This window comes from Lathyrus oleraceus, chromosome 7, assembly GCF_024323335.1.
Source record: "Lathyrus oleraceus cultivar Zhongwan6 chromosome 7, CAAS_Psat_ZW6_1.0, whole genome shotgun sequence".
Classification (NCBI taxonomy): domain Eukaryota; kingdom Viridiplantae; phylum Streptophyta; class Magnoliopsida; order Fabales; family Fabaceae; genus Lathyrus; species Lathyrus oleraceus.
In genome coordinates, this window is record NC_066585.1 from 407,085,703 (window position 1) to 407,157,791 (window position 72,089).

The 72,089-nt window shown below is 38.4% G+C and overlaps 2 protein-coding genes and 1 non-coding gene across 3 annotated transcripts; 1 reads left to right on the plus strand and 2 right to left on the minus strand.

Annotated features, from left to right (window-relative positions):
- The first annotated feature begins 4,833 nt into the window (after positions 1 to 4,833).
- LOC127104058 (uncharacterized) lies at positions 4,834 to 6,609 on the plus strand. Its single transcript, XM_051041274.1, has 2 exons — positions 4,834 to 5,747; positions 6,339 to 6,609. The coding sequence occupies exons 1-2, from the start codon at positions 4,834 to 4,836 to the stop codon at positions 6,607 to 6,609; spliced, it is 1,185 nt and encodes a 394-aa protein (XP_050897231.1).
- A 6,998-nt stretch (positions 6,610 to 13,607) lies between these two features.
- LOC127106747 (transcription factor MYB13) lies at positions 13,608 to 14,735 on the minus strand. Its single transcript, XM_051044053.1, has 2 exons — positions 14,444 to 14,735; positions 13,608 to 14,357 (listed from the first exon to the last, which is right to left on the minus strand). The coding sequence occupies exons 1-2, from the start codon at positions 14,574 to 14,576 to the stop codon at positions 13,672 to 13,674; spliced, it is 819 nt and encodes a 272-aa protein (XP_050900010.1). The 5' UTR covers positions 14,577 to 14,735; the 3' UTR covers positions 13,608 to 13,671.
- A 20,219-nt stretch (positions 14,736 to 34,954) lies between these two features.
- Positions 34,955 to 35,061, minus strand: LOC127109362 (small nucleolar RNA R71). The gene has a single exon (XR_007796670.1). It is a non-coding gene; the product is annotated as a small nucleolar RNA R71 (small nucleolar RNA).
- Positions 35,062 to 72,089: the final 37,028 nt, after the last annotated feature.

Here is a 72,089-nt window from a genome sequence, read left to right on the forward strand (position 1 = left end):
AACCTGAACAGTGAGTTGGCTACCCTAAACCCCTTACCTCCTCGCACAATTAATTTAAAATTTCTGAGAGACATGAAATTTTGCCGTTCAAGGAGAGAAGGAGGTTATACACTTATGATTCATGGTGTAGCCATCCCATTTGTTATTCTACCTTGCACTAGACGTACATATATACGTGATGAGAGGAATTGGACCTACGATTTAGATGCTCCACCTGTTTTGGGTCCTCTTCCTTCTAACATTCCTGATGAGGTGGGACCAAACACTGATGATGAATATGATCGGAGAGAGAGATCTCCCGTACCACATGTGTCCCCCCATCATCCTTCACCACCACACACCGCACCATCTTCTTCTTCTGTAGGTACCACTCCTGGCTTCTATATTACAGAGGAGATGTGGCGTGACCACCTGGCTAGAGAGCAAAGGCGTGACAACCTACTCTCTACACTCCAGCAACAAATAACGGGTACTATGAACTTCATGCAAGAATCGCAGCGGAGGACAGACAGGTCCTATGACACTGTTCTACAGTCTCTGCAAGTGATCACCGATACACAAGCCCGTCAACAACAATACAACCAGAGACACATGGCACTAATTGAAGCCACCCAAGGTTCCATTATTGGTAACCTTCGAGTGGTGAGGACCGCTCAGGATGCCCTACAGGCGAGGATGGATTAGAGAGACCGTCGTCGTACCCGTTCCCGTCGTCCACCTCAAGATGGCGAGGGCACTAGTGGTCAGCAGTAGGTTGCCAGGTAACTCTTCCCTTATCTTATTTCGAAACATTGGGGAAAATGTTCGATTTAAGTGTGGGAGGAGCATTTATCGTTTTCCTTTTATTTTCAGTTTATTTGTTGTTTTTAGACTGTTTATTTCCTTTTAGTTGTTTAATTTCCCTTTCAGTTGTTTATTTTGCTTTTTAGTATAATGCATGAGTCTGACGAGTCACTAAATATAGTAGATCCTTAGTACAATCCTACCTCCCCATACCTTTAGCCCCACCAAAAATTTTTTGCAAAAAGAAAATAGTGTTATTTCGAAAGTTTTCAGGTTTTAAGGACATGTTTTGAGTAAGGATGTTATGACTTTGGAGAACTTTGCGAAACATCAGTATCTGTTTTAGCACCATAGACTTTGTAAATATAGGAATCATTCCCGAAACCCCATATACCATGGCCTTAATCATCATTTCCGTATAAGTCCTTAGTAGTTTATCTCAGCAGTCAGCTCCGGCCTACGCATCCTCTACGTAGGGGACCGATGCAAATAAGTGAATGATCCAGGAAAACAAAAAAATAAAAGAAAGCAAAAAGACAACTCCGGTATAGGTGACCCTCACAAAGTCATTTAAACCAAAGAATTGTAAAAAATTGCTAGAAAAAGAAAAAGAAAAAGAAAAAGAAACGCAGTACTCACTGTTAGTTGGTTCAGAAGTATCTGGCACCGAACTCGGTAGGGCGGATTACGATCCGATCCCCCACAACTACAGTTGGATCCAGAAAAGGATTTATACATATTTATGTGCCAGAAATCCCATGCTCTGATCATAATCACTAACAGGCCACTCTACTATGAAGTATGTACGGATAACGGGCTTAATGTGATTGCGCCTGAATGAAAAGGACGCAAAAGAGATGAAGAGGCAGGCCTAGGTATTGTGGGATAATATGGGTTGGTTAATATAGGAATGAAGTTTATATCCGTATTTGCGGATTAGTGCCATCATGATACCCTTAGTTCACTCAGTTAGTACCTATCACTGCATGCCGACTTGAACTTAGAATTTTTACCTGAAGCACTCATTTTCACAAATTTTCTTTTATAAGCTTTTCAATGTTTTGCTTGAGGACAAGCAAAGGTTTAAGTGTGGGAGAGTTTGATCACACTAAAATTTACGTATTTTCGACTCCGATTTCGCATGCATTCTAGTTATTTTATTATCGTTTTGTTGTGTTATTACTGTGTTTTCCTTTATTTTCAGGTTTTTACCTTAATAGGAGCCCCGATCGAGAAAAGGAGCGAAAAAGAGCCAAAAACCCTAAAAATCAGCATTTTGCTCTTTTTATTATCGACTTGAATGTCTGGGTGCACCCTGTAGTCACTAAAGAAGGAGAACCCATTACTGAGAAGAAGCCTGAAGAACAATGGTCCAAGGAGGAGGATGATCTTGCTCTTGGAAACTCTAAAGCCTTGAATGCAATATTCAATGGGGTAGACAAGAATATTTTCAGGCTGGTAAATAACTGTGAAGTGGCCAAAGATGCTTGGGACATTCTCAAGACCACTCATGAAGGCACCTCTAGGGTAAAGATGTCTAGACTTCAGCTGCTCACCTCCAAGTTTGAAAAACTAAGGATGAAAGAAGATGAAAATATTCATGAATTCTACATGAGTATCCTTAAAATTGCCAATGCCTCTGGAGCCTTGGGTGAGAAGATGTTAGATGAAAAACTGGTAAGAAAAATACTTAGGTCACTTCCTAAGAGATTTGCAATGAAGGTGACTACCATAGAAGAATCTCAAGACATCTCCAACATGAGGGTAGATGAGCTAATTGGATCCCTCCAAACCTTTGAGATGGGATTGAATGATGGAACTGAAAAGAAAACCAAGAGCATTGCCTTCATATCCAACATAGAAGAGGAAAACAATCAAGATATGGAGAAAGAATGGGCCAATGAAGTTGCAATGCTAGGAAGACAGTTTAACAGATTGTTAAAGAAAATGGACGAAAGATCCAAGACAAATGTCAAGAACATCTCATCTGACATCAGCAATGGAAGAAGAGTAAGGCCAGAGGAGAAGCCCAAAGAAGGAAAAGAAGTAAAGTGCTATGAATGTGATGGGTATGGACACATTAGAACAGAATGTGGAACCTACCTCAAGAAGCAGAAGATGAGTCTTGCTGTCACCTGGTCAGATGAAAGTGATACAGAGGAGGCTGCAAATCTTGGGATTGCTTTGACAGGAAGATGGGGATCTGATGAAGACTCGAGTGATGATGAAGTAACCTTTGAAGAGTTGGCCTCCACCTACAGAAAGTTGTGTCACAAAAGTGTAGAGTTGTGCAAACAAGTTGAAAGTCAGAAGATGGAAATAACTCAACTTGAGAAAGAGAAGGCAGAATACTTGGAAATCATCTCAAAGTTACAAACAAAAGCAGTGGTTCTGAATGTCAAGCTAAAACCACAAGCTGAAAATCAGAAGATAGCACAGCTGGAAAGTGAGAAGGCAGACCATGAAAAAACCATCTCTAAATTGAAGACTGAAGTCATGTTACAAAATTCTAAATTATAAGAAATGACCAAGTATGTAAGAATGTTAAGCAATGGGTCTGACTCCTTAGACAAGATTCTTCAAACTGGACAAATAACAGGAGACAAATCTGGTATTGGGTATAATAACTCAAAGCCTGAGAGCAGTCACACTGGTGTCAAACCTCAAGCCAAACTTAAGTGCATTCAAAAACCTGTGATGTCACAACACCAGAGGAGAAAACAGTTGAATGGGAAACACCAAAGATGGAGATGCCATTACTGTGGGAAATTTGGTCATCTAAAGCCTTTCTGCTATAAACTGTATGGCTATTCTAAGCCTGCTCATCATCAGGATCACTATCAATTCAGACCCAAACAGCACATGCCTAGCATCAAGAAGCAATGGGTCCCTAAGACTAAAGTCACAAGTCTGATAGCTCACACTCCCCTCAGAATCTCAGCCAAAGAAGAATGGTACTTTGATAGTGGATACTCCAGACACATGACTGGAAACCAAGACCTGCTAACTGATCTGCATCACCATACTATAAGTCATGTAACCTTTGGAGATGGAGCAAAAGGTGAAATCAAGGGAACAGGTAAGCTTGATTGCCTTAGAGTACCTAGACTTGACAAGGTTCTACTACTCAAAGGCTTAACTGCAAACCTTATAAGCATCAGCCAACTATGTGATCAAGGTCTGAATGTTAACTTCACCAAAACTGAATGTCTAATCCTTGATATAGATGGTGAAGTAATTATGAGAGGAATCAGGACCAAAGATAATTGCTACATATGGAGCTCTCAAGTGGATTATCCCTTAAAGTATTGGTTGAGTACAGATGCTCTCAAGAGTGATGAAAAACAAGGTTGGGGGAAATGTCATACAAAGATGTCACACCAGAAGCTCAGAGGAGAAAAGATTATGATGGCTCAAAAAACTGAGAGGTTAGATCAAACAGGTGGACATATGACCAGTCACAGGAAGAATGAATCTGTTGGGACTAAGCCACAAAGGACTCTGTGCAAAAAGGCCAAGGACAATATGGAGAAGATTTGGATAACATCTATAGAAGATGATAGCAGTTGGGCTCAACTGGGTTGGATGAAACTATTAATGACTGCATACAATGTCATACACGATGTCATAACATTGTATGCTGAAACTAGGTCCAAAAATCAGATTCAGCACAGATGGACAAAGTACTGTTCTTACTATTATCACTCCATTAAAAAATTTGTGGAAGACAAACTCAGAAGTCTAAAGCTCGGACTGGAACTAGCAGACAAGCTTGCAAGGAATTTGGGTAAAATTGAATATGAGGGAGGGAAATTAGGGATTTGGACTCTTGAGAAATTATGGCAGTTAAAATGGAAAAATAAAGAAAATAAAAATAGTGTCTGCCCTTTTAAAAGAAAGAGCCACATTAATGATAAATCATTCCCTAGCTTTGAAAATAGTATCTACTCCCTTAGCACACGCTACCTAAACTCAGTAATCGCCATTACCATTCAACTTCTCAGAGAAGCTCAACTAGGGCAAAGAAACTTTTCTCAAAAGTATTACAACATGTCTCAACATCCATCATCATCTGGTTCTAAATCCTCCCAACATGCAAAGACTCCATCCATGGAGTTTGTTGATGAAGACGTGATGGACGTCACTCCTCTGTGCATGATACCTGGCAACACCACAGGCCCCTCCTCCAATGCTGGAGATAAGCAAGGTAATACCTCTGGTAACTCCTCTCTTCCAAAAGACATGTATTATGTTGATCGTGCTATAAGAAAACTAGTCACGAGGATTCTGAGTGAAGGGCATAAAGTTGAAGGGGTTTCTACCCCTCTGTCCAGAAAGGAACCCTCTCTTGAGGGAGAACCTCATGCTGATAAAGATGATGACTCATCTAGATCAGAAAAGGAGGTTGCTGCTGAAGGGCTTTGCTCTCTAGGTAAAACCCTACCTATCCAGAAACCAAATGTGCCTCAAGAAAACATTATTGACCTAGAGGAAGAAAGCTCTGAAGGAGAGGATGATCCTTTGGTTCATCTGGTAAAACCTAGTGTAGCTGAGAAACTGAGAACTAGGAAAGGGAAAAGTGTGGCTAAAATAAGAGCTGCTAGAAAGAAAAAGGCTGCAGGGATAGGACCCTCAAAACCCTGGAGCAAGGTTGAGGTTGGGAAAAGAAAAGAAAGAGATAGCTATGACTCTGAGGAGGATGTTAAAGACGATGTCCCAGACATCTCCCCTGCAAAAAGGCAGGTTGTTCAGAAATCTTCTGGCAAGGCTGCTGCTGTACATCTAGACAATATCTCCTTTCACTTGGAAGATGGAGCAGCAAAGTGGAAATATGTCGTTCAGAGAAGAGTGGCCATTGAAAGAGAGCTTGGACAAGAAGCTGTAGAGGTAAAGGAGGTAATTGAGCTGATCAAAAATGCTGGACTCATGAAGACTGTGTTGACTCTACCCCAATGCTATGAGGGGTTGGTAAAAGAGTTTATTGTTAATATCCCTGAGGATATTCATGACAAGAACAACAGGGAGTTTTGTAAGGTGTTTGTAAGGGGAAAATGTGTGAAATTCTCACCAAGTGTCATCAACAAGTTCCTAGGAAGAGGAACAGATGGAGGAGTAGACCTAGAGACCACTGACAATGAAGTCTGTAGGGTTATCACAGTTGGCCAAGTTAAGGAATGGCCTAGTAGGAATCACTTATCAGCTGGAAGGCTCAGTGTTAAATATGCCATCTTGCACAAGATTGGCTCAGCTAATTGGATTCCTACTAATCATGCCTCTACCATCTCCATCAATCTTGGAAGAATCATTCATGCAATTGGAACAAGGGTTAACTATGATTTTGGCAAGTTCATATTTGATCAAACCATTAGACATGCTTCTACAAATGCTGTGAAGTTACCCATTGCTTTCCCCTCCCTTATCTGTGGCATTATCCTGAGCCAACAACCAGGGATTCTGAGTACAAGTGACATTCCAAGCAGGAGAAAATCCCCTCTATCCATACATTATAAGCTGTTTGAGGGAAGTCATGTCAATGATGTCATGACATCTTCCAGAAGGGAGTCTACAGCTAAAGGAAGCTGGATTGACCAACTAAAAGAGACCTGCAAGGAATTGGACAATGGTATAAGGGTGGCCAAGGCTAGAAAAGAGGCTTTAGAAGTTCTTATCTGTAGCCTGGAGAAGGAAGAAGTAGAAAAGGTTGGGAAGGACTCAAATACAAGATCAAAATCCCATGCCAACGGAAGTTATGGAAGCTCAGAAGATTTTGAAGGTGCAGGTGACGACACAAGTGAAGGTGAAGATGATTCTTCTTCTTCAGATTAATGGTCCCTGGCTGAATTGAAGACTGGGAGGAGTGCTGGAAAGTTTGGTGGAACCTGGCCTAAAAAGACTGATGTTTTTTTCTGGTTTTTTTATTTTGTGGCAGTCCTCATTGATGCCTGTTTTGTAATATTTAGGGCTCTTAAAGAGTTCCTTGGATTTGTTCATTATCTCAGCTTTCAGCTGTGTATAATGATGGTTTGTACTGCATGAATATTATGTTTTAACATGTTTAATGTTATAACATCTGTCCTGACATTCTCTGACAGACTAATTGACATTTATTTTGTTTGATTGGTCACCTTTGGTCAATTTTGACTAAAAAGGGGGAGAAGTGTTGATATGGAAGCAGTTGTGGAGAGATGTGTGTGGCTGGACTGGAGGACAGCTATTATTAAAAGAAGTGCACAGGTGCTACAACAGAATGGCATTCTGTTTTCATATGTCAAAGGGGATGACTGATATGGTGTACAGGTGCTGATGTTGAAGCCGATGTCAGTATGACATTCTGGCTGGTACAGGTGCTGGAGTTACAATAACTGTTATATTTGATGAATGCACAGATTTAGGGTGAGAAGAAGTACCCTTGTGCATTGTGCTTTTGTGTGTCTTACTAGTTGCATCCATAACTAGTAATTCTGTTGTTTGTTTCACAGATTTAGGGGGAAGAGAAGTACCCTTGTGCATGTGTGTATTACTAGTAGCCATAGCTAGTAATTGTTTTGCTTCTGCTGCTGATTAAACTTCTGTTATGTTGTTTAACTGTTGATAGTTTGCCTTGTGAACAAAAAGGACAAATATATGTTTTAGCCAAAATTTGCCAAAGGGGGAGTTTGTTGATTCTAAGTGTTGGCAACAATTTTGGTAAAACAAAGAGTGTTCACAAGATGTTATGTGTGATGTCTTAACATGAGATATCCTATGTACCTACTGGAGTTCAAGAACATGTGCATGTAGGATTGTTTCAGAATGCCACATACAATGACAAGGCTTCTGATATGGATGTACCTGCTGGAGCTTAAATGAAAGACATGTTCATGCAGGATTGTTTCAGATGACATACACAATGTCATGGCATCTGATATGGCTGTACCTGCTGGAAGTTATAAAAGGAATTATTGGATTATGCAGGATTTTTCCAGGATGTCAGACCCGATGTCATGACATCCTGTACACAGAACATTCAGTATGAATGTCTGGTGTTTTGTGATTGCACAACTAATGGCAATCTTTGGATGATTGAAGATATGGCTAGCTGGCGCATTCAATCATGGATTATAACGAGATTTACTTATTTTCCAAGGAGATCTATATAACTGTTATAAAAAGATTTGATTTGAAAATAGATTTAGGGTTTTCAAGATGTCCAAGCCCAGCTGAGAGCTTCTATAAAAAGGGATCTAGAAAACCTGTTTGAACACACAACCAAGACTGAGCCAAATATAGAGAGAGAGCTAGGGTTTGTGTCTGTTTAGTCGTAAGACTTGTAGGTCATTCAAGTCATCCATTGATGATTGAATTGGACTGATTTGTGGTTGTAATTTGTCACTCTAAAATTGTTAAGCAATAGTGTGTGTCTACTTGATCAAAGATGTGAAGCAAGATTAAGTGTGTGTCTTCTTGATCAAAGCTTTGAAGCAAGATCAAGAGTGTGTCCTCTTGATTGAAACTGTGAAGTAAAATCAAGAATGTGTAATTGAAAAGTATTTTATTTTCACAAGGGATTGTTGTTTAAAATCACTGGTGTGTGATTGTAAGGAAAGTGAATGGGTTCTCATATCTAAGAGTGCTTAGGTAGAAGTTGCACGGGTAGAGATTAGGTGATAAAGACTGTAACTTGTTGAAGTGGGTGAGTTGCACCGAACTGGGTTAACAATTGCTTGTGTTATTTGCTTTACCATTCTGTTTATTTATCCATTGTGTGTTGACAGATATCAGTGTCGTAACATTACCTTCAACATCTTATATCTGATACCAGAATTTCAATATGATAGGACATTAGTGTATCCATTTAAATGATACCACACTAGAAAAATACGTTAGTTGTTATTTTAATAAAAATAGAAATATCATCCAAATTACAACCAATCTGAGTATTACATCGTTTAGGAGCGTATTGTAGGAGTAAAAAGGAAACGAAACTTACAGTTCCCTTTATTTTAAAAACTTCTCCAAGAATTGTTGCTAAGAGGGTTAGTTTTCCTGAACCAACTTCTCCACAAATTGCCACATTTTTCCCATGTCTAACGTCTAAGTTTATGTTCCTTAGTGTTGGCTTTGATGCATTAACTTCCCATGAAAAATATGCACATTTTATAGAAATTGAGTCTTTGAGGTTATTGTTAAAGCACCTTTTGCTACAATTTTCACTCTGCACTTCTGGTGCATCAAGGAAATTAACGATTCGAGCAAATGCAACTTTTGCCTGGATGATATCTACAATAACATCCAAGATGTTTGAAATCAGATCTTGAACAAAGCGCAAAGTTGACACAAAAAGGAAAATGCTACTTGCATTCTAAGGAACATTCAAGAAGTAACATGCCAGAATAGAAGCAGCAGACGCCAATATCGGTGAGGTCCAAAAGAAAAACGTATGGTATGTTCTTCTAATTTTCACAGCAAATAACAATTTGAGTTCCACATTTCTTAAGTAATACATTTTAAAATTGTGTTTCCCAGGAATCTTGTTATCAAAATCTCGCTTCGGTGGCACATAATTATTGTCCATAAAATCGAAGAATGTGATGATGGTTCATGTTGACTTTGTTTGTTTAACTGTTCTACAAATGATAGATAACAACTATTTGTATGTGAAGTGTTGAATGGTACACAACATCATAGCCAAGTATAGAAAGGGGATACAATTAACCTTGTAGTTAATCATGCAAAAATGAGTTCTCTTATACTGAAAGGGGATGCAGATGGTTTCACATCGATTTTTTTCTAAATTTTGTAAGATTTTATAAAGTTTAAACAAACACGAGCTATTGCTTAAGTGGAATAGAGTGACAATGAGCCTTTAAGTATTGGATCAGTGTTGTAGCAAATGGGCTTTTGGACCAAAAATTTCTTTACAATAATTTTCATATTTAAATTACTCTAGTATTACATTAAAAATAAATTTAAAAACTTATTAGTAATCTGTAAAATAAAAAATAATTAATTTTAATTGAAAAAGACATAAAATTTGACGTGGTGTTAATTTAGCAGTGCCATGTCATTAATAAGGGGACCACGTCTGCAAAACTGAAGGGGATCATGAAAATCTCAAGAGAACTAAAGTTAGGGGACCAAAAAAGTAGTTTTTAAAATGGAGGGACTAGAAATTAAAAAAAAAAACATCAAACTAGGGGACCAAAAATATATTTAAGTCTTTAGTTTTTATAATTCAACAAACATACATTAACAACCTTTAAATATTAATTATTAAAAAAACATATAAAACATGTTGAATAACATTCATTAATACCATTCATAAATAAATATCTTTCATCAACCTACAATATTTATACAATAAAGTTCTTAAACTAAGTTGTTTTTTTCTTAGAGTACTCCTCTTTTTTTTTAGAAGAACTAAGCCTGGTAGTAGATTATATCATATTTTTTGTAGCACAAAATTTGGTAGTAGGACCTAGGGATACAACACTTTTTGATGCTCGTGTAACACTCATTTTTGACAAATTCTTTGAATGAGTTGGTTAAGTGGCATGAGATGCTTCAATGGTTTGAGTTATTTGAGTTGTCTGATTTGCTTGACTATCCTGACTTACAGACTTCCTGATACTTGCGTTTTTTTGTATATTTTAGGAATATATCAATCTAATTTAAGGTTCTTTCTCTTTATAGATGCAACTGCATGAGCATATGACAAGGTTGTGAGCTGTCATTTTCTACATGAGCATATAAATTCCTTTAAGTTGACTGAAAACTTGTCTCTTGAATTTTAAATGCGTCTTACAACAAAATATCTCCATTTATCAACATCGCAATTGATTATGAAACTGTACCTTCATACCTTGTTAGTTTATCAAATACAATTGACTCTCCATGATGAATAAACACATGCATAAATTCTTCCATTTTTACCTATTTAAAATAATACCTAATTTATAAAGGAGAAGAAAAGAGGTGAAAAAACCCTAAAACAACCACACATTCTTTTAAACCCTAAGCAAAGGTACATAGAAGTATGGAATTTTATGCTAAAAATCATAAACACACAAAAACTCCTAAAACAACCACCAGACTAGTTAAACCCCAAATGAGAAAGGGGCTAGAAATTTGTGACTTACCTTCCTAAAAAAATCTTACACCAGCACTTCAGGAACTTGTGTTTGTATTTAGAATTTTGTGTTTATATCCAGAAACATGTATGTAGCTTCATTGTGCTTGCACACTCGTCTTCTCCACCCTCTTATCCATCATCTTCATGTTTATCTCAAAGGTTTGACATTTTGGTTCAAGTATAAACGTGACTTAGTTTTTATTCAACATCATTTCTACATCAATGTTATGTGGAGAATACATAGTTAATTAATTTCATTTTGACTAACACATTTTAAAAAAGAAAAACATGAGACAGTGTGAAGAAATAAGATATCAAAATTATGTTGTTAAAAGTGTTATGGAGTCCGAGAGAGTTGGGAGTATCAATGAGACTAATGCTCTAGGACCACAAGAGAGGGAGACACCGCATCTCAATCCAAAATCTTAAGGTGTTAGGTAAATGAGTCATCTATCTTATAAATTCAACATTCCACTCATTCGTAGAGAAAATGGAACTTTAACCACTCACACTTGCATCGAACATTATCCCCCACAAGTGTGAGTCCGTCACATCCTATAATAGGATCCAACACTGGATCCAGCTCCCTTTCCCCCGAAAAGATGAACCACGACTCTGATACCACTGTTGGGGAGTCCGGGAGAGTTGGGAGCACCAATGAGACTAGTGCTCCACGACCATAAGAGATGGAGACACCACATCTCAACCCAAAACCTTAAGGTGTTAGGTAAATGAGTCATCTCTCTTATAAATCCAAGATTTCACTCATTCATAGGCAATGAGGGAATTTAACCATTCACACTTGCACCAAACATTGCCCCGCACAAGTGTTAGTCCTACACATCCTATAACAGGATCCAACACCAGATCCATCCCATGTTCTCCCATAAGAGTCCACGAGAGTCGGGAGCACCAATGAGACTAATGCTCTAGGACCATGATAACACAAAATTACACAGTTATTTTGACTCGTCTCGTACTTGTTTTATTATCATTTTACCTCCATTTCTAGTGTTGTGTGGGTATTTTGTCTTCATTTCATGTATTTGACTATATAAGAGTCATGTGCAAAGAAACAAAGTAGTTCGGATGCAAAACGAAGAAAAATGGGAAATTACACACAAGGCGACGTACATGGCATTCACTATGGAGAATGCCACATGAGAAATGACGTGTCCCACTCACCAACAGGCGGATTGACCCACTCCTCCACAGGTTGGGAAGGTGCGCTCACCACCTTGTCATGGCGTTCGCCATCCTTTGTGATGGCCAGATGGTTAGAAAATGGACTTGCTTGGTCTCCCACTCACCCCATGCACTCCTATATTTTCTCCCACGAATGAAGAAGCTTCCCACTTGATATTTTGGACTTTGGAACATTATAAATAGGCGATAAGCTTCATTTTCCAAGGCATCCAAGCTTAGCACAATCTTAAGCACTAGAAATACCAATCAAAGTTATAACTCATCACATCGATGGGTTATAGCACTAGAGAGCATTGAGTTTGTACAAAGTTTGGAGCACTTTATTTTCCTGTATTTTAATCTTGCCGCCATTTATATTTCTTTACAAGTCTTCAACAATTTATTCTATACCAGATTCAAGCCTCCGTTTGGAGTAAGTTTTTATTATATTTCACATTTATTACCGCTTTATTTTTTTACTCGCACTTTTTTTCCTTGCCTCACACTACTTCTTTTATTTCCAAGTCTTATTTATCGCACCACATTGTTTTAAATTACCTTTCCGCAATGTCTACTTCTAAGTTTCAAACTTATGTTTTCATGTTTGTCATAAGCATGTCCAGCTAATTTATTGATGTTGGGATGTGAGGACCGTCACTTTAAGGTACTCTAACTATTGTTTCTTTAGGATTTCAATTGTGGGTTGTTTTGGTTTTAATACAATTTTTCTGAACTCAATTTAATCGGTCACTACGAAAGTTGAGCCGTGAAAACGTCGGGTAAGATCGAAAGTCGTCCGACATTAAAGAATAAGATTTGTTTGTTCTTAATTAATGAATACCGCGAAAGCACTTTGTCAATTAACTAGAAAAGTCTAATATTTCTAGAAGGGGGTTTTAAAACTATTTACGGACGCGTTTATAGGTTTAGGATTCGATTACCAGAACGAAAGCTTGGAAGTCTTTTAAGTTAAAATTTCCAATCAAAATTACTTTTCAACTGAGTAAAGAGTCTGATTTCTTAAAATAGGATTTACTACTTTAAACCAAAAAGCGTCGGTCACCCGTGACAGTGGACGATATAAATTAGAGAGTCAAATCTGGTTCTGAATACGCGAAAGCGACAGTTCGTGTTCAATTACATTCTTTTCAAAGTAGAAAATATTGCCCCGTACAATGATCCTATTTAGAAACAATAAAAAATAGTGTTAATTGATGTGAACCATGTTCTAGTATTACTTGTTCGAATTTATTAAAGTTTATTATTTTATCTTTTCCTATTCTTAATTTTATTGTCTTAGATAAACATCGTAACAATTAAAAATGATAGATTTGACTATTGGTCTATGTGAGATCGATATCTTTTAAAAATACACGATAGACTTTACACTTACAACTAATTAATCCGATAGACTCATAATATTCGCGAACAGAACACAAGAGAGGGATACACCACATATCAATTTAAAACTTAAGCTTGTAAATATCTAACGTGATATTTCAATCAAAAATGATTTGCAAAATAACAATTAAGCAGACGGAAAATGAGAAGTTTTATTGATTAAAATAGTCTAATTTATCTTACAAATTACTTCAATTCCATATATCTTCATCATATACTATTGAAAAATATTCAGATTCCATCGGCAAAGGTGCCAGAAGTTGGCTTGGAACATGTGACATGTCACCTTCATATGGGTGCGTCCAAAAACTATCAACAGTAGATTCTGTGTACGCATCTAGAAAGCCGCTAAAGTTATTATCAAGAGCAAAACTTTCATTGGACGAATGATTGTGAGACACTAAAATACCATCATTAGAGGTTGTATCATGAATATTGTTTTGCACTATTCCACTTGGTGTGTTTGAAAGATCATCCAGCCAAAAACTTTCATCCATGGATTCTATAAACGCATCTAGAAAACCAAAATCATCTTCAGATGTGGAAGATACATTATTGGATGATGAAAATGGAGATAATGGGCCTGTGATGTCTGAGATTTGGGAACTAGCTGGAGATTTGGTGGCTATGGTTTTTTCATTTGAGACCGTGTTCATATGTTGAACTCTCTTCTTAAGTGAAGTATGCCAATGGTTCTTTACTTCGTTATCGGTTCTTCCAGGTAATTCAGCCGCAATGACCGACCATCTATTTCCCAGTTGGTTATGCATTCTGATAATCAATTCCTCTTCTTGTTGAATGAAGTTTCCTCTTTTGATATTAGGCCTTAGATAATTCAACCACCTCAACCTACAACTCTTCCCACACCTTGAAAGACCTGAAATGAAAAACAACTTGATGAATAAACTACACAAATTTTCACATTCATCGTAACTATTATTTCATGTTCTATATATAAATTACCTGCAAACTTAGGAAGTTGCCGCCAATTCCAGCAACCATATCTAGTTACATAAGCAATTAGTTTCCTATCTTCCTCAGCTGTCCAAGTCCCTTTCCTCATTCCACTTTTGTCACAAAAAGGTGTTCTCGCCATCTTAATTAATTCTGTAAGAACTAACTCAGTGAATGAGTGAGCGAACGTGTTTCTTCAAGGTGAGAGGAGAGAGATATTGGTCTTGTTGTTAGTCGGTTTATGTGTCAGAACACTCCTTAATTGAATTTATATAGTACAAGGCTTTCACATCCAAAACGTGTTTCATATACCAATATACCAACATGTTTTATAATATGATCAATCATAAGGGTCTTTCTCAGCAGATACTAGTAAATAACTATTTATGAGTAGTACTAAAATTAGTCAAAGTTCGTGGTCCTTGTTCCTTTTCACATAGAAAATGAGTAGAAAATAATAGTGTCATTATCCGTCATACATATTCCTTATCTTCCAAGAAGCTATCAGGAAACATTTCCCACGCTTCCTTTTGGCTTTGTAAATTAACACGTGAGGAAAATCTAGTAATGGAAACTCTTCATAAATTACATTCAAGCCATTATGACCATGTTGATGACTTTCTCTTGGTCATAAAAAAATATATATTTTACAAACTTGTAACCAAATCCTATTCGTCCCGAATTGTTTTAAAAAAAATAAATTATTTTTAATCTAGTCCAATAATATTGATCTCAACTTACCATTTTAAGGAAATATAATCTTTTTAGAATCTTTCCAAACGCACGAGAACCATCCTATAAATAGATATAGGAGATTTAAATTACAGATGCACCCAACGATTTTTTGGGATTAACTCCTATCAAATAGCATATAGCTACTTCTTCTTAACTATATATAGAACGCGTGTAAATTCAAGTATTCAATTTCAAAATCAATTTCAATTCGCTCTTATGCCCCACATACTGACATGAACATCAGAGTGCCAACCTTGCAGGTCAGTCCCCTCTCTGCTGCACTGGAAGCTCATATTCACCATTGTCTCTTCCCTTTCTGGTTCTAATACGAAATAATGGCACCTTCAGTGAGAATCAACTTCTGATTATTGTGTTCTCCACGATCTCACGTTCATTATTTGATTCATTAGATCGAAACCTTCTTAGATCATTGGATCAAGAGCTCTCAAAATTGAACACAAAGATTTATCGCATTTGATCCAATCAAGTAGCATTTCAACTTCGATTTCCAGAATTTTCAATCACTAAGCTTTACGCTTGTAAGTAATGATTGGATAAAAAGCTACTCGATCTGACGCTTTGCGAGAAGCCGTTGTTGCTGCCGCAACTCACTTAACGATCAATCAAAAAGAAAGTTTACTAAGGTAGAAATCTAGGTCGAAGTGGATCAAAGAGGGAGACTTGAACACTAGATTTTCTCACAATGTCATGAAGGAAAGAAATAAGAAGAATTTCATAGGATCTATAAACACGATTAGGGGTTTGGTATAGACAATGGTAGATGTAAAAGAATAAGTGAGGAGATTTTTTAAAGATATGGGTTCCAAGAATCATACTTTCAAATACCTTTGCTCGAAGAAATCAAATTGAGTTTCCTGTCTATAGAGGAGAGGGATAAGTTGAAAGAGACATTCTCAAAATTGGAGATTAGGGATGCTAGGTAGGGGTATGATGGAAATAAAAGCCTTGGGTCAGATGGACTCAATTTCCAATTCATTAAATTTTTTTGAAACACTTTGAAGGGAGACTTGGTAGAGTTTGTTCATGAGTTTGATTGCAATGCTAGGCTATCTAAGGCTATTACATAATAATTCCTAGCATTGACTCCTAATAACAAGAACCCCTAAGGTCTGAATGAATATAGGCTAAGCTTGTAAGGTCATAACTGCATGGTTAAAGCTTGTGTTTGGACATGTTATATCTAAAAATCAACATGCCTTTGTTCCTAGAAGACAACTATTTGATAGGGTTTTAGTGGTGAATGAGTTAATAGACATAGCTTCTAGAGATAGGAGGAATTGTATGATTCTAAAGATTGACTTTGAGAAACCATATGACAATGTTAGTTGGAACTCTTCAAGATACATGTTAAAGAGGATGGGCTTTGGCTCCAAGTGGATTAATTGGATGTAAGCTTATGTCTTCACAAGCGCTATGTCAACTATTATTAATACGACCTCATACGTCTTAAACATACGACAATAGCCGACCTCTTTGAATTGATATCTCAATTTCTTTCTTCAGCTGATGATAACTTTCCGTGTGGCGTCCTCGAATTCTATGGTACGTACACCATGCACATCCGTCTTTTCCCATCACAATATGCACCCCTTTTAGGACTACCGACACGGGGAGCAACTTGAGGTGATAGACCTCCTTTAAGATATCTTTGCGCCTAGCTTTTAGTGGCATGTACTCCTGCTCTTTTTCGAACGGTCGTCGGGATGGTCTTGCTATTGGCCGATCTCTAGGTCCCGACTTAAAGTATTCTTTCCTATGTCCAACTCCTTCCTCATTTTCCCACACTTTCTCCTTTACATCTCGAGATCTTTTTTCGATGTTACTTTCTTCTCCTTTGATATAACTTTCTGCCCGGGTGATAACCTCATCCATGTTAGACGCTGATTTTTGTGCTAAAGATTCATTAAACTGTTCGACCTTGAGGTCATGCAGAAATGCTCTAACAAACATTTCTTGATTTGGATGAGATACCTTAATTGATCCTTCATTGAATCTTGTCATATACTATCGGAGAGACTCTGAGTGCCCTTGTCGGATGTTAAACAAACCGGTAGCCAATACTTTCTTATGCTTACTTGCCGAAAAATGTTGCACCATCTTCTTAGTTAAGTATTGATAGATGATGATCGAGAACCTGGTCTAGCGGTAATTTTTTTGAGATTAAGCTATTGATTAACTTAACTCACAAAGCAAGAGTCGCCACCGCGCTTTTATTATTTCCAAAGGAAAGGGAAAAAGAATGAACAAAACCCAAAGAAATTTTAAAACAAAACTAATAAAAGCAGAGATAAGGGTTTGGGGGTTGGTTATGCAAATGGAAGGTATTATAACCCTAAACATCTATAGTACTCTATAGGAACCTCTTTGAAAATTTGTGCATTTTGGCTTAAAAATGGTGTTGTTTGCAAAAGATTGGGGAGATGAGAAGAGAAATGTTTTTTTTAATAATTTTTGTGTTCGCCAAGACTTCCTGAGCCTCGTGCCTACGTACCAATAAAGTGCAATGGAGGATCAAAACCTCGTAGTTCATGGTAAAAGTAACAAAGATATTTGTTTTGATTCGTTTTTAAAGAAAATATATTTTTTCATTTTAAGGAGAACACTCAACTAACCACCCATAAGTATGAGAACTTTGCATCACCACAAAGAAGTGCTCCAACTTGGATAAAGATCAACAAGTATGCCACTAGCTCTCTTAGGTGGAAAAGAATTATCATCAATATTATGGGGATAGGAGAATTACATCTCGACTATGGAAACGCCTCAAGTATAAACTTTGAGAAAAAAAATTTAAAAGAAAAAGTGCACAAAGGCACAAAATAGTTTGAATGAGTTATGTATTTTGAAATTGGTTTGAATAAGCTTAAGATGTATTAGCATTTATTAAGAAAAGATTTTGAAAATCTCTTGACAAAAGTCAAGGTTTATTGAGAAAGTGGGTCAAGTTTGAGAACAAGAAGGTTTTGAAAAAAAAAAGAAAGAAGATTTTGAAAATTAAAAAAGGCGAGGAGACGAAGAGAATATCCTAGAACATAAAGTAAAAGTTATGGAGGAAAGATCTAACCAAGAGATAGCAAGCTGTACGACACGAGTCAATCAATAATTCCCTCATTTGGATTAAGTCTCAAGCAAGCCAAATAAGCAAAGAATGATCCAAGTGTAAGATGAAATCAAAATAACCAAGTCAAGTCTTCAAAAGAAGCCCACAATCAAAGGTATAAGATGAATCTCAAGGTCTTCAATTACAAACTCCCAAAGCAAGGGTCAAGATCCTAGTTCTAAGTCCATAACTCCATAATAATGTCAATAATAATAATCTCAAGTCCATGAATCAAGAGAAACAAATTCTTTAGGTTTTTTCCCTTTATTAATGTCTTTAAAAAAAAGTCCAAATGGACAAAGTAAAAAGAGCATAAACATATACAAAGGTCCAAGTGGACAAAGAGAAAATAGCATAAACACAAACAATATGATATGAGATGCTAAAATAAAAGCATAAAGTAAATAGCAAGAAATCAATGACAAAAATAAAGAGCATAAGATAAATTACATTAAAGTAAAGTTAATACAATAATATGTTAGTAAGCAATCGTAATTGGACTTATGTAGAAGTCACAACTATCTGAGGTCAGTCAATAATAATATTTGTGTTAATACATGCTAGAGAAATGATATGTAAATCATTCTCCTAAAGTTATGCCACAAAAAAATAAAAGAGGGTGAATCAAGCACAAAGGCTAGGAAAGTGGTCCATTACATCAATCAATACTTCATGATACTTAGGACAAACTTATGCATCAATCCAAAGTACCTGAAATGATCCATGATCAATTAGGATGTAGATTTGAAATGATGAAAGTTCATCAAGTACGAATCCACACATCATGAATAAGATGGACACAAACCATCCAATTGATCAAGAGAAAAAAAAGAAGAGAAAGAGATGATGATGAAGAAGAAGAAGACAAGGGCAACCGAATCGAAATTGGATCAAAGAATTGGTCAAGTCTTCATCAAAATCAATCATCCATCTTGGTGGATTAGGGTTTTCACCCCATCAACACCCAAGATCCATTGAGTTTGATGATACCTATGATCAAAATAACCAAGATCCAAGGCCAACAGAAGTGAACAAAGGTCAAACAAGCATAAAATGCAAGAAAATAAAATAAAACGCACCAAAAATATTTTTAAAATAAATTTTAAAAGGGAAATAAAAGATAAAATCCGTAAAGCCCTTCAAAACACCAAATAAATAGTCAATAAAACATAAAATAATTTTTCAGAAATTATAAATGCATAAAAGTATTTTTAAACCAATAAAAACAAAGGAAAAAAAAGAAAATCAAGAAAATAAATATATGGAAAAATAAAATTCAGATGAAGAAAAATTTTAAAAATTATTTTGGGATTTTTTGGATAAAAAAGGAATTTCCTGTGAATTTTTAAAGAAAATGCAATTTAAAATAAAAAATAAAAATAAATAAAAATCAGAAAAACACGAAGGCATTGGATTAGACCTCATTAATTGACGTAGCAGATCCAACAACTATCAAGCCTGGGCGTAAAGTGGAAAATAGCAAGAATAAAACATGGAATCACAATTAAAATGATGGACACGATCAATCAACACCAAATAAGTTAGGGGAAAGCATTAGAGAGTGAAGGACTACATTGTGGTAACTTGTTTGGGTTCAAATGATGCTCAGAACTACCCTGTCGAAATGATGATCAAAGGTTGAAGAAGCTTGATCTAGTCAGGACATTTCAGAAGGTCTTAGAGCTTCAGAATTGTTTCAAAAGCTTCAGAGGAGACCGATGCGCTAATAGAATCATGAAGTTGGGTTCAAACAAGCTAGAAGTCAAAACACGATAGCTCAATTTCCTAGAAAATTTTGAGAGTGAATCAGAGGTTCTTTGGCTCCCCAAAGCTTTGGAGTGAAGCAAATATGTTGCTCTATTTATAGGGAAGTAATTGGTGATCTCATACATGCCAAATGATGGTTAATTTGTGCAAAATGAATTTTCTCATGATGTGATAAAAGTGTGACCTACAAAATCATCAAAACTCAGCCAAATCATGTGTTTTATGAGTCATCTAACTTCTGGAGACTTGATTAAACATGTTTAGGTCTGAAACGCATGGTAAATTGGCTTGTAATTGAGGATTAGTGAAGTTCAAAATTTTGATCATGATGATTTCTTCAGTTCCAAGTCACCATGTTTAACTCAACGGGGCATCTTGCTTATGAGGCTTTTTGATCCAATTCTTCTTACAATTTGTTGACATCAAGCCAAAGATCACAATATGCTAAGAAAGGTTGCATTTGGATGCTTAAGCACAGAGTTATGGAATATTAAAGTTGGCACAAAAATATGATAATGCAACTTGGAAAATTCTAAGTCCCAAACGACCGAAAATGACCTATAATGTCTCAAAGAATTCTCTGGCCTTCCAAGCATAATTTAACTTTGATCCTTAAAGAAAACTTCTATAGGGCATCACAAATGATATTGTGAAAAAATAATCTGCCTAAAATGTTGTAAATTGAAGAAGTCACGAACCTTGAAAGTTTAGAAAAGTCACTTGAAAATAGGTCAAATTTCACTAAGTCCACAGATGACCTATAATGTATTCAAACTTTTGATGATCCTCCAAGCATAATTGACTCTTGTCCTGATAGAAGTTGTAGACGATATTGAGAAGACTCATATGCAAAAATAATCATTAAAAATGTTGAGTATTAAAGGAGTTGTGATCCTTTGAAATTTGACTTCAAATGTTGACTTTTTGGTCAAACCTCTTGGAATAAACTCGTGTACTTGGACTTTTCTTGCATTTCAAGGTACATGGATGATTGTTAGGGACCAATTAGCACTACTTTTCATATATTTTTATTGGTCCCTTTTACCATTTTATCATTGAATTACACACTATTATCCTCACAATTTAGTAAAAATGCAATTTAGTTTAATTGATTATGTTTTGAGTAGATATTTCTCGTATTTATTAGTTTTGTAGAGTTTTTGGACAAGAGAGCATTGGAGTGCATAAGCATAATTTGGAAGAAGTTTCAATGGCAATTTGGAAAAATAACACTTGGGAGAATTGTTAAATGAAGCTTGCAAGGCAAAGAAGCTGAAATTGCTTCAGTTCGCGCCGTGACCAGGGGTGGCGCCGCGAACCTTGCGAAAACCGCAAGCATTTTGTTTGGGCCAAGTGTTCTGTTTTCAACCCAACTTTAGTGTGACAGTTTTGTATCATTTTTAGAGTGCTTTTCAGTTTTAGATGAAAATGAACATTTAAGGAAAGGATGAACTCTTTAAAAAACAGAATGGAAAAAAAGAGAAAAATTTCATTCACACATTGTAGAAGAAAAACAGAGCTTATTTTGATATTGCATTTTGCTGTCCAAAATGATGATGAGGAGCTAAACCCCATTTTGTCAAGATTGGAGGTAGTAGCTATTCCTATTTGTTTATGTATTCCATTTGACTCTTGTATTTGACAAAAGGTTATTGATGTATTGAAAGATATTTTTGCCCTATTTTGAATATTTAGATTTGAGTTGTTGTTGAGAAAGATTATTCAAGTCTTGACTTAAAATATGCTTTCAAGTAGTGAATGAGTTGTAGAAATAGATTTATACACTACTCTTATTTTGTATCAAACATTAAAGATTGCTATATTGACAGTTAGGTAGAGAAATCATTTAACCATTAATATAGTGATTATCACAATATCATTTAGAAATAAATGATATTGAGAGGATACTTGAATATCATCAATAATTTTAAGTCTATATAGTTGTCATTAAGGAAACATAAGAAATTTGAATAGTGAACTCCAATCTTGCCAAGCCTTTTACATTTGATTAAAACTATTTTATTGTCTTAGTGTCATTTTACTCAAAAGATAACTTTTCAAACAAAACAACTTGGTTACATTTTAAACTTATAACAATTTGGATTATAGAATGGCGGTAATAACAACCAATCTCTGTGGATACGATATTAAAATATTTGCCGGAAATATACTTTTCAACAAATTGCCGCCGTTGCCGGGGATTGGTGTTTGATATTACAAGCATTGCAATAATTCATGGTTTTAAGTTTTTTTTTACTTACTATCACTCTTGTGTTTCACTTGGTTTGTTAGTTTTGTAGATTCTGGTGCATGCGAGGAAAGGCCACCGAGGAGCAATTTCAATTCGATCCCGAAATTGAAAGAACACTTCGAAAGCTCAATAGCAAAACACGAAGAAGAAGGAAACTAGCCGAAGAGAGGAACCAGAGAGAAGAAGTATCTACTTCTTTACTTGTTCAAATCGAAGAAGTGGGTGTAGAAACTTGTGAAGAAAACATGGTGGATGAAACTTCTACCGAAATGTCTGCAAATAGTCCAAGGAGGAATGCCCAATTTGCTCGTGGTGGAAGGAATACGGAGATGAAGACCAGAATCCTCCAACTCCTTTATGCAAATCCATTCACTGGAATGGACCATGAAGATCCGTATACCCATCTCATCAAATTCTATGAGATTTCGGGTTCTACGGGAATAGAGGAAGCGGGCGAAGAAGCATTATTCGAGAGAATGTTCCCACACTCCTTAGTGGGAAAGGCAAAAGAGTGGTATCTTGATAAAGCACCAAGAGTGATGACAGATTGGAATTTGTTAGAAGAAAAGTTTCTAGAAAGATATTTTCCTCAATCCCGATTCATGGAAGCCAAAACGGCTATTGCGGTATTCACTCAAGGAAGCAACGAGCCTCTAAATGAGGCTTGGGAAAGATTCAAGTCAATGTTGAGAAAATGCAAAGGCCATGGTTTTGATGAGCTCAATCAAATCCATATTTTTCTAAATGGGCTCCAATCAACTCACAAGACACTTTTGGATGCTACCGCGGGTGGCTCTCTTATGTCAAAAAATGCGGAAGAGGCAAAAGTCATTATTGACCGGATGGCACTCAATGATCGTCAAAGTCAACATGACCGTAGTCATTCACAACGGAAACTGGGAGTTCTTGAATTAAATACCAATGATGCTATTCTTGCTCAAAACAAGCTACTTTCTCAACAAGTGGAGTTGCTCACTCAACAGATGTCCAAACTTCCACAACAAATGAAGGAAATTCAAGTATCTCAAGCTAGACATCAAGTAGCATGTTGTTAACTATGTCAAGGAGATCATCCAACCGGTTATTGTCCTCCATTGGAAAAAGTGAGTTATGTGAACAACCAAAATCAAGGCTATCAAAGGCAACCCCCACCCCACAACAACTCATATCAAAGGAACAATCAAGGCTATCAACCATCAAGGTTCAACAACCAAAATTTTCAGCAACAAAGTCCTTATCAACATCCAAATTCTCAAGGACAACAATCGCAAGGAGGAAATTCAAAGCTAGAAGACACTCTCCAACACTTCATGCAAGCCTCCATGGCAAACCAAAAGAGCAATGAGGCAACTATAAAAAATTTGGAGAATCAAGTAGGCCAACTTGCGAAGCAATTGTCGGAACAACACGCGCGCTCTTCCTTCTCCGCTAACACTCAAACCAATCCAAAGAAGCATTCTAAAGAAATTGTTACTAGAAGCGGTAAAGAGTTGACAAGTGAAAAAAGTGAGGAGATTACAGTAGAGAATGATGTGGCTGTTGTACCTGAAAATGAGGATGTGGATTATGAAAAGGAGAAAGTGGCAGAAACTGTTCAGTTCGCGCCACAATCTCCCTTCGAGCCGTGAATAGAGCAGAAACAGAAGCAGTCAGCAGAGCAGCAGGGTGAAGTGTAAGAGAAGAAAGAAGCCGAGCCAAGAAAGAAGAAGAAAGGAGACAAAGGAGTGAGTGTCATTCCAGCTCAACATCTACCTTATCCGCACGCACCATCAAAGAAGGATAATGCTAGATACTATGCACAGTTTATGGATATATTTAAGCAACTTCAAATAAATATTCCATTTGCCTACGCATTAGAACAAATGCTAAGATATGCAAAGTTCATGAAGGATATTCTCACAAAGAAAAAGAGATGTGGAAGACGAGACAATCTTGCTTGATGCACTATGTAGCACCATAATCCAAAAAACTCTCCCAAGGAAGGAGTCCGATCCGGGCCGAGTTGTTTTACCGGTAACCATTGGAGGCACTTACATTGGTAATGGTTTGATCGACTTGGGATCTAGCATCAATTTAATACCCTTATCCATTGTTCAAACATTGGGGAATGTTGAGATTAAATCTACAAGGATGACTTTACAACTAGCCGATAAGTCTACCACTTCACCATATGGAGTTGCTCAAGATATGCTAGTGAAGGTGGACAAATTCTTGTTTCTGGTAGATTTTATGATAGTGGACATGGATGAGGATCGTGATGTTCCTCTAATTCTTGGAAGACCATTAATGAAAACAGCCCGAATGATGATTGACATTGATGATGGACTCATGAAAGTAAGAGTGCAAGATGAAGAGGTAACTTTCAATATTTTTGAAGCCATGAAGCATCCTAATGAAAAGCATGATTCTTTCCGAATCGATGCCACCGAGGAGGAAATAGTGGAAGTTGTAAACCAAGTACATGTTTCTAATCCGTTAGAAAGATCTCTTATCGAAGCTTACAATGTTTTGACCAAAAATAAAGAAAAAGAGATTGAAGCAATTTTGCATGAATTGGAGTCTTGTGGAGAGATTGTTTATCATGAAGAGACAAATGAAGACTTGGATGTGAAAAAGAAAGTGGAAGAGCCAAAATTAGAGTTGAAAATGCTACCTTCACACTTGAAGTATGTGTTCCTTTGTGATGATTGTACTAAACCGGTAATCATTAGCAATACCTTGTCCACAAAAGAGGAGCATAAATTGATACAAGTGTTGAAAAAGAATGAAGGTGCAATAGGGTGGGTATTATCCAATTTAAAGGGTATTAGTCCGGCCTATTGTATGCACAAGATCATAATGGAAGAAAATTTCAAACCCGTTACACAACCTCAAAGGCGCTTAAATCCCTCAATGAAAGAAGTGGTGAGAAAAGAAGTTGTCAAACTCTTGGAAACCGGAATGATTTGTCCTATCTCCGATAGTGAATGGGCGAGTCCGGTGCAAGTAGTTCCAAAAAAGGGTGGTATCACGGTTATCAAAAATGATAAAAATGAGTTGATTCCAACTAGAACGGTAACCGGGTGGAGGATGTGTATTGACTATAGGAGGCTAAATCAAGCTACAAGGAAAGATCACTTCCCGCTACCTTTCATGGATCAAATGTTGGAAAGGTTGGCCGACAAAAATTTATATTGTTTCTTGGATGGTTATTCGGGTTACAACCAAATTTCGGTCAATCCGGCGGATCATGAGAAGACGGCTTTTACATGTCCTTTCGGCATATTTGCTTACCGAAGAATGCCTTTTGGACTATGTAATGCACCAACAACTTTTCAACGGTTTATGCAAGCAATATTCTCGGATTTGATCGAAGAATGCATTGAGGTGTTTATGCATGACTTCTCCGTTTATGGATCGTCCTTTGATTTGTGCTTGAAAAATCTTGATGTGGTTTTGGGAAGATGTGTGGAAACAAACTTAGTGCTCAATTGGGAGAAGTGCAACTTTATGGTCACCGAAGGTGTTGTTCTTGGTCACAAAATGTCTTCCGAAGGGCTAGAAGTTGATAGAGAAAAGGTGGAAGTCATTGAAAAATTACCACCTCCAACAAACATCAAAGGAATAAGGAGCTTTCTTGGACATGCCGGATTTGATCGGAGATTCATCAAGGACTTCTCAAAGATAGCAAAGCCCTTGAGTAATTTGCTCAACAAAGGTACGCAATTTCTTTTCGATGAGTCGTGTCTAAAAGCTTTCCTTGAGTTGAAAGAAAAGTTAGTCACCGCACCCATAATCGTTGTACCAAATTGGACACTTGATTTTGAACTTACGTGTGATGCAAGCGATTATGCGGTTGGTGCGGTTTTTGGTCAAAGAAGAGCTAAATTTTTTCATGCCATCCACTATGCTAGTAAATTTTTAAATGAGGCGCAAGTCAATTATGCGACAACCGAAAAAGATTTACTAGCTATAGTGTATGCATTGGAAAAGTTTAGAGCTTACTTGATCGGGTCCAAAGTTGTAGTTTACACCGACCATTCGGCAATCAAGTATTTGCTAACCAAGCCGGATTCCAAACAAAGATTAATTCTTTGCATTTTGTTATTACAAGAATTTGATTTGGAAATCCGGAATAAAAAAGGTTCCGAAAACTTGGTAGCGGATCATTTGTCCCGTTTAGTTAATGTGGAAATTACAAACAAAGAAGAAGAAGTAAGAGAAGAATTTCCGGACGAAAAGCTTTATGCGATTCAAGTAAGGCCTTGGTTTGCCGATTTTGCTAATTATAAGGCAACCGGTTTGACACCGGAAGACCTCACTAGTAATCAAAGAAAGAAATTCTTTGCGGATGCAAAGTACTATGTGTGGGATGATCCATATTTGTTCAAAGTGGGTGTGGACAGTATTTTAAGAAGGTGTGTGACACTTGAAGAGTCAAAAGACATCCTTTGGCATTGTCATAACTCTCCTTATGGAGGTCACTATAGTGGTTTGCGAACAACCACTAAAGTCCTCTAAGCGGGATTTTATTGGCCGTCTTTGTTTAAAGACGCACACGAACACGCCAAGAGTTGTGACACATGCCAACGAAGTGGAGGAATAGGCAAACGGGATGAAATGCCTCTAACCAACATGTTGGAAGTAGAAGTTTTTGATTGTTGGGGCATTGATTTCGTTGGTCCATTCCCCTCTTCCTTCTGCAATGAGTATATCCTCGTGGCCGTTGACTATGTTTCGAAGTGGGTGGAAGCAATCACTTCACCTAAGGCCGACTCTAAAATGGTGATAAATTTTTTAAAGAAAAACATATTCTCACGTTTTTGTGTGCCTCGGGTGTTGATAAGCGATGGAGGGTCACATTTTTGCAATACACCATTGGAAAAAGTTTTAGAACATTATGGTGTAAAGCATAAGGTGACTACTCCCTACCATCCACAAGCGAATGGTCAAACGGAAGTTTCTAACTGAGAAGTGAAGAGGATCCTTGAAAAAACGGTTTCGAGTTCTAGAAAAGATTGGTCATCAAAATTGGATGAAGCTTTGTGGGCGTATCGTACCGCCTACAAAGCTCCTATTGGACTCACTCCATTTCAGATGGTTTATGGGAAGACTTGTCATCTCCCGGTGGAAATGGAGCATAGAGCACTATGAGCTCTCAAATTCTTGAACTTTGACTCCACTTTAGCTAGAGAGAAAAGAAAAGGACAGCTCCATGAATTGGAGGAATCACGGAACAATGCTTACCATTCAAACAAACTGTACAAAGAGAAAGTGAAAGCGTACCATGATGGAAAGGTTCGTCACAAAGAGTTCAAAGTTGGACAAATGGTACTGCTTTTCAATTCAAGATTGAAGTTGTTTCCTGGTAAGCTAAAGTCGAAGTGGTCGGGACCTTTTGTTGTAAAGGAGGTGAGAAACTATGGGACCATCGTGGTTGAGGATCCAAAGTCACAGGAGAGCTGGACTGTAAATGGACAAAGACTAAAAGTCTACCATAGTTGAGAAGTGAATCGAGATGTTTGTGTCATTTCCCTAGTCGAACCGTGAAGATCATTGAACCGTCAAGCTCAAAACGACGTTAAATAAAGGGCTTGTTGGGAGGCAATCCAATGTCGTAATTTTGCATTTCAAGTTTTGTCAATTCAGTTGTTAATGTATTCTGTTTTGTTTCTTTTTGTGTGAAAAATGAGTTATGTCCAATGCCAAATAATTTTTTAAAAATTTCCTTCAGTTCGCCCCGCGAACAGTCTTCGCCTCGCGAACTGAATGGAAAAATTCACGTTGGCGCCGCGAACAAAGTTCGCCCAGCAAACTGAGCGTGGCAGAACCTTTTAAGTTCTGTTTTGTGTTATTTCCATTTCATTTACATTTTACAACTTCACACTTTTTTTCATCACTCTCACTATCCCACTTCCAAAATCAAAATTAATCCTCTCCATTTCAAAAATCCCAAGCTTTTTAACAAGAATCAAGTCAATCCTCAACAAAGGTATGTGTAATCTCTCTTCCCTTTCCTTTTTGTTCCTCATTTAGGTGAAATAAGGTTTTGCTAGAGAATGATGTAGTTGCTGAATTTAGCCTTGCATGTCTATATAGGATTCAAATTAGGATGGGGTAAGGGTTTGTGGTTATGATTGATAAAAGTTTTGAGCAGTAGGAACCCTAGAGGCTACTAATAATTTTCTGGTTCATAGGGTTCGCGCCGCGAACGGTCCATCACGCCGCAAACAAGGAAATTTCAGTTTCATGTTTTTTGGATTATGGATGCTAACTTCTCTTATGGATTTTGTGTGGTTGTTTCTGATTTGTTGCAGATGTCAAATTGTACCAAAACCATAAGCTCCGGTCCTTCTCGATCCGTGCGACGACTCACTAGTGATGAGCACGAGGAGAGATTTGAAAAATTGATCAAAAGGACCATTCAACCGGAAAGATTCATCCGTTTGTCACCGGGTGGAACTTATAGGAAGCTGGTGGCGAATTTTGAAAGAAGAAAATGGAACAAAATTTATGAACCGGAGCCAGAGATAAACTATGACATTGTGCGTGAGTTCTACGCTAATGCTCTTCAGCTGGAGGAGGGAGTGACATTTCACTATCAAACAAGAGTGAGCGGAAATATCATTTCCTTCAGTTGGGACGCGATCAACGCCTATTTGGGTAATCCTCTCCTTTTGGCGGATAATGGGTGGTGCGAGTACCGTGCCAAAGAAATGGCCAACGATTGGGACCTCCCCACCGTGAGTGCTTATCTATGCCTTGAAGGAAGGACTTATGATTTGAATGATCAGGGATCCTCGAAGTCGTGGAAGAGGGAGAGTTTGAACTTGGAAGCAAGGGCCTATTTGGTGCTTCTATTGAATAATATTCGGCCACGGAGCCATAGCACCACCATTCCATTGGATGTCGGATGCCTATTGTACTAAATCATGATTGGTAAATCAATAGATGTGGCATCCATCATTGCGGGGGAAATGCGCAAAGTTGCTACTAGTGGAACCAAGTTCGGTGGGAAAGCTGGTGTTCTAACATATCCGGGGCTGATTATGGGACTTTGCCGAAGGGCAAATGTGCCCATTCCGGATGAGGTACACTTGTCTATCACCAGTATAATTAATGATGCTTATCTGAACAGGTTTTGCCAAAGCCAGATGGACAGAGCTAAAGGAGCAGGCACTTCTTTCTCTAGACCCCGAGCCCGCAGTACGCCAACATTTGATCAGATGGCGTTCGCCACTTACTTCTGTGAGAGTTTTGAGGCTTCTAAGAGGTCTCAATCATGCATTTTTGATGCTATGCAGCAGCAGTTTCAGAACACCTTTCTTGCGCCCGAAGCCCGCACGTTTCCGTCCCAGGCGGAGTATGCTGCTTATGCTAATTGGCCTGAGGGCATGCCAACATTTATGGGGGGGGTGCAGGAGGTGGTGGTGCGACCCATGATGATGAGATGGAAGATGTCCTTGGATCAGTAGGTGGTGGACATGATGAGGAAGATTGAGGAGTTTGTTTGAGTTGTAGTAGATTTTTATTTTGAGCTTTTTATTATTATTGTTGTTGTTTAATTATGATTGTACTTTTGGTGGCTCTAGTTTCACCATAAACTTTTGTTTGTTAATTGCATGAATCTTTTGTGAGATTTAATTGTGTGTTACAATGAATTTGGTATGCCCCATTTGTTTGTTTAATTTTTCTTATTCTTAAGTTAAGCTTGAAGCAACCAAGAAATGCTTGCAAAGAAGGAAACGTAGAACACTTCGAGTGGTGATGATAAGAATTAGTGTCGGCATTTCAAGGTACACTTTAACGCTTTCTAGACTTAACATGAGTAGTTTGATGGTGTGTTGCAAATTCCATATCATAAATTCCTTGAGATACATGTCATTTTTGAATCAAAATAGGACTTAACCAATTCTGAGGTAGCTTTCCATTGTACACTAAATGCGGGAAACCGAACATTATTTCAATTCATTCTTATCATGCTAAATCATGCATTAATCTATTTTTGTGAAAATTGTGAAAATGATAGAGGCATTGTTTGTTTTGGAGAAAAACCACTTGGCCAAAAAGTTTTGAATCAACTAACCTTGTGAGGAGTGATCCTTAGTTAACCCCCTTTGAGCTTCTTTCAGGATTCATTTGATTGATAAGTGTAAAGTCAAATGAAAATTTGGTGAATAAATGAATCCTAATTTCTTTCTTTTCAATTGAACCTTCAAACCGAGTTTGTTTGCAAATTTTGCCTTTCACATATGTCTAAGTAGGTAGCATTATTGAATAAATTTGGTCTTGAAATCTAAAGTTGGGGAGAGTAAATTAGAAGAGTTGATTAGAAACTTGGAAAAGTGATGTTTTATAAAAAGGTGAAAGTGTGAAAAGAAACAAGAAAAAGAAATCACCTTTGAAACTATGGAGCAAAGAAAAAGAAAAGAAAGAAAAAACAAAGAAAAAACTCATGGTTGTGTGGATGTGAAAAATAAGAAAAGAAGAAAGATTGGGATCAAAGAAACGGAAATTGTTGTTGAGTTGAATTTATGGGAATGCTCCCTTAGGATAGGCATTTTTGTTGAATTCTCTTAATCATATCCTTTCTTGTAACCCAAGCCACATTACAACCTTTGAAAGACCTTTTGATTCTCATTTTTTTACATGATTTAGTATTTGCTTTTATGACCGCATGATTCGAGTTGTTGTTGATTTAATTGTTTGGGTGAGTGAAAGAAAACCTTCATGTTTATTCATCATTATTATGATGTGTGTGTAAGTTTGATTAAATTTTGACATGTATTGCTTTGAATTCCTTGGTATGATATTTGCACCCAACCATTGCTCTTATTCATGTTTTGTCTAGCATTGAGATAGCTGGATAGAGAAAGTGCCATACACTTTTGAACCATTTGAATGCCCTTGGTTAATCCTTGTTTCAATCTTTTGTTTCATTGCTTTGGTTGTTTTGGTGAAAACTTTTGTTTAGGGACAAACAAAATGATAAGTTAGGGAGAGTTGTTAGGGACCAATTAGCACTGCTTTTCATATATTTTTATTGGTCCCTTTTACCATTTTATCATTGAATTACACACTTTTATCCTCACAATTTAGTAAAAATGCAATTTAGTTTAATTGATTATGTTTTGAGTAGATATTTCACGTATTTATTAGTTTTGTAGAGTTTTTGGACAAGAGAGCATTGGAGTGCATAAGCATAATTTGGAAGAAGTTTCAATGGCAATTTGGAAAAATAACACTTGGGAGAATTGTTAAATGAAGCTTGCAAGGCAAAGAAGCTGAAATTGCTTCAGTTCGCGTCGCGACCAGGGATGGCGCCGTGAGCCTTGCGAAAATAGCAAGCATTTCGTTTGGGCCAAGTGTTCTGTTTTCAACCCAACTTTAGTGTGACAGTTTTGTATCATTTTTAGAGTGCTTTTCAATTATAGATGAAAATGAACATTTAAGGAAAGGGTGAACTCTTTAAAAAACAGAATGGAAAAAAAGAGAAAAATTTCATTCACACATTAAAGATTCCTATATTGATAGTTAGGTAGAGAAATCATTTAACCATTAATATAGTGATTATCACAATATCATTTAGAAATAAATGATATTGAGAGAATACTTGAATATCATCAATAATTTTAAGTCTATATAGTTGTCATTAAGGAAACATAAGAAATTTGAATAATGAACTCCAATCTTGCCAAGCCTTTTACATTTGATTAAAACTATTTTATTGTCTTAGTGTCATTTTACTCAAAAGATAACTTTTCAAACAAAACAACCTAGTTACATTTTAAACTTATAACAATTTGGATTATAGAACGATGGTAATAACAACCAATCTCTGTGGATACGATATTAAAATATTTGCTGGAAATATACTTTTCAACAATGATCATATGAACTAAAAATAAGGTGTCCTTGAATGTCATTTGATAAAATTGCTCAAAGTTTGAGGTAACTTGTTGAAGAAGGCATGGAGATAAACATATGAATCTTTGACTTTTCTTGAGAAATAAGCAACAAAACTTTAAGATACTCTTGATTAAAATGATACTGAAAAATGCTTGAGAACCTTAGGGATCATGTTTTGAGAGATAAGCCCATTGAGAATCAATGGTTGAACACATTTTGACTTGAGGAATAAAAAAACCATAGATGAGGAACCATGCTTGATTCTCTTGATGAGAAGCCCCACCTTGCTCAATAAACTTAAAGAAAACAGGACATATTTTTGCTATTTTAATTAGTGGTAAGATAAGCAATGAACATATAAACACAAAGGCAAAACACCAACAAAGAGGTGCTTGATGATCCCTGCAAAAGGCAAACCTAAAAATGGGAGTGAGAGGACAAAGATGTGACCTTGTTTGTATGCAAGGATGCAAATGTTATGTGGGATCTTAGGGTTAAAAACTAGGGTATGACTGATAACGTTAAAATACATCGTATATTTGCCTTGATTTACACTATAAAATCGTACCCCTTTCATTTATATTCCGATTATTCCTCAAGTGCTCGAGTTATTTTTGCAGGTATTTCAATTCCCATGCTTAAATGAGCAAAGTATAGAAAAGGAAGGAAAAGAAGAAGAAACAAAAGAGAAAACAACAGAAAAGCAGAGAATACAAATTATGTGCATGTGACGACCGTCACAAAGCCTGTCACGACCGTCACACCCAGCCTGTCACGACCGTCACAGGCCCATCACGAACGTCACGTGACCAAAATCAACGCTTTAAATCTGTCAACAAAAGTGATCCACCAGGCCCTTATTTCTCGTTCCTCAACCACTTTCCCATGGATTCCTCACTCAACCAAGTCATCCTTATTTCTCTCAACTACCAAGACTTAATGGGGAATATAAAAGGATGGAAGTTGGAAACCTATAGGCACGCTGAATTTTCCTCTCTGAAGCCACTTTGCATTTTTATTTTTCCACAACAATCCTGTTTTTTTCTTTTATTTTTCTTCGGAAACATTATTCTTTTTTACCGTTCAGAGCTTTGATTTTCCCTTTTACCTTTCCGTTTTTCATTTAGCCAAAGTAGTAGTTTCCTACACTGGGGAACTACTACAATTTATTTAATTTAGTTTAAGAAATTATTTCGAAGAAGCAGAATCCTACCGACCTGTGGAGGACTGCTCAAGTACTTCAAGATTCGGCGTATTCTATTAATCCAATTTCCAGGTTTTTATTCAATTACTATTGTTATTGATTTATTATTATTATAACCATGTTTGCTTTATTGTTGACCTGTTTATGTTCGTCTGTGTTTGCGTTATTTAACATGTCCGGCTAAACTACCGATATCGATATTTAAACATATTAATTAGACGGGATTTAATAATAATCGGTGTAAAACTTCTTTCCTCAAACAATCTTTTATGATGTGTTTTTTAATTTAAATTTAATTAACTTTGTCACAAGAGTGAGAAGCTATTTAATACGATTTTGCCACGAGAGTGGGAAATTAACTAAGGTGAGAACCAACAATCGCGAGAGCATGAGACTCGAACTGGATAGTAAAAACTAGGCATTGATTTTAAAAATAGCGAGAGCACTTTAAAAGTAATGAGAACTTATTTATTTTCATAAAGTATTTTTAACTTCAAATGGGACAGCGAGAGCGTACATTCTGACTTACAGGTATAGTCCGAATCAACAATCACGAGAGTGTGAGATAAAGCCTTTTAAATAAGTATTTTCTACTGAAAGATATTTGGTACTTAAATTATACACCGATGACTTATCGTATCCCTGACGATTAATGCGTTGCATACTGATATCCTCCTATTAATATTTTCTTAAAACTTAACTTCTCTTAGATTTAATTTTCGTTTAACCAAACTTCTAAAAATCATTCCCTTCGCTAAACATAGTCACGTCGGTAGCATTAGTTTGACCATCGGTCCCTGTGGGTTCGATATCTTTTAAAACTAAAATGACTAGACTGTGCACTTGCAATCAAGTACCCGATAGACTATATTCTATATACAGTCACGAGACATATCAAGTTTTTGGCGTCGTTGCCGGGGACCTGATTTAGTCAAATAGTGCGATTCTTTCGTTGCACAGTATAGACAAAGGAAAAAACTAATCTCCTTTCCCTTATTTCCCCCGATTGTATGCCAAGTACTCGCTCACAAGGCGACAACTTAGCACCACCAATCGTAGAATTAGAGCGTTTCTTATATTTAAGACGCCGAATACTAGAGTACCAACGAAGGTACAATATTCCCGATATCTTCTTTCCTACTGCTGAACCAGTTGAAAAAACCAACCATGACTACAGTGGAACCACATAATCATCCTCTTAAGTTCTATGCTACCCCGTCCCAACAAGAACCTCACAGCAGCATTGCTACCCCTGCTATCAATCGAAACAATTTCGAGCTGAAACCCTCATTATTATCAGCCGTCTAACAACATCAATTTACTGGAAATCCTACGGACGACCCTAGTGAACATTTGACCAAGTTTGTGCAGTACGTAGACATTGTGAAGGCGAATGGTATATCTCAAGATGCGATAAGACTACACCTTTTTCCTTTCTCTCTAAGAGACAAAGCTTGGGCTTGGTTGCAATCCTTGCCATCCAACTCAGTTACAACATGGGAAGAACTGAAGAACGTTTTCTTATCCCGATATTTTCTGCCAAGCAAAACTGCTATGTTGAGAGCTCAAATCAACGGATTTCGATAAAAGGATGTAGAATCTCTCTACGACGCGTGGGAGAGATACAAAGACATGATGAGGATATTTCCACATCACCTCATTAAAAACATGGCCCAAAACAATTGCCAATGGGGAGGTGAAAGAACTCCAATAGAAAAGTCCCAAACAAAAAGTGGAATGTGCGAAATCAGTATCCTTGACCACATCCATGTAAAGGTAGATTCCCTTATTCAAAAGTTAGACAACTTGACCATACCACCCGCAGCCACCGTGGCTGCCGTGACTCCGAACTGTGAGTTATGTGGAACTCCTAGACACACTGCACCAGAATGTCAGATATTGGCATGGGTCCCAACCGATCAAGTAAAGTACGCACAAGGAAACCCTTATTCGAATACATACAACCCAGGTTGGAAAAACCATCCCAACTTTTCATATAAGAATAACAATGCCCTGTATGCACCTGGCCAAGCACCCGCTGTTCCGCCTGGATATCAAAAGCCAACTAATAATGCTCCTAACATGCCTAGGAAGTCCAACCTTGAACTAATGATGGAAAGCTTCATAGCTACCCAAGCTCAAACAAACAAAGACTTCTTGAACCAAAACATACATACTAGTGAGCAACTTAAACAATTAGCGAGCAAAGTAGACGCCTTAGCCACCCACAACAAAATTCTTGAAACACGGATTTCACAAGTGGCTCAACAACAAGCATCTACTGCCGCTCCTGCTGGCACATTTCCTGGACAACCGCAACCTAATACAAAAGGACATGCAAATGTCGTTATATTGAGGAGTTGAAAAGAACTAGAAGGACTCGTAGATCCAAGACTCCAAAATCCTGCCATGTACCAAAAACCAGACAAAGCAACAACTGAGAAGGTAAGTGAACCAAAGTAGAAGGAAGATAATACCCGAGAGGTTGAAGAGAAAGAAAAACCTTAGGTGCCTCCACCACCTTATAAACCACCCATTCCGTATCCTCAATGACTCGCAAATTCTAAAACTGAAGCAACTGAACATTACATTTCCCTTTACAGAAGCCATCACACAAATGCCCTCATATGCCAAATTTCTTAAAGAGATCTTATCCAATAAGAAGAAGATTGAGGATAATGAAACAGTTACACTTACCGCTGAGTGTAGCGCAATAATCCAAAACAACATGCGTCCCAAACTAAAAGACCCAGGTAGTTTCTCCATACCCTGTGTCATTAGAAAGTTCGTCATAGACAAAGCTCTATGCGACCTAGGAGCCAACATTAGTGTAATGCTCTTAACCACCTGTAAAAGGCTCAACATGGGAGAACTAAGACCAACCAAGATGTCTGTTCAACTAGCTGACCGCTCAATCAAATATCCTGTCGGTATACTAGAGAATGTCCCAGTACGTGTAGGACAATTCTACATTCCTATAGACTTCATAATCAGGGACATCAAAGAAGATGCCATTACACCTATTATATTAGGAAGGTCATTCTTAGCTACCGCCAGAGCCATAATAGACGTGAAAAGAGGTAAGCTAACATTCGAAGTTGGAGAAGAAAAGGTTGAACTCATCTTGACACAATTCTTACAAGCGCCAGCTATAGACGATACCTGTTATCTACTTGATGTCATAGACGAGTGCGTAAGAGAGATGAAGATGCAAGAAACCATATATTTTGATATAATGAAAATCTAAATCCCTCCAATCTTTGAAGATGATAATTGGCGTGAACCATACCAAAATGACAGTCTAAGTGAATTCTTAGCACTTACACCCAACCAGATACCATGCCCGAAGAAACCAGACTTAGAATTAAAAACACTACCAAAGAACCTAAGATACGAATTCCTAGACACTGAACTCAAAAGACCAGTAATAGTCAACGCTGACTTGGGACAGATGGAAACTGAAAAGTTACTAGATGTCTTACGAAAATATCCAACTGCGTTAGGCTACAACATCGCCAACCTAAAAGGAATAAGTCCTTCTATCTGTATGCATCGAATTAATCTAGAGGAAGATTGTAAAACCTCTAGAGAACACCAGAGAAGGATCAACCCAATCTTAAGTACTGTAGTCAAAGATGAAGTAAAGAAGTTATTAGATGCTGGAATCATATACCCGATCTCCGATAGTCAATGGGTTAGCCTCATCCATGTAGTACCCAAGAAAGGGAATGTTACAGTTGTTAAGAACGAGAAGGGAAAATCTATGGCACAAAGAGTTGTGACCGGAAGTAGAATGTGCATCGATTATAGAAAACTAAACAAAGCCACTCGAAAGGATCATTTTCCTCTGCCTTTCATTGATCAAATGCTTGAACGTTTGGCTAAGCATTCCCACTTCTGCTATCTAGACGGTTATTCAGGATTCTTTCAAATTCCTATCCATCATGACGACCAAGAGAAGACAACCTTCACATGCCCTTATGGTACATTCGCTTACCGACGAATGCCATTCGGATTATGCAACGCTCCCGCAACATTCCAAAGATGCATGATGTCAATCTTCGCTGACTTTATAGACGATATTATGGAAGTCTTTATGGATGACTTTTCTATTTATGGGCAGAGCTTCGAAGGATGTCTATCAAACCTTGAGATGGTACTTGAAAGACGCGTAAAGGTGAATCTCGTCTTGAACTGGGAGAAATGCCATTTCATGATCCAACAAGGAATCATGTTAGGACACGTAGTATCTGATAAAGGAATTGAAGTAGACAAAGCTAAGATCGAAATCATAGAGAATCTTCAACCTTCGAAAACCATACGAGAAATACAAAGCTTTTTAGGACACGCCGGTTTCTACCAACGCTTTATCAAAGATTTCTCGAAAATTACCAAACCACTTACTGGTTTATTAAAGAAGGACGCTGAATTTGTCTTTGATGATAAATGTTTAACAGTGTTTGAGCAATTAAAAACATCTTTAATCACCACACCTATCATGCAACCACCTGACTAGAGATTACCTTTCGAAATCATGGGTGATGCGAGTGATTATGCCATAGGCGCAGTGCTAGGGAAAAGAAAGGATAAAAAACTTCATGCTATCTACTACGCAAGTAGAACATTAGATCCTGCCCAAATGAACTACGTCACCACTGAAAAGGAACTTCTAGTCGTTGTGTTCGCTTTAGACAAATTCCGTTCCTACTTAGTAGGAGCGAAAATCATTATCTATACTGACCACGCCACTATTAGATATTTTCTAAGTAAGAAGGATGCCAAACCAAGACTCTTAAGATGGATCCTACTCTTACAAGAATTTGACTTAGAGATAAAAGATAAGAAGGGTACTGAAAACGTAGTAGCAGACCACTTATCACGAATCGAAGGGAATAAGCCTGAACAAATTCCAATCAATGATGATTTCCCTTACAAACGACTTATAGCCCAAATGGAAAGAGACATGTCTGAACTAACCTTAAATGATGCCGAAATAGAAGAATCCGTGGAAGAAATTCATGCGAATGCAACTCTGCCATGGTATGCTGATTTTGTCAACTACCTAGTTGTTGGAGTACTTCCACCGGACCTATTATACCAACAAAAGAAGAAATTCTTTCATGATCTAAAACAATACAACTGGGATGAACCTCTGCTTTTTAAAAGAGGTATCGACGGTATTTTCCGTCGATGTGTTCCCGAGGATAAAATAGACGACATAATATCTATTTGCCATTCCGCCCCCTATGGTGGGCACGCAAGCACATCAAAAACTTGTGCTAAGATCTTACAATCGGGCCTCTTTTGGCCTACTCTATGAAAATATGTCCATAATGCGGTTATAAATTAAGACCGGTGCCAACGAACTGGTAACGTTTCAAGATGCGATGAAATGCCACAAACAGGTATCTTAGAAGTGGAAGTCTTTGATATGTGGGGGATTAACTTCATGGGACCATTCCTGTCTTCTTTTGGTAATAAGTACATACTCGTAGTTGTCGATTACGTTTCGAAATGGATCGAGGTCGTAGCTTCTCCGACAAACAACACACGAGTATTGATTAAGTTGTTCAAGAACATAATCTTTCCTAGATTCGGTGTGCCAAAACTAGTCGTTAGTGACAGTGGCTCCCATTTCATATCGAATATCTTTGGAAAACTTCTTCTGAAGTATGGAGTCCGACATCGGGTAGCAACACCTTATCACCCACAAACCAGTGGGCAAGTCGAGGTTTCGAATAGAGAAATCAAACAAATTCTAGAAAAGATTGTCGGAATATCTAGAAAAGACTGGTCATCTAAACTAAACGAAGCTCTGTGGGCCTATAGGACAACCTACAAGACCCCGATAGGGACCACACCCTTTAAATTAGTCTATGGTATATCATGTCATCTCCCTGTGGAATTAGAACACAAAGCGTATTGGGAAATTAAGACCCTAAATTTAAATTATACTTCCGCAGGTGAGAAGCGAATTTTAGACATTCACGAATTGGAAGAACTTCGACTAGACGCCTATGAGAATGCCAAGATATACAAAGAACGAACCAAAAATTGGCACGATAAATGTATATCTAGGAAAGAGTTTAATGTCGGCGACATAGTGCTACTATTTAATTCGAGACTTAAGATTTTTCTGGGAAAACTTAAATCTAGGTGGTCAGGCCCTTTCGAAATCACAAAAGTCTTTAAAAGCGGTGCGATAGAAATCAAAGGTCGAAATAGTGAACCGTTTATGGTAAACGAGCAGCAATTAAAACATTATCATAATATTGACAACAGAGAATATTCAAATAGTCTAAGACTTATAGAGCTGCCCGCTCAACCCCAAAACTAGTATATCTTAAAGTTACTGTCGAACTTACGACATTAAACAAAGTGCTTAGTGGGAGACAACCCGCCCTTTTTTTTAATTTGTTATCTTTGTTTTTAAGCGTTTCCCTTCTTTGACTTTTATCTGTATTTTGCTCCCTTTCATTGATTCTATGCAGTAATGTACCTGTTGCTTCTAGTTACTAACTTAGAAACATTAGATACTGATTAACAGGCAAAATATAACTAGTTAGTAACTAACTTTCATCATGCAACCAGTAGATACGATTTTCAGAGGCAGAGTTCAGAGAAGGCACTATGATTATTTAGCTCAGAAGGATATGGCTTTATCCATATATTATGATGCACCTACCATGGATAGGTTAGGTATCCGAGATAACATCTTGTTTATGTTTAACCAGCTAGGATGGGAGAATGCTTCTATTAAGAGAGGGTTTGTCACATACCGTGAACTCACCCTAGAATTCCTTAGCTCCCTAGTTTACAACCCCGAGCATGGTTACAGACTCAACAAAGGGTTAATTTCCTTTAGGATTTTTAGTATGGACTTCACTTATAACCGTAGAGACCTTGCTGACCTCATAGGATTTCCTAGTGGCCCATTTGTTTTCACTATCCGCCAGGAGGAATTAATCGATGACGTCGACCTAGATTACTTTTGGGGTAGTTTAACTGGAGACTACCACCCTAACCCAAATGAGCTGCACTCCCAAATGATACACAACCCTGCTATCCGCTACTTCCACAAAATACTAGCCCACACCCTGTTTGGAAAAGAAGCGAACAACACCATAGTGTCACGAGATGAACTTTTCATCTTACTCTGTGCCGACCAAGGTCGACATGTCAATGTTGTGACATTTATGATGGAAAGATTCGTTCACCTTGCAAAGAACAATCGCACCCCAATCATAATAGGCGGCCTAGTAACCATGATAGCTGATGCCATTGGACTTAGACGCCCACTTTACGAGCATACACCTTTTGGACACATCCGACCCATGGATATTGAATTTTGCTTTGACCGTAGAATCATAGGAAACCTTGGGCCGAATACTTTTGATTACCTAATTAATAACGAAGTTGTCCAGCTATTTACCTTACCAAACCATGAGAGAACAAGTGTTCATAACCGAAATAACTGGCTTTATGGTTTAGATGAACACCACATTGCTCCACCATCACCTCCTGAGACACCGCCTATACATGAGTATTTAGATGACCCTATCTCTGTTGATGAATCTGACCCTGAAACCCCCTCCAAACTACTATAACATAGATGAACCGGAACTTCCATCTTATGCAGAAAATCAGACCATAATCCTTACCCGTCTGGATGGTTTCCACACTGACATTACCAATATGAAAGATGAAATAAAGAGCATGCACCTTAATGTCTTAGGCTTAATGGATGTCGCCGTCGAACAGTTTGATCACTTGAACCAGGTTGTAGCTGCTTTGGGACAAAACCGTGGCTGATTACATCGACTGCTGACCTCTCATACTCACATTAAAGCAATGAGGACACTGTTATGTTTTAGTGTGGGGAGGGAGCACTTTTATTGCTATTATTTCCTTTAATGTTACATTTAACTTTAGTCTTTTAATTTAATTTAAATAGCATTGTTATTTCTTTTTGCTTCTACAATAAATCTAATTTACCTCCGTCATTTTATTTTTTTTACTACTGTTAATTCCATACTGCTTTTATTTTATTTTAAACTACTGTCGTACTGTGTTTCTGCCATCATTACTACTGTGTTACTGTTGTTAAAATTCTTATACCTTTGGGCTTGTTTTCCAAAAATTGTGAACGTTGCATGTGACGACCGTCACATGTAGTGTTATGCCCGTCACAGATACGCCACGCCCGTCACACATTAAGTACATGACCGTTACACACGACTATTGCATATGACCGTTACGCAACACCGTTACGTGTGACGACCGTAACAGCCATGTGACGATCGTCACGGATCCTGAAGGCGCACCTATAAAAATAGGCGCATTTCCTTTCTTCTTCCTCATCTAATCATTCTATTTTCCTTAACCATCCAACTCACACCACTCTCTTCTCCATGAACCCTTTCTTCACATCCTTTTAAGCGAGAAACGTGTGAGTACCTTATAACTCACGAAATCCATCTCTCCCACCAAAACCTATATTTTCAAATTCGCACACTAAATGGCCCGTCAAGAGAGAGCTGCTCCTGACCTCTCAAATATCGTATTTAGAGAAGGAGAAGCCGGCGAGCGACAGAGAGACAACTACCTCAGGTTCTATCAACGCTCAGTCAAAGCTACGAGGTATGTTGATAATGACTTTCTGACGGAGATGGAACTTTCAGATGGCGTAGAATGGATGTTGAACAACTCTAGTTTGACGCAGCTTTGCACAAACCCGCAACCAACGTATGAGGTGTTGACCTTGGAATTCCCGAGTTTATTCTCCTACATTACCCCTCCTGGTGCAATTCAGTTTCTCACAGGAGCCGTCACATTTAGAATGTTTGGTACCGAGTATTCCCTGAACCAAACTCAAATAGCGTGAATGCTTGGCTTCCGACATGGAGAGGGAGTCCACTGCTGTATCCCTGACGGATGGTCAGAAATAGCATTTGGATTGTGGCATAACCTTAGCAACATGAACTTCACAAGCTGGGATGCGCTCAACGCAACTTACATCCACAACCCAGCTATAAGATATTTCCATTGAGTCTTAGGGCACACGGTTTTAGGAAGAGTCAACAATCACAAGGTAAACTCTAAGGAGCTCTTCTTTCTTCACTGTGTGTTCACCCCGATGGCGTTTGTAGCGGTGTATTCATCACCATCGGAAATATTAATTAGATCCGAGGTAAATCATACAAAGTCGAGTCGCCACCGCACTCCTATTTATCCAAAGGAATGGCTAGAAAGCGAACAAAAGCCTAAGAAGTTTTACAAAGAAAACTAATAAAAGGGGTATAGAGATCTGGGTAAGGGGGTAATTATGCAAAGGGAAGGTGTTAGGCACCCAATGCATCCTAAGTACTCCTAGGGAGCCCTTTTCACAAATGTTGTATCAGGTTATTGTTTATGAAATATTTTTGTGCAAACATTGATTGAAGAGATGAGAGATGAATGTACAAGTTAGTTATTTTTGTGTTTGGATGGATGAACCCATTGCCTACATACCTTTTCATGAAAGATAAGGATCAAAACACCGTAGTTCGGCTAAAAGATTTCCAAAAAGTGAGTGGGTTGATTTTAAACAAAAGCCTTAAGGTCTTTCATTTTCAACGGGAGAAAACTCAACTTGAACCAACAATCCACCATGTGAGAATAGCTTCAACACGCTAGTGAGGGGTTAACCCTATAATAAGCATGGAAGTCTTACAATTCAATCACTAAGGATGTGGTGAGATTTACATCAACCACTATGATAATTCAGATCTATGACTAATGCATGAAAATTTTGATTAAGAAGTGATCATTGAAATCACAAAAGAAGAACATTTGAGTGAGTGGAATTAACCAATTAGAAGTATTCACAAACATGTCAAAGTTGATTAGAGATTCAATTTACAATAAGTGTTATGAAAAGAAGGTTTGAAAATCAAAGGCATAAGGCCTAGGTTTCTAATGTTGTAAACAAGTCAAATGTTTGCACAATAGTTTTCTGGTTTTGGGTTAAGGATGAAAATATGGGTCAAGGTTAAGCACAAAAGGGTTAAGGGACAAAGCCACAAATAGGAGTTGCTTTCTCAATATCATAGACATGATCCAAGGAATTTCCTTTGGAATTAGGCAACAAGCATAAACAAATAAGCAAGCTCAAGGAGCAACAAAACTGGAAATGGATTGCCAATAAATGGTCTTACATCCAACTCCGAAACGAGATGGGAAACGGAGTGCCAATAAATGGTCTTACGTCCAACTCCACAAAGCAACATGGGAAACAAATAGCCAATCAATGGTCTTACATCTAACTCCACAGAACCAAAACAAATAGGAAACAGATAGCCAATCAATGGTCTTACATCTGACTCCACAAAAGAAAACAAATAGGAAACAGATAGCCAATCAATGGTCGTACATCTAGCTCCACAAAACAACATACGAAAGGAAATGGAGTGCCAATCAATGGTCTTATATCCAGCTCCCCAAGAGGAACAGGAAACAGATAGCCAACCAATGGTCTTACATCTGACTCCTCAAAAGAAAACACATAACAAATGCAAAACAAACATATGAATGATGCACAAATAAGCAAACAAGCAATCAATTATCATACGCTATACACAACCAAGAGGCTCATACAAGGCTGGGCTTTAGTCAAGGGGTCATATCGACCTTGACAAACAAGCCAAATACTGGAAGGGGTGTCTGAGGCTCTTAACCACTGACATTGACCGTCAGGGTGAGTAGATGAAATGGGAGATGAGGGTTAGACCTCATAGCTCTTAACCCGACCTGGGTGAGCTTTAATCAAAGAAGGTGTGGGGGTCCAGAATGAGGAACCCTATTCCACAATGACTGACTCTATATACAAGATTTTGGGTGTTTATTCAAAATGCGTCAGCACTTAGTGCGAGCAAAGTGAAAGACTCAACTGAATAGCAGGGGATGGATTGCACATCCCTTCTATCTGCCAATTGCCTCTTCATTTAGGAGGACTTGAAGTACATGGCACAAATATAAACAATCACAGACATTGCCTCTTAAGGAGGACTTCAGCCAAATGCCTGCCAAACATAAACGACAGGGCTTCCAGACTACATGGAGTTAAAGAGATTACCTAAGTGGTATGCCAACCACAAGCAAATAAAAGCTCAAATAATGAGCTAAAGCGGCTAAGGTACCTGTATGAAAAGCTAAACAAGTCAATATGGTATTCAGACAAACAACCAAACAGTCAACAACAGTGTTACAACCAATGTGCACAAAGCAAGTCCTAAAAGTCAATCAATCAAGTGAGTCCACCACCAAAAGACCTACAACACAATCAACATTAGTTAAACAAAACAAATTGTATCTCAAGCAAGGAGATCACATCATCCATTAGGACTAATTGCTTGAACCTGAAAGGCAAAGCTCAAATTGTGAGTACAAACCCCTAGGGAAAAGCCTAGGGTCAAAGGCAAAGTAAAAAAACAAAACAGCAACCAATATTCAACATAAAGCTCAATTAAACAAGTGAGAACATGTCCTAAAAAGGACCAAGTCAAAAGCATCAAGCAAAGTCATCATATGAGCAAGATATGGCAAAGCCAATTACAAAGCACACAATTGGTCATCAAGAATGAAAATTCCATATTAAAACATAAATGAATCAAACAATCATGGAAATTTTTATGTGCACACAACAAGTCAAACATAATCATCATGCCAAAAATTAGAATCAACAGAGCTCAATTGACATGGAAATGAAAATGCACAAGTATGACATCAAATTGTGTGACACACATTGTCACACCATGCAATCATGTGTCAAAAACAGAGATGAAAAATGGTAAAAATGCACAACCAAGCCTCAAAAATCATGCAACATGTTGGGAATCAGCATACCAAATCTCAAATCAATTGGCCAATGTATGAGCATTTCACAATAGAATGAATGAAGCATGTCACATTTGCATACAATGTTCAAAGAATCAATCACATTTAAATTTCCAGAAATGATAAAATCATGAAATCAGCATCACAAAATAGTAGACATTCACATGATCATGTAGCAAAAAATTGGAAGTGATTCGGATTCATTTTCAATTTATTATGAATTTTCAAAGTTGGAGAAAATAATGAAATAAAATGGAGAAAACACATGACAAAATGGAGGGAAATGATAAATGTGAATAAAATTTGAAAATGCGCTGGAGCGGAGGATCGAACTAGGTATGCAGAAAAATGAGCGCTGGGACACAAAACTACACAGCCAGGAATCGAAGGAGGTATGGCATTTCAAGGCGCTAGCAAGCAAAACGACTGTGTTTGGTTAAGTGGAGAAAATAACAATTGGAAATCTTAATGCCATGACACGGATTCGAACACACGTTCATGATGCTAAAGGCGCTTCTACAGTACAATTTCAGAAGCTGAACCAGAACACCCTAGCTACAGTGCAGCACGGCGGCCAGCGGTGGTTTCCACCGTCTTCTTCGTGAAGACGGCGGAGCTACAGTGTACACACATATTTTTTTCTCCAGAATTTACAAATAGGTATATCAATCGAAAGCTTGCAACATGAGGAACACAAATCCAGCATTATTTTTGGCTAAAAGTCCATGAATAAGGAGAATCGAATGAAAACATTTTTGACATGGAAACTTTAAATCCACATAACTCAGTCAATTCTTCACCATTTTTCATGAAAATTATATCAGTGTGATCAGCAATTAAGGATCTACAACATTAGGTGCATAAAGTGGAGAATTAAGAGATTCGAAAACCTAACCTCTTGAAGAACAGTCACTGAAATTAGCGTGTTCAAGGCCTTGCAAGTGTGTAGATCCAATCCTGAGATGATGACTTGAAGTTTGATGTATGAATTGAAGCTTGGAGATGCTTGGATCTAGCTCAAATGTCAATTTCCTTCTTCATGTTCTTGAGCTTGCACAACTTGATTCTGGCTCGAATTCTTCAATCAAGAGCTTGATCTGCACTCAATGATGATCAGAGAACAAGAATATCCAATAAAATCCAGGTGCTATGTGAAGAAAATTGAAGTTGGAGATGAGAGAAAATTTTGGAGGGAAGAGAAATTTTGGATCTAGAATGTTCAAAAACTGTGAAATTCTGTCATGATTTGGTTTATATATGGTCTCTTGATCACATCCAAATCAGAATTAAGCATGAGTTAATTATGATTAGTGAAAATGAGGTGTATGGCAAAAATTGGAAAATGTGAGGTGCATGGCAAATCTACACGTGAACAGTACCACATGGAGGTGTAAACTCACTCAAAATCATCTCATAAGCATAATGGCAATGGTATTTTGTTCATATGATGCACCAAATTCAAATTTGCAAATTTCCCTCCAAAATGTTCATGAATGAGTAAATGACCATATGATGAAATTTCATGCAATGTAATGATGGATTTGGATATTATATGTCATGAGAAGCAATATGCAAAAAGAGGCACTCAAATTGGAGTTTTGGTTCAAAAGTTATAGCTTATTGAAGTTTCACGCACACTTGGCAATCCTTTGGCCATATCTCCTTAAACATTCACCAGATGCTCATGATCTTGGACTTTTTGAAAATGGGAGAGAAAGATCTTCAACTTTCATGTTGGACAAAATTTCATTTGAAGCTTCTTTGATGTTGGAAAGTTCAGTTGAAAGTGATCCAAAAACTTGCTATTTTTGGAAACTTGAAATTATAGGTCACTTTCCGTTTTGGGAAACTTTTGACTTGACCTCCAAATCTTCAATATGGATGTTTGACATGATGAATAGGCCTTTTTTAAACATGAATGAGGATGTTAAGATCAATTCCCACACCTCAAAGCCTTCAATTGACTACACAGTTGATCATATGGTCCTCAGATGACTTGAAAATATTCTGATGAACTTGAGCCTCAACCACTTGGGGAATTTGCTCCAAAATGGACCTCTAGCTCATATAAGCTCAATATAATGATCAAATGGTCCTTGTACCAAGAAAATACCATCACCTGCTGCACAAAGGATTCACTTGAATTGCCTTGACCTGTTGACTGCTTAAGCTGCAAGACAAATGTTAGATGACATATTTTTGTACATTTTTGGTTAGTGATTAAAAGAAAAGCAATGATATACAAATGCAAGCAATGCTTGGTGATCAATATTCACTCTCAGGAAAGATCCCACCCACAGGGAAGGAAGCAAGGTGTCCAATGATCCTTGAGGCTATGTAATGCTATGATATGATGCCATGAGGGATCTTAGGGCCAAAATTGGGGTCTTACAGATGCCCCTATTTAAGATCATTCTAGCCGGAGAAGTGAAGGTTAAAATCTTCGTCTCGACGCGGTAGAATGGGCTTAAATAATAACAAAGAGGAAAATTTTGGTCCCTAAGAGACCTCATGATGCAAATGTATGAATGCAAAACAAACTAACTCTGTGGGGAAAATGGGTCCACAAAGAAGATAGGAAAATCAGGAGAAATACAATCCATTGGAGTAATACACTCACTAGAAATACAGAGACTCTAATGGGGATAAGAAAAGAAAAGAATGCGTGAGCAGGACACGACTTGAAACTGAATACTATACTAGGGAATAAAAGATAGACACTGGGGAAAAGAGTTACAAAGGAAAACAAATCCGATGGAAAGACTCAAGTTGACTCAAAAATGCTTGTATTTGGGAAAACGCCAATACAGCAAAACTATCCACAAAGGATACTTCGGATAAAAATCCGGACTCGGGCTGGGGAAAAGATTCACACAGAACCTCCCTGCTGGGGAAAATTGCATATATTGGGGAAAACGCCAATACAGCAAAAGGGTGAATCGCAACAGAAACTCCGATGGGGAATTCTAACAAAGACTCTCCAGGGGAAGCAAAAGGGGTGAGGTGTTACCGGTTACTGGGTAACAAGCTCAAAGAGACATATGATCTGAACATCGGTTACTGGGTGAAAGAACAACACGCTCAGGAAGAATGAACATCTAAGACCGGTATACGGGTGAGAGATATCAATCAACCAAAAACATCTGAGGAAGACCTGAAAAAGGTATATTTCAACTCAGGGAAATCTGACTCCACAGGGGACCAAGGTCATAATAGGGAGCAGAAAGGAAGGAACACCAGGGATACCGGTTACTGGGTATATAATACGTGACCAAACAAAGCGTGAATTGGGGTTTACTTCCAAAACACTCATCATCCGAAAGGAGGGCTTGAAAAAGCAAATCGACTTACAGGATGGACATTCGACTCCGCAAAGGGAAAACGAATATTACTCAAATGGGGAAGGACAGAAGGCTTCAACCAAAGAGTGCATGAGATATATTATCCATTACCGTCAGAATGTGGATAGTATACTCGCATGGAAGGAACACCAGGGATACCGGTTACTGGGTATATAACAGGTGACCGACCGAAAACGTGAATTGGTTTTTACTGCCAAAACACTCATCATCCTGGAAGAGAGCAAAACGCAAACTTGTTAAAGGATGGATATTCGATTCCACAAGGAACACGAATCTTACTCTGCTGGAGAAAAAAACAAAAGATTTTGACCAAGGAGTGCATGAGATATATTATCTATTACCGTCAGAACGTAGATAATATACTCGCATGGAAGGAACACCAGGGATACCGGTTACTGGGTATATAATAGGTGACCGCCCGAAAAGAGAAACAATTGTTACCAACAACAACAGGGCATACGAAAGATGACTCGCTGGGGATAAATTGCAAGCATACAACAATTATCCAGAAGACATATCACCGGTTACTGGGAGATACGCTCAAAAAGGGGTGGAAATGAATATTCGATTCCGCAAAGGGAACACGAATCTTACTCGACTAGGGAAACACAACAGGCTTCGACTGAAGAGTGCATGAGATATATTATCTATTACCGTCAGAACGTAGATAATATACTCGCATGGAAGATTATCCACAACCGGTTACTGGGTTAGTAAAGGATAAATCATCCGAAAAGAAAGGCATCGGGATACCAAAACTAGGTATATAAAGATGACCAATCAAAGGGAGCACCAATCATTACCAACAAAAGGGTAGATGAAAGAGAACTCACTGGGGATGCATTGATAAAAAATCAATGATCCGGGGAACAAATCACTGGCAAACGGTGAAAGGACCCGCTGAGGATAAAATTGCTAGCATACGGAAATTATCCACAAGAAGGAGGGAATATCGACATCGAATACTGGATGAAGATAACCACAAAGAGGGGATTACGTCTACCGAATACTGGGTAGAAAACCACGGACGAGTAACCGTCATCGGTTAGGATGAACAACAAGGTTAACTCTGCACAGGGGATAAAATAGGATTTACAACTACCGAATACTGGGTAGGAGACCAAAGACTCAGCTGAGGATAAGGCGAAAGATTGCCGATTACTGAGCAATTATCCATCTATTCCACGGGGAAGCACAAACTCCGATAGGGAGAAAAAACAACAACATAGGATTTACAACTACCGAATACTGGGTAGAAAACCACAAAATCCGCCATCAACCAGGATGAACCACAAAGGTTACCTCTGCTAGGGGATGAAAGTAGGATTTATAACTACCGAACACGGGGTAGAAAACCATAAAGATAGGACTTACAACTACCGGTTATTGGGTTGAAGCCACAAACTCTGCGTGGGGAGCGAAAGGATCACCACTCCGCACGGGAAAAAACAAATAGGGTTTATAACTACCAGTTACTGGGTAGAAAACCACAAACTCTGCTGGAGAGCAAGAAAATAGGATTTACAACTACCGAATACTGGGTTGAAAACCACAAAGGATAGGACTTACAACTACCGGTTACTGGGTAGAAGCCACAAGTTCCACTAAGGATAAGATGAATGTGTGCCGGTTAGTAAGCAACTATTCATTTATACCACATGGAAGCACAAGAGGCAGCCACAAAGAAGCCAATTTAGGAATGATCCAAAAAGGCAAATTGAATCAAGACTCGTCCAAATGAGGATATAACTCAATAGGGAAAATCCATCCCAATATATGTGTTGGGAGGAAACGGAAACAACCGTCATCCACGAGGATGTATCTCAGTGGGGAATTGCAGAAGGAATGACAAACACTTTCTGCTTAAGGGGATGACTCTATATTGAGAGATTAGACACCCGACGTCTGCTTGGGGAGATCTACTGGGGAGATCTATATCACCACTTAGCAGGAGACAACAAACAAAAGATATATGGAAAAAATGCAACATGGATATCTGAATGTTATGATTATGCATGAATATGCGTGATTTATGTTTGATGAATGCTGGAAAACAGACATATCTAACACAAACAGGTCCAGGAATCAAACGCCCGGTACTACACCATAGGAGAGAAAGCCAGGATCATCGGAGAATAAACAATTCTAACGGGATCAAGAACCACAAGGATCATCTGCAATGATGGATCATCAGTCTCAGATGGGAAAGAGGAGCTCACTGCACCGACGAAAAATGCCACAAAAGAAACTCCAAACAAACTCCACTGGGGGAAACCCACTGAGGGAGAAAAGATCACACAAATAGATCCTGCCACACAAGCAACTCAACTGGGATCAGAGATATCAGGAAATCACCAAATCTCTGCAGGGGAGGAATCATTACAGATACAATCCACCATGTCACCAATCTACTGGGGATTTACCCGAGGAAGAGAAGGAGAACTGGGGGTCAACCACCAAATACCGAACCTTCCAAAAGGAACCACAATTGCTGAGGAGGAAAGAATCACTGCTCTGCTGAAGGGAGGGGAGGTGAAAAACTCAACAAGCATTCTGATGGGGAGAGTCCTAACAAAGACTCTGCTCAACAAAATCTGTTCGGGAGAAATCCCAACAAATACCCTGCTTGGGGGGAAAATCTCAACAGAAGCTCTGCTTGGGGAGAAACCCCAACAACAATCTGGAGAAAGAGGATACAGCCATGCCAGGAATATGAACAAATGTCTTATCCTGTTGGAAATCATGCCACCCTTGGGAGAGCACTGAGAGTTTCTTAAGTATCCTTTCATCATTGTGAATGTTCACTTTGTTTAAAAACAATTTTGAAAAATTTGTTTGTTTAAAACAATGACATTTTATCAATTAAAACATGCAAAACATTTGTTGAATTGAAACAAATAAGAGTGCAAATAATTGGATAAAAGCTCAAATTGATTTGATGGAATGGTAGTCTGCAAATGGCAAGACTCCATAGATCTGTACAAATTTGAAATCGGTGATATATACTGGAAGAGGGCTACATTGAACATAATGACCATTTCTCTACCAATTTGAATCCGATGTATTTGAAGCTTCAGTTGACGATGACTGAGCGAGAATCTCTGGCGAAAAGACAGTTGTGAAACAGAAAGTCTTGTCAGGATGCAGTTACTTGCCAAATCCCTAATTTTTGCCTAGATTGCCCCAGGATGAGGTACTCAATCTAGCGGGATGCAAATTCATTTTTTTCATGTCTCTAATTTTTGCCTGGATCGCCCTTTCGGGTTTTCCACCGAGACGCTCATTTTTGCCTAAGCCTCCCTTTCGTGTTTTCAACTTAGCGAGCTGTTCTGTTTTTTTTATTAGGCGAAGTATTTCTTGACTGCATCTGAATTCACAGGACGAGTGAAATCCTCCCCATCCATAGTTGTGAGCATCAAAGCTCCGCCTTAAAAGGCTCTCTTGACAACATATGGACCTTCGTAGTTTGGAGTCCACTTGCCCCTGGAATCGGGCGCGAAAGACAAAACTTTCTTGAGCACAAGGTCACTTTCTCGGAACACACGAGGCTTGACCTTCTTATCGAATGCTTTCTTCATTCTCTGCTGATATAACTGACCATGGCACATGGCAGTCAATCGTTTCTCTTCAATCAGATTCAACTGGTCATAACGACTCTGAATCCATTCAGCATCAGTCAACTTGGGGTTTGAGGGTATACTTTTTCTTTTATTTATTTTTATTTAATTTTTGACTTTGATTTTGTTTTTGATTTTGATTTTGATTTTCACCCTCCTTTTTTTTTTACATTGTAATGCCCCAGTTTGACTGTTTGCTGATTCTCAAGATACAACTGAATGATCTTCTTTTTATGCTCAAGAAGACGGGTAATCTCGTCAGGAATCCCCTTCAACATCATCTTCCTCTGCTTCGAATACAGGGAATCCACAATTGGGAGATGGCGTTGGATCATTATGTTCAATGGGTTTTAGAATCAACCTGCATAATGATTTTGATATAAAAGCTTTATAATTTAAACAAACAAATCATTATGCAGATGAAAAGATTGCTTTTATTCTTGTTTTTTATGGTTTTTTGTGATCACCAATTTCATGCAAAAAGCAAAAAGCAAAAACAATTGGAAAAACAAATGTTTAACATGAATTTATTGAATGAAAATATCATTGTATTAAATGTTGCCAACAATGTCATCACTTCTCCTTTTGGCATGGGAGAAGGGTTTTTAAACAAAGCAAACATATTACGCTGACTTATGAATGACTGTAGGAACATCTAAAGCGACGCAATTGTGGCAGATCCCGTCAGGGATGACAAAATTGTCAGATTCCTCTGCATCTTCTTCCAGAATAGCAGCAGCTTCGTCAGCTTGACCGGCGTGGATGAAACTTCCACTCTTGAACAACCCTTTATTGTTGAAGACCCCTGAAGAAAAGCCAATGCCTGCCCGGGACTTGTTATCTTCAAGCTCGATCATTTTTCCTAGACCAGCAACTGCACCACATTCGATAGCCAGTTTCGCATCTCGATAGGAAGCAAATGAAGGAGACCTCTTCTCAACAGGCTCGGCTACAGATAAAGCTTGAAAAGGAGTTCCAACTTCATCCTCAGCATCAATGTATGAGAAGGAAGATAAGTGGCTAATCAGGAGAGCCTTTTCTCCCCCTACCACAACCAGTTTCTTGTTCTTAACGAATTTCAGCTTCTGGTGTAGGGTGGATGTCACGGCGCCAGCCTCGTGAATCCATGGTCTACCAAGGAGACAACTATAAGATGGGTGGATATCCATAACCTGAAAGGTAACTTGGAAGTCACTTGGTCCAATCTTGATTGGGAGATCAACTTCCCCAATCACAGTCTTACGCGACCCATCAAAAGCTTTCACAACAACACCATTCTGCCTCGTGGGAGGCCCTTGATATGACAATCTAGAGAGAGTGGTCTTCGGCAATACATTTAGGGATGACCCAGTATCCACCAGCACGTTGGACATGGCGTCGTCTTTGCATTTCATGGATATATGTAATGCCAGGTTGTGGTCTCTTCCCTCCTCAGGGAGATCAGAGTCACAGAAACTCAAAGTGTTACAAGCGGTAATGTTGGCAACAATGCTGTCAAATTGTTCTATCGTGACGTCATGATCAACATAAGCCAAATCCAAGACTTTCTGCAGAGCCTCCCTATGGGGTTCTGAATTCAGAAGCAACGATAACACGGAGATCTTGGACGGCGTTTGTAGAAGCTGGTTTACAATGTTGTACTCACTCTTCTTGATGAGCCTCAGCATCTCATCACAGTCTTCATTCACAACGCCACTAGGGCCAACAGAAGAAGAAGGAGTCTTTTGTACAGAGGAGGGTTTAGCAACGGGTGTCGGGTTCGGAGAATTCGCAGCATTCCGTCCCGGACGCTCAACACAGTCAGCTCTAGCCTGAGGCTTCAGGGGTGCAGAAAACACACGACCGCTTCGGGTCAACCCGCTCACATCAGCAATGTTCACAACAGAGGATGAAGGCAAGGGTACTTCTTTCCCATCTTCGACAACAACGGCATTATAGAGGAATGGAATTGCTTTATCAGATGAATAAGGCACAGGACCGGCAAGCTTGATAATCAGGGCAGGAGAAACCTTCTGCTTGCTACCATCATATCGAATGACAACAGGCTCAGGGATCCTGAACACCGGAGAAATCATGTTAACCTCTGGCTCATCTTCATCAACATTTCTGTTTTGAAGAATCTCAATAGTTCCATCATCCAGTAATTCTTGCAGATCTTTCCGCACTTGGCGACAACCCAAACGATTGACAGAGCAGATACGACATTTGTCATGGTCGTGCTCCAGATGACTGTAATCACACAGTAGACGATGCAACTCAACAAGTGACTGTCGAATATGGCTAACATATTTGACTTTGTATTTGCCAGGGCAACCCTGGACCATGTTAACTGACTTCCCATGCTCGGGCAATGGGTTCTTCTTAACATTAGGACCTGCATCCTCGAAGCTCAGAATGCCGCATCTCATAAGGTCTTAAACCTTAGTCTTCAGTTGAAAGCAGTTTTCGACGTTGTGACTGGGAGCACCGGAATGGTAAACACAATGCTGATCAGGCTTATACCACCATTGAGGGTTAGCAGGTATAGCCGGAGGATCCCTGGGAGTAATCAATTTCCGCTATATCAAAGAGGGATACAGCTCTGCATATGATACATGAATAGGATCGAAAGTGATCTTCTTCCTTTCATAACTCGTACTAGCTGGATTACTGTTGCGAGGCTGGTAAGCCTGCTATTGAGGACGATGCTGTTGCTGATACTGCTGAGATGGTTGTTGATGATTATTGTGTTGCTGATGATGATATTGCTGATTGTTGTCTCTGAACACAGGTGCTATATGAGCCACCTGGTGCTGGTTGCTGGCTGGACACACCGGCTTCCTCCGCACAGAGGGTCTTTTGGGTTTGACATGGGATTGCACATCATGTGCCTCTCTATCTTTCTTCTTTGCAAACGCCCCATATCGCTTGCTAGAAGAGCCTTCATCTTTGGTCAGACGTCCTTCACGGACTCCTTCCTCTAGTCGCATCCCCATGTTTACCATCTCGGTGAAATCAGAAGGAGCGCTAGCAATCATCCGCTCGTAATAAAATGAACTCAAGGTCTTCAGAAAGATCTTGGTCATTTCCTTCTCTTCCAGCGGAGGAGTAATCTGAGCTGCCAGCTCTCGCCACCTCTGGGCGTTCTCTCTAAATGTCTCTTTGTCCTTCTGGGACATGACCCTGAGCTGATCCCGATCAGGAGCCATATCTATGTTGTATTTGTACTGTTTCACGAAGGCTTCGCCAAGATCATTGAAGGAACGGATGTTTGCACTGTCCAAACTCATATACCATCGCAGTGCAGCACCGGACAGACTGTCCTGAAAATAATGAATGAGCAGCTGATCATTATCCGTTTGAGTAGACATTTTCCTAGCATACATAACCAGGTGGCTGAGAGGGCAGGTGTTCCCCTTGTACTTCTCAAAGTCCGGGACCTTGAATTTCAGAGGTATTTTCACACCGGGAACTAAACAAAGCTCGGCAGCAGATTTGCCAAAGAGGTCCTTTCCTCGAAGATTCTTCAATTCCTTGCGCAACTCAAGAAATTGGTCATTCATCACATCCATCTTCTCATTAACATCTGGGCCCTCAGACGGCTTAGAATGATAGATGGTGTCGTCTACCCTGGGAACGGTATGCACGACAGGAGGAGGCATAGCAAGGACCGGGCTAGATGCCGGCATGGAAGCAAACGTTGGTGCAGGAATATCAGACATAAAACCAGGAGGCATACCCCACGGAAACCCGGCTGGCATGGCTGTTGGCACGAAATGGGCACTGGCAGCTGGCACTATTGAGGAGACAATCTCAGAAACGACAGTCCTCTGGGGAGGAGTTGCAGGTGTTGGAGACGGCTGATTCTGAGCTGCTAGGAAAGACTCCATCAAAGCACTCAGTCTGGCGACTTCCTCCTTAAGCTCACGGTTCTCTTGCTCAAGATGATCCATCAATCTAGAAGAGTTGGCTCTGGTGTAGTACCGATGAGTCAGCTTGTCTTCAAAATAAATGAAGAGCACAGAGTTAGACCATAGACAAGAAGACCGAAACAAAACCTGCTTATGCAAATGATGCATGCAATGCTCGTGCATATGATTTGTTTTTATTTTGAAGGAACTTTTAGGGTATTATTTGCAAATTTTGAATATTAAGCATTTGATTCGCCTATGGAAAATATCTCATCAAATATATTTGAGAAAAAGAAGTACAGCATTTTCAAATCAATACAAGAGAAAAGGAAAATAAACATCCTATGGATCCCTAGAAGCTCGGGGTGCCGGAAGATAAGTTGCACGAAGCCTCTTAATCTCTCTCTCATATGCTGCTTCCATATCCGCTTTCTCTTTGGCTAGTCTTTCATACCTCCTTTTCCAGAACTTGGAAGATTGAGGAAGTAAAGAAGTCCATGCATCGTTCGGATCATCAATCACCTGATGCTCGAGGAACTCGATCAGAGCATCCTTCTCCTTAAGCTGTTGAAGCAACTCTTCTCTTTCACGGATCCAGGCACGTGAAAGGTCTTCGTCTCTCAACTCCTCTACGCCTTGGTTAGGGAGGGTTGAAGGCCCAGCCATAACCAAAGGTGCAGGTCTCGGATAGTCATAAGGCATGAGATACTCAGATGCTCTCTTCCTCACCCAAGTAGTATACGGCTCCAAAGCAATGCAGTTCTTCGGACCCAACTCACTTCTACCCTTTTTGTGAATCTTGCGCCAAGCGCGAACTATCCTGGCTTTCAAGCCTTGGGGATCTTTAACCTCCTGAAAGAACACACCTTCTAACAGAATGCTATTAGGTTTATCCTTTAGGGGGAACCCAAGTTGTCGACGTGCTAAGATAGGGTTGTAGCTAATACCAACACATGTACCAAGAAGAGGCACATTGGAGAATTCACCACAAGAGTCAATGATCTGGACACCATCATATGCACGATCATACCAAGAGATATCATCATTAGTGAGAGACATAAGTCTCGTCGACCACCGTAGACATCCTTTGTTCTCCTTGAAAGCGACCGTCTGAGGTAAGTGAGAAATAAACCACTTATACAACAGAGGCAAACAACACACAATAGAGCCACCACCCTTTGCATTCCTCAGATGCAAAGAGACATAGGTATCACCCAACAGAGTCGGAACGGGATTAAGAGCAGAGAAGATCCTAATAGCGTTCACATCCACAAATTTGTCGATGTTGGGGAACAATACCAATTCATAGATGAGAAGCACAAATATGGCTTCAAAGGCATCCTCACTCATGGCCTTCCCATAAACGGTAGCTTGAGCGACGAGGAACTCAGAAGGGAGACCTTGAATTCCACCTTTGGTAGTCATATGAGCTTTAACCAAGGATTCATTTATGTGTAATATGTTAGCTATCTCTTGAGAAGTAGGAATACTCTCCAAGCCATTGAACGGCAACTGATCCAGAATAGGAATACCCACAAGATGAGCATACTCCTCAAGGGTAGGCAATAGCTGAAAGTCTGGAAAAGTGAAGCAGTGATACAGAGGATCATAGAACTGGACCAAAGTACCCATCAATCCTTCGTCAACCTGAGTAGTCAGAAGAGGAAGAAGCTTCCCATAACGAGCTTTGAAACCCAAGGGATCTAATACATAGGATGTCAGATTCCTTAACTCTTTCAGATCGGGTTGTCTGAAGCTGTACTTCTTTGTATGCCTTTTTTGTCTTTCCATATCTGAAAATTTTGCAAATAAACCCCTTAAGTTCCTTGAAAATTTTCTTTTTTTCTGATGATATGGATGCAGATGAATGCATGAATGCATGAATGCAACAATCACACTCAAGGATCAAGCAAAGCACACCAGACAAAGGTCATGGGATGGCTCATATTATCCTTAATATCAATCATCCATTTTGGTGGATTACGGTTTTCACCTTATCGACACCCAAGTTCCATTGATATTAACGATATACGAACGATTCAACCATCCTTAATATCAATCATCCATTTTGGTGGATTATGGTTTGCACCTTATCGACATCCAAGTTCCATTGATATTAAGGATGTCTGAACGGATCAACCATGAATCACGGATTTGTTGTGAGTCACGAGCATGGAGTCTCGGTTAAGAACCACCCAAAGGGAGTGTACTATGGTTTAAACCTGCCGAACATGTTCTACCAGAGGTTCCCATAGTCATCATCCCATCTTTCGAATATTATTGGAGGAACGAATACTCGTATTCCAAAAATATTCTCAAGAGAGACTTTTATGAGTGTAGTATCGCGTAACAATCGCATCAAATCTGACATTTGAACGACCTCCGCACTACGTCCTAAAAATAGGCCAAGATGGGCTCGGTAAACTAAGGTCCTTGGCTTCTAAGGCACATATTGAAAGAATAATTCCTAACCACAAATAACTTGTGTGACATTATTAGTCCAACATGACCTCCACCAAGTGAATGGACTCGCAAGTCAACTTGCTAAGGAATAACTCCACACAAGTCGACGAGACTATGACATTCTCCTATCCTAATGTGCACTCGAGTTCGGGTATAGAACTCATCTCACAGAGATCACCAAGCAATGCAAGCAATTGATATATCAAGCAATTCAAACATTACAAACAATACAGTAATCCCAAATAGCACCAAAAATATGTCATAAACAAATAGACAAATATAATACAACAAAGTGTGAAAAGTAGGCAAACCCACTAGGAAGAATCCTTCCCCAGCAGAGTCGCCACTTTTCTGTAGCGGTGTATTCGTCACCATCGGAAATATTAATTAGATCCGAGGTAAATCATACAAAGTCGAGTCGCCACCGCACTTCTATTTATCCAAAGGAATGGCTAGAAAGCGAACAAAAGCCTAAGAAGTTTTACAAAGAAAACTAATAAAAGGGGTATAGAGATCTGGGTAAGGGGGTAATTATGCAAAGGGAAGGTGTTAGGCACCCAATGCATCCTAGGTACTCCTAGGGAGCCCTTTTCACAAATGTCGTATCAGGTTATTGTTTATGAAATATTTTTGTGCAAACATTGATTGAAGAGATGAGAGAAGAATGTACAAGTTAGTTATTTTTGTGTTTGGATGGATGAACCCATTGCCTACGTACCTTTTCATGAAAGATAAGGATCAAAACGCCGTAGTTCGGCTAAAAGATTTCCAATAAGTGAGTGGGTTAATTTTAAACAAAAGCCTTAAGGTCTTTCATTAACAACGGGAGAAAACTCAACCTGAACCAACAATCCACCATGTGAGAACAACTTCAACACGCATGTGAGGGGTTAACCCTATAATAAGCATGGAAGTCTTACAATTCAATCACTAAGGATGTGGTGAGATTTACATCAACCACTATGATAATTCAGATCTATGACTAATGCATGAAAATTTTGATTAAGAAGTGATCATTGAAATCACAAAAGAAGCACATTTGAGTGAGTGGAATTAACCAATTAGAAGTATTCACAAACATGTCAAAGTTGATTAGAGATTCAATTCATAATAAGTGTTATGAAAATAAGGTTTTAAAATAAAAGGAATAAGGCCTAGGTTTCTAATGTTGAAAACAAGTCAAATGTTTGCACAATAGTTTTCTGGTTTTGGGTTAAGGATGAAAATATGGGTCAAGGTTAAGCACAAAAGGGTTAAGGGACAAAGCCACAAATAGGAGTTGCTTTCTCAAGATCATAGACATGATCCAAGGAATTTCCTTTGGAATTAGGCAACAAGCATAAACAAATAAGCAAGCTCAAGGAGCAACAAAACTGGAAATGGATTGCCAATAAATGGTCTTGCATCCAACTCCGAAACAAGATGGGAAACGGAGTGCCAATAAATGGTCTTACGTCCAACTCCACAAAGCAACATGGGAAACAGATAGCCAATCAATGGTCTTACATCTAACTCCACAGAACCAAAACAAATAGGAAACAGATAGCCAATCAATGGTCTTACATCTGACTCCACAAAAGAAAATAAATAGGAAACAGATAGCCAATCAATGGTCTTACATCTAGCTCCACAAAACAACATACGAAAGGAAATGGAGTGCCAATCAATGGTCTTATATCCAGCTCCCCAAGAGGAACAGGAAACAGATAGCCAATCAATGGTCTTACATCTGACTCCTCAAAAGAAAACACATAACAAATGCAAAACAAACATATGAATGATGCACAAATAAGCAAACAAGCAATCAATTATCACACGCTATACATAACCAAGAGGCTCATACAAGGCTGGGCTTTAGTCAAGGGGTCATATCGACCTTGACAAACAAATCAAATACTGGAAGGGGTGTCTGAGGCTCTTAACCACTAACATTGACCGTCAGGGTGAGCAGATGAAATGGGAGATGAGGGTTAGACCTCATAGCTCTTAACCCGACCTGGGTGAGCTTTAATCAAAGAAGGTGTGGGGGTCCAGAATGAGGAACCCTATTCCACAATGACTGACTCTATATACAAGATTTTGGGTGTTTATTCAAAATGCGTCAGCACTTAGTGCGAGCAAAGTGAAAGACTCAACTGAATAGCAGGGGATGGGTTGCACGTCCCTTCTATCTGCCAATTGCCTCTTCACTTAGGAGGACTTGAAGTACATGGCACAAATATAAACAATCACAGACATTGCCTCTTAAGGAGGACTTCAGCCAAATGCCTGCCAAACATAAACGACAGGGCTTCCAGACTACATGGAGTTAAAGAGATTACCTAAGTGGTATGCCAACCACAAGCAAATAAAAGCTCAAATAATGAGCTAAAGTGGCTAAGGTACCTGTATGAAAAGCTAAACAAGTCAATATGGTATTCAGACAAACAACCAAACAGTCAACAACAGTGTTACAACCAATGTGCACAAAGCAAGTCCTAAAAGTCAATCAATCAAGTGAGTCCACCACCAAAAGACCTACAACACAATCAACATTAGTTAAATAAAACAAATTGTATCTCAAGCAAGGAGATCACATCATCCATTAGGACTAATTGCTTGAACCTGAAAGGCAAAGCTCAAATTGTGAGTACAAACCCCTAGGGCAAAGCCTAGGGTCAAAGGCAAAGTAAAAAAACAAAACAGCAACCAATATTCAACATAAAGCTCAATTAAACAAATGAGAACATGTCCTAAAAAGGACCAAGTCAAAAGCATCAAGCAAAGTCATCATATGAGCAAGATATGGCAAAGGCAATTACAAAGCACACAATTCGTCATCAAGAATAAAAATTCCATATTAAAACATAAATGAATCAAACAATCATGGAAATTTTTATGTGCATACAATAAGTCAAACATAATCATCATGCCAAAAATTAGAATCAACAGAGCTCAATTGACATGGAAATGAAAATGCACAAGTATGACATCAAATTGTGTGACACACATTGTCACACCATGCAATCATGTGTCTAAAATAGAGATGAAAAATGGTAAAAATGCACAACCAAGGCTTAAAAATCATGTAACATGTTGGGAATCAGCATACCAAATTTCAAATCAACTGGCCAATGTATGAGCATTTCACAATAGAATGAATGAAGCATATCACATTTGCATACAATGTTCAAAGAATCAATCACATTTAAATTTCCAGAAATGATAAAATCATGAAATCAACATCACAAAATAGTAGACATTCACATGGTCATGTAGCAAAAAATTGGAAGTGATTCGGATTCATTTTCAATTTATTATGAATTTTCAAAGTTGGAGAAAATAATGAAATAAAATGGAGAAAACACATGACAAAATGGAGGGAAATGATAAATGTGAATAAAATTTGAAAATGCGCTGGAGCGGAGGATCGAACTAGGTATGCAGAAATATGAGCGTTGGGACACAAAATTACACAGCCAGGAATCGAAGGAGGTATGGCATTTCAAGGCGCTAGCAAGCAAAACGACTGCGTTTGGTTAAGTGGAGAAAATAACAATTGGAAATCTGAATGCCATGACACGGATTCGAACACACATTCATGATGCTAAAGGAGCTTCTACAGTACAATTTCAGAAGCTGAACCAGAAAACCCTAGCTACAGTGCAGCACGGCGGCCAGCGGTGGTTTCCACCGTCTTCTTCGTGAAGACGGCGGAGCTACATTATACACACATATTTTTTTTCAGAATTTGCAAACAGGTATACCAATCGAAAGCGTGCAACATGAGGAACACAAATCGAGCATTATTTTTGGCTAAAAGTCCATGAATAAGGAGAATCGAATGAAAACATTTTTGACATGCAAACTTCAAATCCACATAACTTAGTCAATTCTTCACCATTTTTCATGAAAATTATATCAGTGTGATCAGCAATCAAGGATCTACAACATTAGGTGCATAAAGTGGAGAATTAAGAGATTCAAAAACCTAACCTCTTGAAGAGCAGTCACTGAAATTAGCGTGTTCAAGGCCTTGCAAGTGTGTAGATCCAATCCTGAGATGATGACTTGAAGTTTGATGTATGAATTGAAGCTTGGAGATGCTTGAATCTAGCTCAAATGTCAGTTTCCTTCTTCATGTTCTTCAGCTTGCACAGCTTGATTTTGGCTCGAATTCTTCAATCAAGAGCTTCATCTGCACTCAATGATGATCAGAGAACAAGAATATCCAATAAAATCCAGGTGCTATGTGAAAAAAATTGAAGTTGGAGATGAGAGAAAATTTTGGAGGGAAGAGAAATTTTGGATCTAGAATGTTCAAAAACTTTGAATTTCTGTTATGATTTGGTTTATATATGGTCTCTTAATCACATCCAAATCAGAATTAAGCATGAGTTAATTATGATTAGTTAAAATGAGGTGTATGGAAAAAATTGGAAAATGTGAGGTGCATGGCAAATCTACACGTGAACAGTACCACATGGAGGTGTAAACTCACTCAAAATCATCTCATGAGCATAATGGCAATGGTATTTTGTTCATATGATGCACCAAATTCAAATTTGCAAATTTCCCTCCAAAATGTTCATGAATGAGCAAATGACCATATGACGAAATTTCATGCAATGTAATGATGGATTTGGAAATTATATGTCATGAGAAGCAATATGCAAAAAAAGGCACTCAAATTGGAGATTTGGTTCAAAAGTTATAGCTTATTGAAGTTTCACGCACACTTGGCAATCAAGGGCCATATCTCCTTAACCATTCATCAGATGCTCATGATCTTGGACTTTTTGAAAATGGGAGAGAAAGATCTTCAACTTTCATGTTGGACAAAATTTCATTTGAAGCTTCTTTTATGTTGGAAAGTTCAGTTGAAAGTGATCCAAAAACTTGCTATATTTGGAAACTTGAAATTATAGGTCACTTTCCATTTTGGGAAACTTTTGACTTGACCTCCAAATCTTCAATATGGATGTTTGACATGATGAATAGGCCTTCTTTGAACATGAATGAGGATGTTAAGATCAATTCCCACACCTCAAAGCCTTTAATTGACTACATAGTTGATCATATGGTCCTCAAATGACTTGAAAATATTCTGATGAACTTGAGCCTCAACCACTTGGGGAATTTGCTCCAAAATGGACCTCTAGCTCATATAAGTTCAATATAATGGTCAAATGGTCCTTGTACCAAGAAAATACCATCACCTCCTACACAAAGGATTCACTTGAATTGCCTTGACCTGTTGACTGCTTAAGCTGCCAGACAAATGTTAGATGACATATTTTTGTACATTTTTGGTTAGTGATTAAAAGAAAAGCAATGATATACAAATGCAATCAATGCTTGGTGATCAAGAATCACTCTCAGGAAAGATCCCACCCACAGGGAAGGAAGCAAGGTGTCCAATGATCCTTGAGGCTATGTAATGCTATGATATGATGCCATGAGGGATCTTTGGGCCAAAATTGGGGTCTTAGAGCGTTCAATTCCACCCCATTCCTATTGGCCAACATACAGGCTGCATGCATGAGAGGCAACACGGCGTTCTGTTTTGGAGGAATCATCACCTCTATAGCATTAGTTCTGAATCTAGGGGATAAGCTCGCCAACTTACCTGCCTTGCCAGCCGAGTTCCTCAACATTGACTACTGCCGTTCCTCACACCTCATCAAGGCCAGAGGCGACGGGGAGTACCATCCCGTGGTTAGGAACAAGATAGTTCGAAGCATCATTATGCCCAACAGGAATCGTACAGATCCATAGAATATGGCAAATTGGATTTTTGATCTGAACGCTCCTGAGCCCAATGAAGGAGATCCTAATAATGGAGCAGATGAAGTCGAAGAGGAAATTGACCGAGAAATGCCACAACCACCTCCTGAGTATGCTGCAGAGACATATTCCCGAGGCCATCGAAGAAATGAGCGCCGACCCGCCACCATGGAAGACATCTATGTTGAGATGTTGCGACACAACCAGAGGATGGTGGAGCGCCAGACAGAAGTGATGCAAACTATCCAACAGACATAGAGGGATCAACATGACTATGCGAACTGGCACGACCAGGGGATGGCGAAACTTTCCGAAGAGATGAGCGCCCTGACACATCGCGTTGATGCCATCTAGGAGTACACTCAGCACGTGGGGTTGGATCCTACCCAGCGTGGAAGAAGTGAGCGTGCACGAGCAAGAGCTAGAGCGCGCAGAGCCCAACGTCGTGACAACGAGTAGTGATCTTCGTGTTTCTTCCCTTTTCATTCTTTATATTGTCGCATTACGGAAAATGCTTTGTTTAAATATGGGAGGAAATCCTTGTCTTTCCTTTAGTTGTTTCTATTTTAGCCATAAATTTTTTTTTGTCTTTATCCAATCGTTCATTCATTTATATCTAATTTTGCCATAACAAATTTTTTGTTTTTTAAGTTAAATGCATACCCTACGAGTATATAGGTTGCCTTACAGAGGTTCTGTTAGGAAACTGAGAAAAATCTAACAAGATTGATACCGTCCTAACACCTTAGATCTCTCACTTCTACGAGATTAGTTTGACTACCCATTATACCGATACCTAAAGTCTCCAATCTATATTAACCCCTAATAGTTTATACTAGCAGTCAACACCGTCTTAAACACAAACCATGTGAAGAGCCGATGAATATAAGTGATTGATGCCTACGAATTAAGAAGATCCTTCATACTTTTGCTATCGAGAAATTGAAAAATGCACCATACAAACGGTTGCAAGATGTACAAAAGAAAGGAACAGTAAAACCCAACTGGTTGGTTCAGATGTACCTGGTACTGGACTTGGTAGGGCGAACTACGGTTCGATCCCCCACAACCTTCAAATGGGATATATAAAGGGTTACCACACTAGTGTACCAGACCTCGTGCTAGAAAAGGATCAAAGTCACTAACCGGCTACTTCACTAAGTGCGTCTAAAGGGAAAGGGCTTAATGCGATTACGCTAGAATGAAATCGGGTGAAATCGGAACGAGAAGCATTAGGTTGACCTATTATAGCATGACTCAAACTAGTTTGTATCAAAGGAGAGATCTATGTTAATGCTTACTGCTTGTGTCGTCACTGTATCTTTAGTGTTTTACTTGAGTATCTGTCATCTTAACGAAGTACCTAACAACCACATACGAATTGGAAATGTGTTATGTATTCGCATTTAAGTACTGTTTTCAAATTTTATTTGCTTGAGGACAAGCAAAGATTCAAGTTTAGGGGAGTTTGGTAACGTGAAAATACATCGTATATTTGCCTTGATTTATACTCAAAAATCGTACCCCTTTCATTTATATTCCGATTATTCCGCAACTGTTCGAGTTATTTTTGTAGGTATTTCAATTCCCATGCTTAAATGAGCAAAGTATAGAAAAGGAAGGAAAAGAAGAAGAAATAGAAGGGGAAACAGCAGAAAAGCAGAGAATACAAATTATGTGCATGTGACGACCGTCACAAAGCATGTCACGACTGTCACGCCCAGCCTGTCACGACCGTCACAGGCCCATCACGAACGTCACGCGGCCAAAATCAGCGCTTTGAATCTGTCAACAGAAGTGATCCACCAGGCCCTTATTTCTCGTTCCTCAACCACTTTCCTGTGGATTCTTCACTCAACCAAGTCATCCTTATTTCTCTCAACTGCCAAGACCTAATGGGGAATATAAAAGGATGGAAGTTGGAAACCTACGGGCACACTGAATTTTCCTCTCTGAAGCCACTCTGCATTTTTATTTTTCCACAGCAATCCTATTTTTTTCTTTTATTTTTCTTCAACAACATTATTCTTTTTTACCATTCAGAGCTTTGGTTTTCCCTTTTCCCTTTCCATTTTTCATTTAGCCAAAGTAGTAGTTTCCTACACTGAGGAATTACTACAATTTATTTAATTTAGTTTAAGTAATTATTTCGAAGAAGCAGAATCCTACCGACCTGTGGAGGACTGCTCAAGTACTTCAAGATTCGGCGTATTCTATTAATCCAATTTCTAGGTTTTTATTCAATTACTATTGTTATTGCTTTATTATTATTATAATCATGTTTTCTTTATTGTTGATATGTTTATGTTCGTCTGTGTTTGCGTTATTTAACATGTTCGGCTAAACTATCGGTATCGGTATGTAAACAATTTAATTAGATGGGATTTAATAATAATCGGTGTAAATCTTCGTTCCTCAAACAATCTTTTCACTACGCCAAATAAGGGAAAAGAGAGTGCTTTTTTTGGCCTATAACAGCGCTTTAAAGCGCCCTATAATCTGGCGCTGGCATAGGTAAAGACAACGCTTTTTTTCCTGGTGAAAGCGCTCTCTAAAGTGGCTCTTTAAGCCCTTTAGGAGCCACTTTAGAGGGCACTTTTTAAAGAAAGCGCCCTCTAAAGTGGAAACTTTTAAGGGTTTAGAGGGCGCTTTTACTGGAAAGCGCCCTCTAAAGTGGAAATTTAAAGGGTTTAGAGGGCGCTTATTTTGGAAAGCGCCCTCTAAAGTGGGTGGTTATTTAAATTTTTTTTTAAAAAGCGCTATATTTATTTATTTATTTTAGACAACCTATATATTGAAGCAGTACACCTAAAACTGTATAATTTGAAGCCCTTTTTCACACATTGCATTCAACAAGCCTTATATACAACAATCCATACATATACAACAATCCAGTGATATATAATCGTTTAACATCTAAAGATTCTAAATATACAACCAATTCATAACTTAAAAAGAAATAAAACTAAGTAGCAAAAGCATCTCTGAGATGTATGTTGCATTCAACAAGCCTTATATACAACAATCCATACATATACAACAATCCACTGATATATAATCGTTTAACTTCTAAAGATTCTAAATATACAACCAATTCATAACTTAAAAAGAAATAAAACTAAGTAGCAAAAGCATCTCTGAGATGTATGTTTTTTTTGCTAGCCGCAGTCTTCTTAGCAACAACCTCTTTTTGTTCAATATCAATAGCATGAACCTAAAATATCATAAAATTAGTTAGGTGAAGTATAAGATCAAGAATTAACATTTTCTATGCATAAATATCATATAATTGTGTTTATACCTTTTTTTTTTATCTAACTGACTCGATTTGCTGTAATAAAAGCCATTTTACCTGTAATAAAGAAAATAATTAAAATCATTTGACCTGTACCTTTTTCACTAAGTTCTCTTTCTTTTCTTGGTTGGAATATGTTCTACATGTCTCTTAACAACACGGACGGTTGGATTGATCCAAATACCCTCATTATGATCATTTATAATATATGAATCATTTGATATAATATTCTCATCTTGATCATTTCTGGTAAACGATTCAATCTCAACATCAATATCACCTTGATCTCCAGTGTTCTCATCAATTACTTTGTTGGAAAAAAGAACAATAGACCATTTCGTACTTTTCGGATCATTGACATAGAACACTTGTCTAGCTTGAGAGGCTAGAATAAAAGACTCATCTTTGTATCCCACCCTATTAAGATCCACTTGCAAAAATCCTGACTTATCCATTCGAATGCCATTATTATTTTCAACCCACTTGCAACCAAATATAGGAATTTGAAACTTCTCATAATCAAACACCCAAATGCGCTCGATAACACCAAAATACGACAGATTTGCAAATTTGGGGTTTAAGTCCTTCACACTTGATATATGCATTGCTTCAGCTACCACGGTGACACCACTATTCTGCATAGTACTTTTATCATCTTGTTCTTTGGTATAAAATGTGTATCCATTAATCGCGTATGCGCTATAAGAAAAAACATGGAAACTTGAACCATATGCTAATCATCTCAACCTTTCTGTTATTGAAGCGGGATCTGAATAATACTTTGAATAAATATGATCCTTAAACCAAGGTATAAAACATCGATTGTGCTCTCGTACTATCCAATTTTCATTTCTATTGGGATTTAAACCTCGGAGAACATCCTTGTGAATTTCAACATACGGCTCAACCTCATTCTCATTGTGCAGAACATACAAATGCACTTGATCCCGTTCAACCCTTGATACTGCCACGATTTTATTTCTAATTAGATTTTTTCCTTCTTTCTTTTCGACAAGCTGAGACTTGGGGAGTCCGATTGACTGAACATTAGACAAATATTCAGTACAAAACTCAATCGCTTCTTCAACAATGTATCTTTCAACCATACAACCTTCTGGTCGACATCGGTTCTTCACGTACCCTTTTAATATTTTCATATAACGTTCAACAGGGTACATCCATCTCATATAAGTTGGTCCACACAATTGTGTCTCTTTCACAAGATGAACAACTAGATGTACCATTATGTCAACAAATGATGGAGGAAAAAACATTTCAAGCTCACACAAAGTAATAACGATTTCTTTTTGCAACATTGGTAAGATCGCAGGATCGATCACCTTACTGCAAATTGACTTGAAGAAAGAACACAACTTAGTTATAGAGCTTCTTACTTTTTCTGGAAGAATAGAACGTATACCTATTGGGAGAAAATGTTCCATTATAACATGGAAATCATGGGTCTTTAAACTCTTTAACTTGAGGTCTTTCATAGACACAAGTCTTCTAATATCTGAAGAGTACCCTTCTGGAACTTTAACTTCACTTAGAAACTTACACAATGTTTTTTTCTCCTTTCTAGATAGAGTATAAGCAGCAGGCGGTAGATATGTTCGTTTTCCTTTCTTCAAGGGTCCTAATTCAGTTCTTATTCCCATCGCTATCAAGTCCTTTCTTGCCTTAAGGCCATCCTTAGACTTTCCTTGTATATTGAGTAACGTGCCAATAACACTTTCAAATACATTTTTTTCAATATGCCTAACATCAAGAAAATGTCTCACATACAAGGACTTCCAATACGGCAATTCAAAAAAAACTGACCTCTTCTTCCACCCACTTTTGACAAGTGTGTGGGCAAAAGGCTTGCCAAACTGAGTATCCAAATCTTTCACGTTTTCAAAAATTTGATCACCCGTCAATATAGGTGGAGCTCTGCCTTGTTCTGTCTCTCCATTGAACGCCTTTCTCCATCCACGGTAGTGATGATTTGAATTTAAGAATCTCCGATGACCGAGAAAGACATTCTTCTGACCGAACTCCAAGCGCTTCCAATATGTTTTATCTTCACAAATAGGACACGCACATTGACCTTTTATGCTATACCCTGATAGATTTCCGTATGCTGGAAAATCATTAATTGTGCCAAACAACATCGCCCTCAAGTTGAAACTTTCTTTCCTATATCCATCATAAACCTCCACACCGGTCTCCCACAAAATCTTTAAATCTTCGATTAAGGGCTTCAAGTACACGTCTATGTCATTCCCTGGTTGTTTAGGTCCAGAAATCAACATAGACAACATCATGTACTTACGCTTCATACATAGCAATGGAGGTAGGTTATAAATCATAATAATCACAGGCCATGTACTGTGTGAGATACTCTGGATACCGTGTGGGTTCATTCCATCAGTTGATAATGCCAAGCAAAGGTTTCTTGATTCTTCTCCAAATTCAGGATAATCATTATCAATTTTCAACCACTGTGGTGAATCTGCCGGATGTCGATACTTTCCATCTATAATTCTTTCATCTGCATGCCAGGTCAAGTGTCTTGAATCGGTTTCACTACGAAACATGCGTCTAAATCTCGGAATAACAGGAAAATACCACAAGACTTTTGCTGGAGACAACTTGTTCTTATATTGCGAGACACCGCATTTAGGACACTCATTTAACGATGCATACTCATTTCGAAACAAAACGCAATCGTTTGGACATGCATGTATCTTATCATAGCTCATGCCAATAGAGCACAACATCTTTTTGGTCTCATATGTTCGATTGGGAAGAACATTATCCTCAGGAAGCATATCTTTCAAAAGGGTTAATAACTCTGTGAAACTTTTATCCGACCATCCATTGCCCGCCTTTAAGTTGTACAACTTTAATACCGCAGACAATCTTGTGAATTTAGTGCAATCATCATACAAAGGTTTCTCTGCATCACTTACCAACCTCTCAAACATTTCGGGACAATCCTTAAGATCTCCTTCAAGTGCTTCTGCAATCTCTTCAACTCGATCACAATCGTATGTATCTGCAATCTTAAGATCTCCTTATAGTTTGAGGCATAGGTCGTACTATCCCCCGGTTCAACATTCTCGTTACTTTTCTCACCATGCAAATTCCAACATGTATAACTTTGATCAATTCCATGCCTCATTAGATGCGATGTCAACTGAACTGCGTCAACCCGTTTCCCATAACAACAACCCAAGCAAGGACATATCATTCTACTGGGGTCTTCGGCGTGCGCAACGACAAACTTAACGAATTCTGATACCCTATTCTCGTACTCTCTCGACAATCGATTGGAAGACATCCATGTATTATCCATTACTAATTAGAATAAACAAAAAACAATTTCAGAAGAGAAACCAAAAATGGGATGAGACAAAACAATTTCGCTTTATTGAGTTAGTCTCTGTGCAGGGCATTCATGTCTCCAACAACAACCCAAAACCAAAACAATTTTGGTTTATTGAGTTAGTTTCTCAACATTTTCAGATATCTCTGACTTCAATAGCATGAGAATGTATGAACCATGCATTAAGCATTAGTGGTATGCACTAATTTGTAGCATAGTTATATATCATCATATAGTTTTTACAAAAGATAAACATTGACTAGAAAATATATATGTAGGATTGTATAATGGTCTAACTGAAAGCTAACAGAAGAATAGTCGACTCTAATTTACTCTATCAAATAACATCCATACCTAAACTTCTTAAGTTACTAGCTACGCTATGTATGCTAGAATAAATACACTCATAAGTTGCATAGTGTACCTTTGATTGGTAGAAGGTGTTTTAGATATTGCTGCCTCCTTTTTCTACATCGAGAAACAAATGGAACAGTTGGTGAAATTTAACCCATAATGCCTAGTCTCCATTGCTAGCATTGCAACACAATAATTATTGTTGAGAATACTCAATAAATGTATGAACCAAGAAAAATGAAACCAAAAATGAACAATAGCGAACGTCAGAAGAGAAACCAAGTAATATGAAGATTAGAAAAATACATATGGTGTCAAAATCGAACAGCTAACAACGAATTAATAGAAGGAGGAAACGTCGTAGATCTAATAGAGGTGGAAGGATAACGCTTTAGAAGTAGCGAAAATCGTAGCAGTGAGAACCCTAACGTGAAAAAGAACGAAAATAACAGAGTGAAATAACAAAACGCGCAGTATGTTATAATTTTAATGTTTACTAAAGGGGACCTTAGAGGGCGCTTGTGGAAAAAAAGCGCCCTCTAAAGGGGGCCTAAGAGGGCGCTTATGAAAGCGCTCTCTAAGGCTTTCCAAAAGCGCTTTATAAACTGGAAATGCACATGGACTTATAGAGCGCTTTTTTAAAAGCGCCCTCTAAGGGTAACCTTAGAGGGCGCTTTCTAAAAAGCGCCCTGTATTGT

Coding starts and splice junctions, on each gene's coding strand:
- LOC127104058 (XM_051041274.1), top strand. CDS start 4,834: ATGTCTCAACATCCATCATCATCTGGTTCTAAATCCTCCCAACATGCA. Junction 5,748..6,338: donor CTACCCCAATGCTATGAGGG/GTTGGTAAAAGA, acceptor GACATCTTCCAG/AAGGGAGTCTACAGCTAAAG.
- LOC127106747 (XM_051044053.1), bottom strand. CDS start 14,576: ATGGCGAGAACACCTTTTTGTGACAAAAGTGGAATGAGGAAAGGGACT. Junction 14,358..14,443: donor GCAACTTCCTAAGTTTGCAG/GTAATTTATATA, acceptor TTTTCATTTCAG/GTCTTTCAAGGTGTGGGAAG.